The sequence below is a fragment of the Salvia splendens genome, chromosome 5, assembly GCF_004379255.2.
Source record: "Salvia splendens isolate huo1 chromosome 5, SspV2, whole genome shotgun sequence".
Taxonomy (NCBI): domain Eukaryota; kingdom Viridiplantae; phylum Streptophyta; class Magnoliopsida; order Lamiales; family Lamiaceae; genus Salvia; species Salvia splendens.
Genome location: NC_056036.1, coordinates 34,540,556 through 34,612,106, shown reverse-complemented (window position 1 = coordinate 34,612,106; position 71,551 = coordinate 34,540,556). Strand labels below are relative to the sequence as shown.

Below are 71,551 nucleotides of genomic sequence, written 5' to 3'. Positions count from 1 at the left end.
TACAATTAGTTAGTGTAATATGACGTCCACTTCGAAAATAAAATTAGCAAAAAATAGTGAAAAAAAGATACTTCGAATGAACCAGATGAAAATGACAAAATGAGACTTCTATTGGGGACCAACCGGAGTACATACTCCCTCCTATTTCTAATAAATGACTCATATTTGACTGGTGCGTACTTTAAAAAATTATTTGGCTTTATGATGGAAAGTGAGTGAAAACAATTAATGGAATGTAGACCCCATTTTTAAATATTAATTTTATAATCATTGTGAGTAGAATGAATTAGTAGAATGTGGTGTACACTTACTAAAAATAGTAAAAGTAAAATAAGTCATTTATTGAGGACCGTTCAAATAAAAGAATATGCATTTAATGCGGACCAGAGGGAGTAATTCGTTGGAGTTAGAGTACCTCTAATAGCAGTCGGTGCCGAAAGTTTACCTTGATAGAAAGTTGTTGCCCAAGATGTCTAAGGCACAAGGAGAGATACTCGAGAGAAGACCTTTTATGTGCAAAATTCAGGTTGCACTTCAGAAGTGTGAGGTGTCAAAGGCTCCAAGGTGTGACGGGTTTAACTTTAAGTTTGTGAAAGAACTTTTGAAGGACATTGGTCAGGATTCAGGAAGTGTGTGAGTTTATTCGTTATTCTTCGACACCAGTAGACTATCCAGAGAAATCTACCAAACTTGGGTGACTTTGATCCTGAAACTGGAAGATGCCTTTGAGATTAAAAACTTCAGGCTGATAAGCATGATTGGAAACCTCTACAAGATCATTGCCAAGATCTTGGCTAAAAGACTTTCGATGGTGCTACCGGACCTGATCAAGTTGACACAAACGACTTTTATCAAGATTAGACAGATGAAGTTGTTTGGTGGATCAACAAGATAAAGTTGAGTGTTGCGGTCCTCAAACTTGATTTCCAAAAAATCGTATGGCTCCGTTCGATGGGATTTCCTGGAGGAAACAATGGTGGGAAGAAGATCTGGGTTGAGATGGACAACATGGATAATGAAGTGTGTGAGAAAGACCTCTATGTCCATCCTCGTGAATGAGTCACCCACATCGCCGTTCCTATTAAAAAAGGATTGAGGCAAAGAGACCTTATTTTCACCCTTTTTTTTTTCTTCTGATTGTTGAGACCTTCAATACAATTGTTCACAAATGAATGGAACTTGGAGTGCTTAAGAGGATTCGTGGGGTAAAACCAGATACCAGTCACCCACCATCAATTTGCAGATGATACCATCATCTTCTCGCCGGCATACAAGAATAACACGAACAACTACAAGAAATTCTTCAATGCTTTGCTTTAATGTCTGGCGTCGAGATCAACTATACAAAATTGACACTCATCCGTGTAAACTGTCATGATGATTGGGTAGAGGAAGTCTCAAGTTTGTTGAAGTGCGGTATATCCAAATTAGTTGTTAAAACAAGAACTTTAAAGCTATATATCTCATTGTTCGGAAATCAAAATTTTAAATCACTCTAATAAAAAAGCAAGATATTTAAATCACAAAGTTTAGCTAAATTTTGGGCTGTCCCATAAATTTTGAAATTGAAATATGAAATTACGAAGTTTCAATTTTTCTCAATTGTCTTATCCATGCAAAAATCGACATCTATGTGTGATGTTAAAACCAACAATATTTCAATAAATTAAGAAGAGAAATGAGAGCATCCCCATCCATTCTCTTAGGCAAGAGCATGGAAGTGGGTCCAGACCTACTTTTATTCATTTTTTACTCTCTGCTCTTCCCCAAGAGCACAACACCCACATCCAAGCTCTTCCGCAAGGACATGCTCAAGGGTCCCACCATTCTATTATTCAATTTAAATAAAAACATTTCCACAATATTAAAGTGCATTAAAAATACCCGAAAAACTATTACAAATTACAAAAAAAAAATAAAAAAAGTACATAATTAAAATCCTAAAAATTAAAAATACCATAATTAAAGTCCTAAATATTAAAAATTACATAATTAAAATCCTAAAAAATAAAAATTACATAATTAAAATCCTACAAATTAAAAATTACATAAATAAAAATACCCCCGTGGAAGACTAGTCCTCTGGCCATATCCCCAATGTTTTTCGGAGACCCCGTATCATTGCCAAATGTGAATCATGTTGCTCGGGAGTCATCTGAGACCTATCGGCCAAACTAAGTTGAGCCAAAATGGTCCACAACGAGTTGATGGGGGTTTAGGTGGCACAAAGGGAGCGGGAGCGGATGGAGTCTCGGCGCGACGGCGGTTGGCCGTCGCCTTCTTCCTCCCTTGCGGTCGGCGTTGGGAACTGCTCATGCTGGCGTCGGGGCTACCCAAGTTAGCTCCAGCAAGCTGGCTAGCCACCTCATCGGAGCTGCCGTCGGATAGGGATAACGACCTCGATCGTTTGCTGGAGGAGCTGGAGAGGATGATAAGCCTCCCCTATACTTCGGATTTCTACGCACATGCTGCCAAGCGCCGATGTGCTTGAATGGTTTGTAATGCATGGAATGGTAGGTCGACATGGTGGCCGTGATGATGTCGGCCTTGCTCATGCCGCTCCCCGCCGACCGCTGTTCCTGGAGGTAATACCCCTGGAACTTTTGGATTTCTTCGTTGGCTCTGAAGATGGCATTGCGCACCATACTCTCGTTGCGCTCGATGGTTCCCTCCGGTCGGTTGGCATTGTACCGGCGAGAGACGCACCACCAAAACCTCTCCCCGGTTTTATTCGTGCCAGTTTCCGGATCTTCGGATATTTCGAAATAGGCTGTAAACATCTTCTCCATCTCCGGCGGAGTGTACGCGGTGCGGACGTGAACGTCACCGCCACAACTATGAGTAGGAACACTACGAGGACGAGGACGAGGAGCATTGGGGTTGTCCTCCGGAGTCTGGGAACCGCCGATCCCTCCTGATCCTTGTTCGGGTGTCCACCCGTATCGCCCATCGGTGGCATCTTGCTCGTCCACCGGATAAGGCTGATAGCCACTCGAAATTTGAGAACTTTGGATTTGAGGAGGGGCCGAGAATTCCGTATCCGGATGAGGGAATGGTGTTGGGTTGAACCATTCGTGGTTCCATCCGCGGGAATCGGATGAGTGATCGCCGGAGCCGGACATTTTTTTGCAAGAGTGAAATTTTTTGTGTGGAAATGGGGGTATTTATAGGTGAAAAATGTGAATTTTAGGGGTAAAAATGAAAAATAAAGTAAAAGTGGAAAGAAAACGGATATAATTTATTGGGAATTGGGAAAATATTTATTTATTTAAAAACAAATTTTTAAATTAAAATAAAAAAAATAGAAAAAGCCAACGGCATTGCCGTTGGCCAATAGGAGGTTGCCACGTCGACCTGCTCAGCGGCACGGACGTGCTCTTATTATCGAGCAGCGCCGTGCCGTCGGCGCGAGCACAGCGGCTGACACGAGTGTGTCGCGCCGTCAGTACGAACGCCGTTCGCCCCATCAAGCAGCGATGGGGATGCTCTGAGAAATAAAGGAATACAAAAGAAAAAAAATACTTATTTTAATTAAACACGTCATTTTGAATATCGTTAAAACATGATATTTTGTGCATGAATGAGATGGCTGAGAAAATTTAAAACTTCATGATTTAATATCCAACTTCAAAGTTCGTGGGACATACCAAAATTCATGATTTAAATGATTATTAACCTAAAAAACTAGTCTAATTTGTAGTGCTCTCTCTGTCTAAAGAAAGGTAAGTCGCATATTTTTGCACTTATTTGAAAAAATTATAATAAATACTCCCTCCGTCCACAAAAATAGGACACTTTGTGAAAGTCACGAGTTTTAATGTAGAATTGGTAAAGTAAGAAAGAAAGGAAAAAAGTAAGAGAGAAGTAGTGTTAGTGGAATGTGAGGTCCATATTATTAGAGCATCATTAACGCCGCAGGCCGGACCGCACCTGGGTCCCGGCCCGCGGCCCAACGCGTTAAACCACCATGATTTGCGGCCTGGGACCGGCCCAGTGACGCAGTCGCGTCCTGGGGCCGCGCCCGGGGTCCGACCCGGCCAGCGTTGGAGGTCCTTCGGGCCGGACCGCAAACCCCCAATTTTCTTTTTCTTTTTTTATTTGTTTGCCTATTTATACCCATTTCTTCAACATTCTTCCACCAATTTCTCCATTTCTATCCTCTAAATTATTTCAATATTTTTTCTAGGACGTGTAATTTTTATTTTCCAGGGCTTAATAATTTTTTTCTAGGATTTGTAATTTTCTTTTTTCGACTGAACAATGATTTTTCTCGGTTTTAATTGTTCGGCGTTTTTTTTATTTCATGCTTAAAATAAGTTGTAAATTGTGAATAGTGCAATTTAATAGTTGCGGCCTGGGACTCAAATTTAGGGGAATGATGACGTGGATGAGACTTGGGGCCTGAATCCGGGTCAGGGTTAATGATGCTCTTAGTAAGAGAAAATGGAAAAAAGTAAGAGTGTCCACAATAGGGAGGACACGACGGCCGCTGCGGAGTCGGCGGTGCCACGCCTCCCTATAGTGGAGGACACATGAGGCTCGGTGATCTGCAGCGGACAGCCCACGGCCGACTAGTCGGCGTGGACGCGGCGGGGTGTGGAGAGCCGCGACAGTGCCTACGGTGGGTTACTGCGCAACCTGGTGAGTCGCGGCGCTGCCGGATTTCCTTTTTTTTTAAAAAAAAAATTCGTTTTTCTTTTGATTTTTATTTTGATTTTTTGAGAGAATGCGGTAAAATTGCAGTGAAGAAGAAGATGGGTTGATGAAGGAGATGGAATTTTTTTATTTTTTGATTTCCTTTTTTTTTCCTTTTTTTGGGTTTTGACTTGAAAAAGGGAGCGGGGTTAATTCAATTAAAATTTTTTATTTTAACTGAATTAAAATATGCTAATAAATGATAAAATAATGTGATTTGTGGCTTGGGAGTGTCCACTATTGTCGTGGATACTTTTTTTTTTGCTGTGGACAAAAAAAGTAGTTGTGGACAAAAAAAAGTAGGTTGTCCACCAAAGTGTCCACCTTATCGTGGACACTCTAAGAGAGAAGTAATGTTAGTGGAATGTGGGGTGCATGTTATTTGAATGTGCCATATTTTCCATGGACCATAAAAATTGGCAAATGTGCCTTATTTTTTGTGGACGGAGGGAGTAGTTAAAATGAATAAATAATAATATAAAAACAGAATAATATAAAGAAGACTCTTCTTCATACTATTTTTACTTTTACTTTATTATATATTGACTAGAATTTTTTAAAAATGAATAAAATGATTCAACCAAGATTGTTAGGACAAGAACGTACCATTTATCATATGTCCTCTTAATTTGAGCCTAGATTTATAGAAAAAACATCCAGCCCATTATTAAATATGGGTTGGGCAGTGTATAGTGGTCCATTTGACATTAAACACACGTGCCAACTGATAATCGATGGCATGTCAAACCTAATTAATTCAATTGCTGTGAGTAAATGGGAATTTTGAAGAAGACTAAATTGGAGGAGAAAGTGAAGAGTGTTTCAACACATTTCCGAAATGGCAATGGCTATGCGCATGAGATCGGGGCTCCCTCTCCTCCGCCGGGCCCTCTTTGTTGAATCTTCCTTCGCCACGGAGAGATCTGTCGCCTCCACACCTGTTCTTTCTGGTTCCACCTTCACTGAGGTATCACGAATTAGTGCGGCTGCATTTGTAAAATATATTTTGCTGTGTTTTTATTTTATTTTTATCTTTTTTCTTGTCGTATCAATATCGGAATGGCGTCTCCCTTCAATTGTCCCCCCGGTTGAGGGTTTAAATTGAAGTTATAGATGCAACTTCTCTTAAATTGTTGCCATTGTTTTGAGTTTCAACTGTCATTCTTCCCAGTTCACGAGGACCTATGCTTCTGCACCTGCTTCGAAACAGCAGAAAGTGAAGGTATGCTCATCTTCATCTTTTTTATATTCACTTATATATATGGTGTTTGGGGATTGAATATTTTGACATGTTGGAGATCGTGGTTACTGTGATTGCTCTTTTATGACGATTTTACTTCTGAATTATTCAATACTCCCTCAGTCCCCCATTAATTGTCCACTTTAGTTTCGGCACGGGTTTTAAGAAATATAAAGAAAAGTGGGTTTAAAAAGTTAGTGAAATATGGGTCTCACTTTTATTTATTGGTTTTATAATAAAATGTGAGTGAAAAAAGTTAGTATAATGTGAGGTCTACTTACTATTTATGGTAAAAGTGAAAGTGGACAATTAATGGGGGACGGAAGGAGTATAAGTTTGCTATGTGAAATTAGTGCTCTTAGATTTCTAGCCATTTTTTGTGCTGATTCACCATTTGTTTGGCAATAAATGCATTTTGCACATCACATACTATTAACTTAGCAATTCTTTAACTTTCATACATGAATTTATGTGGCTTTGAGGCAGTCGTATTATCGTATATGGCCTGCTGCTTGATCATTTTCACTTGTAGCTTTATGTAATTCAAATTGTTTAGAAGGTTTTCTTGAAATAGACCTCCTATTCATGGTATTTTTCCTGATGAAAATGTTTTGATTAGTACATTACTTACAATTTGTGAGAACATAGAATCTGATTAGTAGAATATTATGCAGAAGTTACACCAGACCTTTGTTTAATATATTATACTTCTAGGTTCCCGTGACAATGTTTGGAGTTTCTGGAAACTACGCATCGGCCTTATACATTGCAGCAGTTAAAGCAAATGTACTTGACAAAGTTGAATCTGAGCTTCTTACCCTTGTTGAGGCTTCAAAGAAAAGCCCTACTTTTGCCCAATTCATGAAGGATGGTTCAGTAACTTCAGACACCAGAGTGAAGGCAATAAATGATATCTGCAGTCAAGCTAAATTTTCAGATATCACAAAGAACTTCATGGGTAATTGATTTTTAGCTTATGATTATTTTCTACTGATCACAAAGTTTAATTGTATGTCATTAGTGTTAGATTTCAAGATAGAGAAGTTTAATGCATTTAACATGAGATGTGTTTTTTTTTCAGCATTGGATCTCAATGTAGTTGGTTATTTCTACTTTCTTGTGTTTTCTTGCATTATTTATTCTATCACTATAGAGAGTCTTTGTTTTCCATGGAATTGCTTCGTACAGTAAAATCTGAAATTGTCAAGTCTGCAAAAAGGATCTGTATATGTAACCAGGACATCATAGGGTTTTATTTAATCAGGAAACTGTTATCATATTTTAATGCCTTTTGCTCTTGACTGGCTTTCTCTCTCTTAGTTTCTTATCAGTAAATTATTAATCTTTCATATGTTAGGCTTCAATCTTCATACTCATAGCAAATAACATGATATCTGCTTGATATCCTATAATTTGAGAACTCCTACTTGCATCTAGACTCCAGCAATGTCATTCAGTTAGTAACTGGGTGTAGGTTCTGCATATTATCATCTCCTTTTGGATGAAGAAGAAAGAAAAAACCAAAAATTGGAATATTTGCAGCAGTAATGCAGGACCGATATTATATAATCGTTGACTCATTAGACATCCATCTGATGTTGATACATACAATCCTGTTAGGTTTTTTTTACGTTTATCCTGATTAAAAACTCATATATGTTTCATTACATTTCTTGTACCAGCTGTTGTTGCTGAAGCTGGGAGGCTGGGACATGTGGGACGAATGGTGCAAAGATTCTCAGAGCTTACCATGGCTCACAGAGGGGAAGTAAAAGTTACTGTGACAACTGTGATTGTAAGCTCACTCCTAGAATAATTGTATGTGTGTGTGTTTTACCTAAGTTGGTAGTTTATGGAGCAACCAAAGAATTATTACTCTCATGCACTCTCCTATGATGTTTCATAGATTTTATTTTTTACGCCCTTGCTTAATGAAAAGCTTGATCGTGCCGTCGTGGCAGGAAATCCTGTATACCCTCTCCCTGCAATGATGCCAACTTTTTTCAGAGTTTCCTATGAGCTTCCTTCACTCTTTTTGGGAGTGTATGTATAAAGCTAGTATTATCCCCTTTTTGCATAAATGTGATTTCCAGTAAGTTCTGAATGATTTGCTGCATTTTGTGGTCCTTTGAATTGCATGGCTTGGCAGAGTATCTTTTCTTGTCTATTTGTGATAGGATTACATAAATATTTGGTTGACAACTCTGCCTGATACTTAGACCATGATATTCATACACTATTATGTGAATTTGACGGGTTAGTGTACATGAATCTAGTAAAGAACAGCCCATTTGCATGCCTGCAAAAGCTTATGTTAACTTAACATATACTACGCCATTCGAAATACATCATTTATATGTTCTCTTATGACTATTCTCTTTTCCCTCTTCAGCCTTTGCCTCTGGAGGAAGAGAAAGAATTAATAGAGACATTGCAGGAGATACTTGGACAAGGGAAGAAGGTTAAAGTTGACCAGAAGGTGAGTTTCCTTATCATTTCGATTGGGGGGGTTCTCTTTCTGGTGGTAGAAATGTTAATGGCCATAAACCTGTGCAGATCGATATCGGCATTCTTGGTGGTCTTGTGGTAGAGTTTGACCAAAAAGTTTTTGACATGTCAATAAGGACTAGGGCACGCCAGATGGAGCGCTTCTTGCGCCAACCGTCAAACCTGTAAACGGTTCATGGGTTCAATTTCAAATGGCTTCCCTAAAAATGGGAGAAATAGAAGCAACTATAATTTTGAATCGAAGAGAGATCTCTTGCAAATAAATGGCACTCCTGTTTCAGAGTCTCTTCAGTCATATGATAGGGACACTTTGATGTTTAAGAATAAGCTCCCTCGTAGTAATTTTTTCAATGACACAATTGATTACATATTGTCGTTGACTTGGATATCTGGAATTTATTTTTTCAAAGTATGCAAAAAAAAGTATGATGAAAGCAAGAAATGAATTCAGCAGCAACATCCCTTGCTGTTGAAGTTTCCCTCAGGAGAAACTTTATATCTTGTTAAGGATGTAATTACTTTGATGCTAATATGTTTGAAGCTTTTATTATTGATAATGAACATAAATTTATAGGTTGTGTCATAGTAGATCTTTAGTTTCGGGTATTTTAGCTATCAAAGTAATTACTTTCTTTTTATTTTTTTGTGAATAGAGCGGAAAATGATCACAAACAACACATCAAAATGAATAATAGAGGATTGTTTTTGTTATTTTGTCGCGTGAAGAAGAAGAAGAAGAAATTCCCAAATACGTATACAGCTGTGCTTTCACCTTTTCAACTGATTACTTGTCATCTGAAAATCTCGAATTTAATTTCTTTTTGCTATATTGAAACAGTTTTTCATTGAAAACAACAATGCTCACTTTCAACCCCTCTCTAGACGCAATACCAAATACGTATAGATTTTTAGATCCGTTGGCAAATTGTGATGAACTTAATTGAGGTATGCGTATTGCAATATTGCATATAAAGTTTAATAATCAACTAAGCAAGTTAGTAATTAATCGAACAATAAGAAAAATTCATGAAACATATGCATGAAATTGCACCAGTAATATTTGCAGGACATGATATACCATTACCGATATACTAACCCGTCCCACAATAAATGTCACATTTTGTCATTTCGTTCCATCCCACAATAAGAGTCACATTTCACTTTTACCATAAATGGTTAATAGACCCCACATTCCACCAACCAATTCTACTCACATTTTATTATAAAACTAATATATATATATATATATATATATATATATATATATATATATATAAGTGAGACTCATAATCCACTAACTTATTTAACCCACTTTTCTTTATATTTCTTAAAATTCGTGCCCACACTAAATGTGACACTTAATATGAGACGGAGGTAGTATCTCGTAGTACACTTTCAAATTTTCTTTTAGAGGGAGTACAATTATTCCATATGTTGCTTAATGTACATATCACACATCTTAGGGCAGGGGCGTAGTCAGAAAATCATACTAGAGGGGGCAAAATATGTACATGATAATTTTATGAATTTTAATAAGGAGGTATTTAGTGAATAAGTGATATATATTTTGAAATTTGTACCAAAATATAGAAGGGTAGTTGGGGGGGGGGGGGGGGGGGGGGTTGAGGAGGGGGCCATTGCTCCATCCAAACAAAGGCCAGCTCCAACCTGTCTTAGGGGGCTGAGGGCGACCACTCCCTCCGTCCCACGTTACTTGAGGCGTTTCTTTTCGGCACGAGATTTAAGAAAGTTGTGTTTAAGTGAGTTAAATAAAGTAAGAGAAAGAAGAGAGAGTAAAGTAAAAGAAAGAATAAAGTATGTGTGATTAGATGTTTTGTTTTTAGCCAAAAAGAGAAATGACTCAAGTAACTTGGGATAACCCAAAAAGGAATACGACTCAAGTAACTTGGGACGGAGGGAGTATATCATTATGCATAAGTAGGTAAGCAGTTAATTATGTTATGGACATGATAGGCAAAGATGAAGAAAATGTGAACTAAATTTGTCCAGCTAGCGCAGAGTGATGTAGAGAAAATAACAATGTTGGAAAACAAAATAGGATGAATATATGTTGTACTATATAGATAGATGTATTCAATATCTTAATATGCAAGGTCAGAAATGGCGTATAGATGGAAAAGTATACAGCTAGATTTGTACAAGTGTTCATGGAGGATTTAGTCTTGGAGTACCTTCACAGTTTTCCTTTTTATTCTTTTCCTTTCCTTTCTTCAGACAACATCGATATCTCTCTTCCGCATGCAAATCAACATACATATTCATTTTTATTTCTTATTCTATGTTGCATTAAAACTGAATCTGGTTAATGTCGGATTCAAATATTAAAAAGGGCTTGTTTTGTAGTTTCTCTCGTAGCATGTCTGACGATTATTAGGTGGTGAAAGCTACATTTGTGTATTCATTAAGTCTGCAAATGAAGCAAGCCTATCCAATGATCAGTGTATATCTTTACAAGAAGTAAAAATTACTACTCCTCAACTTCAAATCCATATTTATATACATGCAATTTTATCTATAAAAATCCTCCCTATTGTAGCTTCTAGGTAGGTTGTTATATATATAGACATATCTGTGTGTGTGAGTTGAAAAATGTGTTGCACTTGATAAACTCAAAATTATAGATAATATATAATATGAAGAATAATGGGAAAACTAGGGGTAACTTTTGATAAATACCCATTTTTTACCTAAAAATAATTTAGGAATTGAAGTAATGATTTCAGAGAGGAAATTAATGAAATACAATTTATTGCGTTGATTATTTTCTTGTACATGTTTGATTATCGCTTGTTGATGAAGGATATATGCTTCTTAATTGTTTGCATACCAACGGCTTTTCAAAACTAAATCAATAAACAATTCATGTCGTTTGCTTAAGAGTAGAGCTAGTTAACTCACTCAGACAGACATGCTTACAATTTTATTCTCCTACTTTTCATGTTATAAAAATCAAGCTCATTAAAAACTTATTTAATTACTTATAAATATTTTTATACTAATATACTACTGCATGCCATTACATCAAGTGTTGTATATAGTCTTTATATGTATATAAATACAAGCCAAATATATAAGTTGATTAAAATGCGATGGTAAATTTATTGAAGAGATAAAAAGGTTGAGAAAAAATCAAAATAATTGTAATAAGTTACATTAGGAGAGTCAGTAAATCAGATCACAATTAGCTTGAAATACGATCAAAGCTCTCATATCATTTCAACAAAAACATAATCCTCATGGTCATGGAGACCTTAAAATAATTCTTCAAGAGTAATTAATTTTTCTCCATAAAAATTAATATGGATTAATGAATTGTATAGTGAAATTATTAAAAAAAGAATTGTATATGGTGGTATTAATTAAACCAATGTATGGATTAATAATGAATTGTATAGAGAAAATTATTAAAAAAAGAAAGGTGATTAAGTAAGAAATTAGTTGTTGCTAATTAGAAATAAAATGGGAAAGAGAGAGAGGGTGGAGTGGAAAACAGATTGGAGGGGGACCTTGAAGGAAAGAGATGTTAGGTGTTCTTGTCTTTGACTCTATCTTAGTCTTTATTTTTGCACCCATGGATTTTTCTTCACTCACAAGGTAATCATCATATGTGTATGAGAATGGCAACATATTTTGCTTCCACTTCACATAATCATAATCCCCCTCTCTCTAATTATGATCATCTATTTATCTTCATTTTCACAGTCTCCATCAAGGCCAGTTGGAAAAAATAGCTAGGAGGAGGGGGGGACAAAATAAGAAGACAAATACAATCAATATTCATCAAGTAATATTGGTGAGTTATAAGTTAGTTAGAAGAGAAATTTGGTGTTGGGATGGGAATGAGGAATAATGATAATGATAATAATAATAATAATAATGTGAAGAATGGTGGTGGAGTGAAGAGGAAGGGGCTGTGGTCGCCGGAGGAGGATGAGAAGTTGATGAATTACATGGTGAGAAATGGGCAAGGGTGTTGGAGCGACATAGCAAGAAATGCGGGGCTGCAGCGCTGCGGGAAGAGCTGCCGTCTGCGTTGGATAAACTATCTCCGGCCTGATCTCAAGCGCGGCGCCTTCTCCCCTCAGGAGGAGCACCTTATCATTCATTTACATTCCATTCTTGGCAACAGGTCTCTCTCTCACTTTTCACTCATCTATGCATCTTCTTTTATTAATAATACAATTAAGTTGTTTGCTGTGATTATTTTTGTATGAACATATGAATATTAACCAAGTTTTTTAAGTTGATGAAGTTCAATTCATTAATTAAGGTTTTTTTTTTCTTTTGTCCGAAATATTTAGCAATGTATCTGGACAGCAAAGAACAATTTCATTTAGTCATTTAACATTTCATTTATTCATTAATATTTAAGAACACTTGCATATCACATGTGCTATAGTATAAGATCGATCTATATATACCACTGTTACTTAGATCCTAAAAGACATTTATGCATCCTCTTAATTAATACCATAGTCAAGTATGCAGTTCGACTGGTATTATTTAATTAATTAGTTAGCAAATTTTGACTAGAACATCTGCAATTGTGATTGATACTACTCCATATAAATAAGTAAACTAAACAATAGGAGAGTGACCTTACTACACGCAATACTTATTTGTATAATTTTTATTTTTATATATTATATAAAAGCATAGACTCATCCATAGAGAAGCATATAACTACACCCATGCATTATGCAAGACCAACTTGCATTCTACGTCAAAATAAATATACAAAATACTATAATTAACCAGCATGGATCAAACTTTATAACTTTATAGGCAATTAACCCTTAAGTAATCATATGTACCAGGTGGTCTCAAATTGCAGCACGTCTCCCAGGAAGGACCGACAATGAGATCAAGAATTTTTGGAATTCAACAATCAAAAAGAGGTTAAAGAACACAGCCACGTCATCGTCTCCAAACAACAGCGACTCCTCTGACCACACTCATCTCAAAGCCAACGTGGTCGGAGGGGGGCCGGTGTTCATGCAAGAGTACGAGGCAGCTGGAGTCTGCATGGATTCCTCATCTTCGTCGTGCTCATCCATGGCCACCCAATTCGGAAACCCCTTCAACCCTAATCACCACCTCATGGTCATGGATCAGCAGCACAACAACAGCATATTCGACTTAAACGGCGTCGTTCCGATGTTCAATTTGCCAAATGAGGTTGGTACGGAAAACCTAGCGGGGGCGATGGCAGCCCTAAATGACCTTTCTGTCCCTGGATGGGAAGTTTCCAATTATGAAAGTGTCAATAATAATAATATTAATGATGATGGGAGCATCAAACTAGAAGAATTGGATTGGGAGGGTTTGTTGGCTAATGTCTCATCCTTACCTCACCTTGATTTCCATCTTCAATAACCCTCCTCCTCTTTCTCTCTGTTAAACAAAGTAATCTATCCAATTCTCTACCCCAATTTTATTTGGCCTTTTTCTTGTTTGTTTTTTTGTGGTTCAATAAATACCTTATAGGCAATGTTGGAGGTGTACATTTTCATGTGTACAAAAGTGGGTAGCTAGGATTGAGACGTCACTCCGGGAGATCATTGCCAACCATATGTGAATTGTCGAAATGAATTTGTCAAGACGATAAATAAATAAAGAAAGGATCAAATTTAATTGTATTATTAGCATTTTGTATAGATGGATTAGCACATATATATGGAGAAGTGTAGAAAGAATAATGAGATTGTTTTTGGATGCTAGCATAATTTCCTCAACTTTCTCACTGTTATTAATTAGTTTTTAATTCCTTTTTCTTTTCCTTTTATCAATGAACTTCATATCTTGTTAATTCGTTTCTCTTTTCTTTTACTGTTTTAATCAGTCTATTTATTACGATGTTGAATTAATTAAAATCTGTTAAAATTTTTCGCGCTTAAGAAATGATCTTTTTAAGGTCAATTAAACCAGATGTATGATATATAGTAGTATGAGTTATGTTACAAAACTTACTTCAGATATAGTAATAATTTCAAGAAAACATCAGCTATAATAATTTCAAGAATAATACTATATAATTGGACTTAATTTTTAGGCATTTTACATTTAAAATCAATTTTTGATTATTAATTAATTTAGAATGAATTAATATACTATACCAATCATTCGGATCCGATAGTGACAATAAAAACTTAAAAGGGATGAATAACGTTTGCGAGTGACGATTCTACATATTTACAAATTTATAACTTCATAGCATCTTTTTTCAATACAAATTTCTAGTTTTTACCACCGGAAAATCAGAAAATGGAATTTTTTTTGTTTGCCACAGAATTGCACTTCAACAATTTTTTCATGCGATTTTCACATGCTCCGTACTTAGTTTAGTCCTAAATATATAATTTGTGACAAATTTAGCGTAATGAATTACTAAGATCAGGTCAAATGGTACGGTAAAACCTAAAATGGAGTAGATAATTACCTCAAATGATACTCCAAAACCAATCCCATTATAAGTTTTTGAGTAAACTATACTGGGTTAACACTAAAACAAACTCAATCCAAGCCCCTTAGCTTAAGTGGTTGAGAAGGAGGCAAGGATACCTCGCCATCCTAGAGGTCACGTGTTCGACCCCTGAGAGGCACATCTTGGGGATTTATTTCCCTGGGGGGTGATGAGTTCACTGGGCCTGAACCCAGGAGCAGGGGGAGATAGGTTAACTGGTCAGGCCAATAATTGGGAAGATAGGTTAACTGGTCTGGACCCGTGACTGGAGGGAAGGTAGGTGGACCCGTTGGTCCCCTCCAAGACAACGAAGCGCAACTCGGTGGTAAGACGCTTCACCTCCGACCGTTAGGCCGGGGGTCCGAGTCACTTCGGGGGGTAGATGGGGAACCATCGTTGATCCTCCTTTATTAAAAAAAAACACTAAAACAAACTCAAATTATTTTTAAAAATTTTGTGAGTAAAAAAGTAGTAGATAGAGAATATTCTGTTAAATTTTAATTTAATGTAAAAAGTTGGAATAAAATCAAATTTTTATATGATATCCACCCTAAAATGAAATTGAATTTAATGTAAATCATTGGAAATAGTATAATGCGACCATACCTTAAAAATAAAAATTTTCTATGTTAGAAAATTTAAGTGAAACCCATTTTCCACCGATAGAATCAACAAACGCATTTGTTTTTTTTCTCTTTATGGACATTAAATTCATAATGGCATCGTCTCGTTTGCATTATCAGCCCACATGATCCCAATAGTCAACTGTTTTATTTAAAACTGAACATTTGTTTCAGACCGAATTTAACAATAATTTATTATATTCGGCTTGAATTAAGTAGTGTAAGAAAAAATTCCCTTTTCTTATTATATTTGGGGTTGAATTATCAAATTTGCTAGGCCAAGTTGAGGCCAGACTCGGCCCATGGACTAATTTTTTATGAGCTTTTTCAATAAATTTGATTGCAACCAAAACTCATTTCTTAAGTGGGTTGGATCGGAAAGGACCAGAAAATAGCTTTTTAATTTTTTTATTTTTCTATTAATAATTGATAGTATTTCGGGTACATTTGAATTTTCATTGAATATTACTATGAATAAAAAATTAGTGCAAATCATGTATTCACATTAGAATAACTTTGATTTGTGGTATGACACTAATTTTGATGGATGAAAATGAAAATATGAACTATTTTTCATAGACGGAGGAAGTATAAAAAATGAAGTGGCTCGGTCATGGGTTGGGCTTCTAATCATTCTGTCGAAGTTTTTCTATCGGTCGGTGGTAGATTGCAAGGTAATAATGCTTGTCTGTGGTAACTAAACAAGATGAGTAATTACTGCTCAAATAATTAAATACATGGATAACTAGAAATCCATGCTGAGATTTAATCAAAAATAACAAAAAAGTATTCGAACTCTCGCTTTGGCCGAGTGGCTAAGGCACACACCTTAACCACTCTGCCAAAGCGTCTTTGATGTGTATTTGTATCGTTACAATAAACATAAACAATTATATTGTAGAAGGTTTATTTAATTTTACAAAATTAGAATTAATATATTTACAAAAAGCTATTTAATTAAGATTAAAAATGGTCAGAAGAGTTGAACACCCCTAACTCACCAATTATGTAACTCATCTTATTCCTTTTTAACATTTCGAATGCCAATTTATTGTATCTGTGATTGGAGCCTTGAATTAATCCCAGAAATTTAATAAGACTTTTAGCAGAAGACATAAAAATGATGCAGAATAAGAGCGAGGGGGTGTTTTGGCTACATTTATTTTAAAGTACTTATAACTTACAACTATTTGTGAGATGTTTCAAAGAATTTTACCTCTTCAACATGTTTGGATAATTGAATTATAAGCTTTTGTCATTTAAATTTCAATTCAAGACATATTTCATTAATTTTCGTTTCGTAGTACTTAAAAAAGAGGGATTTCATTGACTGGAAATTTATTCCGATCTGAATGCTTCTGAATTGATAATAATCGTTGTTACAAGATTATGAAAATATATGTCGGTGTTACTTATAAGATCTAATAACTTATATATACAGCCTATAAACTATTTAGAAACTAATTTTTATTACGAACTTCTTAAAAGGATATAAATATTTTTAGAATTATAGTTAGTGGTGGATGGGGAGGGTGCGGCTGCCCTCCAACCGTAGAGCCTAAAAAAGTCCCCTTGAGTTGAGTTAAAAATAACATTATCGCCCCCTTCAATACATGTAATATAAAATTAGTAGCCTAATAATTAAGCTATTAGTCTTTTTTAACAAAGAGGTCTATGGTCCAACAAACATAGTTTTTCTTTTCTTTATCTATTTATTCTCTCTTTATTTATCAATTAATATTATTTCTTATTATCAAAATTAATCCTTAAAATATTTTATAAAATATATATTTTAACTAATTTACATAATTCATATTGTAGGGTAGTGATAAAATGCAAACGACATCTTTCCTACAAACTCTAAACTGTGATCTTGTCACGACCGCGCCTTGCTAAGGATAGCATTGCTCGGTGAATCATGACTAGGCGAGGAAATTTAGAAGAGGGGATAGAAAGGGGATGAAAGAATTAACAATAAGACACACTAATACTTCTTCATAAGATAAAGGAGGTTCACAAGACAACGAAAGATCATGAAGATTAAAAGAGTGTTTATCACGGGTCACTCGTTACTGATCATTTTTCCTATGACCCATCTAGTACAAAATACTACAACAATGCACAGCTGAAGGAGTTGTAACCAAATGGTCATATGTATGAAGACGTATCCCACGAAAATCCTACAAAAGAGATGAGACGACCACCAACTCCACCCGGCCACCATTTCATCACTGTTCAACCTGCACATTTAGAAATACATGCAGGGCTGAGTACGGGGTACTCAGTGAACACATTGTCGAAAGTTATACATATATAAAAAAGTTATCATTATCATGCCACCACAGTAACACACGGGGGTTTTTCTTAAAGGCCCGAGCTTACTAAGTTCATTTTCATAAAGTTCATCTAATCAGACTAAGTTCATTCCAGTAATCCGCCATATCTGATGGTTCATTGTGTGTCGGGAAGGTGGTCACCTTCCACGATCACATTGACCGGCCAACCCTTACGATGATTCACGGTCTATTCCTTTGTGTACACTAACTCGAATTGGATCTTGGTCCTATTGGAGTCCGAATTCGATTTATTCATTCATTTGGCATCGCCAAACAGATAGGCATCATAAAACAAATAATTTATGGCACGATAACATTTGAAAAAAAAAAGTAAGTGCGATTTTATCAAACAATAATCATCTCATATATACTTGATAATTTTATCCACACTTAATGTGTTGGATATAAAGCCCACCTCGATGCTTTCCAAAAAGTACTACTTCTCTACACAAGCTCAGCTTCGAAAGCAAACTCCTTGTACATACCCTTCTTGAAAGAGGGTATTGATTCAATTAGTTTTATGAATATATATAAGTTTGATTCAATTAGTTTTATGAATATATATAAGTTGCATGACATGACTTGATCCTACATGAGAAAATGCATCCTATGTTCGAGGTTCGGTCAAGATAGTTCTATTCCATCAAAACTTACAGCTCTTAACTTTAAGAGTAAATAAACATAAAATTATCATTTGGTTACTCCCAAAAATTAAAATAGTTTACGAACAACAATAAATCATTAAATCTAACATATCAAATATTTCCTTAGAACTTATTCTAAAAAATATATAAAAAGGCCCAAGCATCTTCAAATAAAGGAGTCCGATACTAATTCGAAAGGATCCAATAATTTCTCTTGTCTTCTTTAAATTGGTCCATAACAAGGAAAAAGAACCCTCACTTAATAAAATAATTACTTGGCCAAACACAAAAATTAAAAGTGAAACCATACAAAACAAAACAAAATAAAACAAAAAGAGTGCGCCTCCTTCCTCAACTCACACTCCCCCTCTCTCCCCCGTCGTTCCTCTCGGCCAGTCGTGGCGTCGCCGGCGAGCAACGTCGGTCGTGCTCTACCCCTCTCTCGGTTCTCAACTCTCTCTTCCATCAAAACCCAGTTCACTTCCTATCTTTCTCTCTCTCCGCCACGCCGTCCGCCATCACCAACGTCGCCGCTGTCCTAAAAAATCAGGTACGTTTTCTTTACTTCACATACCACTTCATACTTTAACACACGTTTGAACCCACACACAAACTAATATTCTCCTTCATTCTTGGTCAAAAACTTGAGTCGGGCTGCCGTTGGCTTCCCGGCGTGCTCGAGACCAGCCGCCGTCGACACAACGGCTGTAGGGCAGTGGAGGCAGGGGTTCGTCGTGGCGGAGAAAGGTGCATGGGTTTACATGGTAAAGAGAATATTATAGGGAAGAAAGGTGCATGGGTTTACATGGTTAAAACTTGATTCATATGTGGAGGTGTAACATCCAAAGGTTATGGACTTTTCGAGGCAAGTTGGCTAATCAATCATTCACAATATCATAAATGACAAGAATATTACATCTTGTCGCTTAAAAAAACGTGAGCTGTCGTTTGATAAGTGTGCTTGATGGGATATGATTTCGTCGATCGTCTCGTCTTGATTTAACATGCTTCTTATCCTTTCGTGTAGGTATCGGGGTTCAAGGCGTGACTATTCAGCAAGATTCGAAGAGCATGGGGAATATTTTTATTTTTATTTTTATTTTTACTCTAATGTTTAACTCGATGTAGAACGTGTACGAACTGTTATTTGAAGCCCGGTTAAAAAAACGGACAATAAGAATATTAAATATTGTAATAACACTATTTTCATTCATCACTCAAAAATATATTCCCTCCGTCCAACGTTACTTGAGGCGTTCTTTTCGGCACGAGATTTAAGAAAGTTGTGTTTAATGATTTAAATAAAGTAAAATAAAGTAGAAGAGAGAATAAATTAAGAGAGATGAGAGAAAGTAAAGTAAATTAATAATAAAGTAGGTGTGATTAGATGTTTTATTTTTAACCAAAAAAAGAAATGACTCAAGTAACTTGGGATAATCCAAAAAGGAATACGACTCAAGTAATTTGGGACGGAGGGAGTACTTCACAACGTTTGATCATACCGAGAAGTAAAAGAAGTTAGGTGCGAAACTAATACTCCAAAAAGTCTTAGGGAATAAAAAGGGCGGTTTCCAAAAGTCTTAGGGAATAAAAAGGGCGGGTGTTACAGATCTAAATCGTTAAATTTCAAGATTTGACATCAACATATGACAAATAAACATTTTCTGTTGACGTTATTTGTCATCTGTTGACGTCAAATCTTGAAATCTTACGATCTAGATCATAGTTTAGAATTTGTACAATATATAGAGTTTGCATTTAGTTACATCCTCATATTATATGTGTTATTTATTTTGAATAACCTAGCTAATCATTTAGACTAGTAAATATAATTGTATAGTGAATAAACAATATTGTATTTAAAAGGTGTTTCTCTGTATTATTTCTTTTACAAACCTATGATTATGAAATCCTTAATTTCTTAAAATATAATGAAGATTTTTAATAAAAATGTATTCAAACATCTTTCAAAATCAACTAATTGTATAACAATTTTGGATTTTTTATTTGAAGGTGTTTCTCTCGCTTATTATTTTTCTTACAAACCTCATCATGATTCAAAACATGACTTGTTCATAACTAAAATTCTTAATTTCTTGTAATGTAATGAGTGAAAATGGATATATATGTATTTGGACATTTTTCAAAATCAACTAATTATAACATAATAATTTATCCAATCATTTAATTTATATTCAAATTAGCATAATTTTTCGTTGAATTATATTTATATGCAATGCATGTTTATATTTTTTATGGCTATTTGAATATTAATATACTAATATTCCGCCTCATACGCTATTATTATTTGAATATGAATATATAAATTTATTGTTAAAAATATACTTATTTAATTATTAAATATTCATTTCGCCCCCTCCATTTTCTGGTTGCACTGATTATTGTTATTAACTATGAACCCCTCTCGATTATAAATACCAATTTTTTTCTTATGCAAAAGCTTCATACAAATTCATTCATTTCAGACATTCATGCTACTCCATTAGCTTTGCATTATTAAATGAATTGCGTAATTCATGTGTGAGAGAATCTACCAAACGAAAGTAAAAATTCTACTCGAAATTTTGAATTACTGTATGATTATTCACTTATTATGGTTATTTTGCAAATACAAAATTTGGGACAATGATGGTGGAAGTCATGATATCGTGGTATAAAAGGTAAAGCAGGCGGCTTAGTTGATGATTTATGGTAACTTGTTACTGTTTGCCTTCATCATTACGATCTATTATAACGATTTATAATTAGCCCAATCTTATATTCCAATTCAACCCCAACGATCTTCCTTCAATAACACGAATTAATGCTTTTGGACCACTACTACTTTTACATTTTTTTCAGTAATTAACATTATTTTTCATGTATCTTTTTTATTTTAGTTTTATATATTTCAATTGAATTGTATACCTATTGTTGAATTATTGGTGGACTTCATTTGGGCCTGTATTTTGTGTAGCCCATGTGTATCTTAATTGGGCCTGGCCCAATTCACTCACCCTCCACTCCAGATATCGCCACGTGCCCCTCTCACTCGGATCCTTGTCTCCAGCCGTTGGATCCAGGTTTGTGTTTGTTATGAGAGTGAGACTCTTGGCTTCGCTTATTCTCATTCTACACTTTACACTCTCTCTCTCTCTCTCTCAGACGCTCTCTTTCGCTCTCTCTTTTCTTCTTCCTTCTCAGACGGTTCCTCGCCGGTTTCTGAGTGGTTTCTCTTGGTATGAAGGGCTGTAGGTCTTGCTACAGTAAATGTGGAAGCAACTACTTCGGTTGCTGAGTAGTTGGTGAACTAGGGTTCTGTTCTGGAGTGTATTCTGAGAGGTTTTCGGTTCTTGAACGGTTAGATCCGGTAGTTAGGGGTTGTGTTGGCCTGGAATCGGGAGTGTGAGGTGATTCACCGGTTGATTCGGCGGTACTCCTTTGGGTCTAAGTTCTGGAGAATAGGCTAGAGCCTTCGGCGGGTGCCTGAGCCTGATACTTGTTTCCTTCGTGTTCTTTCTGTACCTTTGATGTTCTTGTGATACTGCTTTAGATCCGAGAGGATCATCTTGTGTATTACTAACGTTCTACTTGAGTGTGCAGGTGAATGATGCTTTGACAAGGAAATGAGGCTTAGTTCTAGTTGTAATAGCTAGGCTCCTATTTCTGTATTCAAGTGTTTGTAATTCTTGAATTGTAAATCAGTCGCTTGGTTGGAGTTTGACTGAGCTCCTTGTACAAGAACAAAGATGTCTTGGTAATTAGTGAATCCAATCTAAGTCTGATCCCTACAGTGGTATCAGAGCCACGGTGGGACTAGATTGGCACGCCAAGTCGCGTAAGGAGGTGGGCAAGTGGAATCCTCCTTCGAGTGGGGATTCACTCTGGTAAATTGGCTTTGACCCGCTTGTTTTACTGTTTTCTGTTGTAGTGCCACATTAGGCTTGGGTTATTGCTGCTGATAGATAGTTCTTGGCAAGAACTTAGGGCTTATCTGCTTTCTTGTGCTTTGTTGTTGCTTCTGCTGTTGCTTTGTGCTGCTTTGGGTATCTGACCTCACTTCACTTGGCCACCAAGCACTGATACTGCCAAAGTGACCCCCTGCGCCCTCCAAGAGTGAGTGATTGCGAACTGGGATAGCCTTTGCCAGTGTGCTCGTGACAGTCAGGGAATTGAGGCTGTTTGTCTGTGAGAAAGTGTGTTCTATGTGTTTCTTGCTCTATGTTTGTGTGCTTTAAGGTCTGTAAGGCTCTCTGTGTTTGTCTTGCTGTCTGTGCCTGTGTTAAGATTCTTGCAAAAATGACTCAGCCTGTGGGTTTGATCCCTTTCAATGGTAAAAATGATTTTGTGATATGGAAACAGAAAATGAAGTGTGTTTTGATTCAACAAAAGGTTTTTAAAGTTGTTGATGGTTCTTTGCCTGAGGATACTGCTCAGGACAAAATTGATGAGATGAATGAGTCGGCTAGAGCCACTATTGTGTTAAATCTGTCTGATTCTGTGATTAGGAAAGTTGATCATATTGAATCTGCCTCTGAAATGTGGAAAAATCTTGATTCTCTGTATACAGAGACTTCTATGTCCTCTAGAATGTATCTGCTTGAAAAATTGTTCAAATTTAAGCTTGATTTAACTAAAGACATTGATGACAACATTGATAGATTTTAGAAGCTTGTGCAAGATATTAAGAGATCTGGTGATAAAACTATAGATGAATACACAAGTATAGCTCTAATGAATGCCATACCTGATTCCTATAGTGATGTTAAATCTGCCATTAAGTATGGCAGAGACACTGCCCCTCTGGACCTAATTATTAGCTCCCTAAAATCTAAAGAACTTGAACTAAGGGAAAGGGCAGCTGATAAGAGTGCTTTTAATAGGGCCCTTAATATGAGAGGTAGATCTCAAACTAGAGGGGGTAAGGACTCTAATAATGCTTCAGGAACCAGCTCTAATTCCAAGAAAAAGAATAGATCTAGGTCTAATAGCAGGGATCCTAAATCTTTCAGGAAGTGTTACAATTGTGGGGAGGTTGGGCACTATAAAAAGGAATGCACTAAGCCTAAGAAGAAGAAAAACCCCAATAATGACACTCAGTTGGAAAATCTTGTCAATGTGGCTAAATATGAAGCTGGAAATGAATGTGTTTTCATGGTGCATGATTTGCTGCTTACTAATGCTTCCCCTGCATGTCCTTTCAATTCAAATGATTGGCTCTGTGATTGAGGATGTACATATCATGTCAGTCCTTTTAAAGAAGTTTTCTCTGAACTAAAGCCTGTTACTAACACCTATGTGTCTATGGCTGATGATAAAAAGTGTGAAATACATGGTATAGGCACTGTCTGCTTAAAATTTGATAATGGCTTTGTGCTCAGTTTGAAAAATGTCAGATATGTACCTGATTTGTGCTATGATTTGATGTCCTGCACTGCTTTAGAGGCTGCTGGTATGGGGGGAAGTGGGGGGATGGATGCATGAAAATTTGCAAAGGATCCATGTGTCTCTTCAAGGCTAGAAAGAAATGTGGCATGTATGTTTGTAATGTTGTGCCTCTGTCATGTGCAAATGCTTATGCTAATGTTGTTAAAAGTGATAAAACTATGTTGTGGCATGAGAGGTTAGGACACATGAGTGAAAAAGGCTTGAATATACTGAAAAAACATGCAATGCTGACTGATTCTGATGTGCAAGGCAGCCTGCCTTTTTGTGACACCTGTGTACTGGGTAAACAACACAGGGTTTCTTTTCCCTCTCCTGTGCCTGTCAATGTGAGCAAATGTGTTCTTGAGTACTTGCATATGGATGTGTGGGGCCCTGCCTCAGTATCTTCTCACTCTGGTTCTGTTTATTTTCTATCTATAATTGATGATTACTCTAGGAAGGTTTGGTGCTTTCTCATGAAACACAAATATGATGTCTTTGAGAGATTTAAAACCTGGAAATTATTGATAGAAGCTCAGACATGTAAGAAGATAAAAGCTATCAGAACTGATAATGGCCTTGAATTCTGCAATAAACATATTGATGACTTATGTGCTGCTAATGGCATTAAAAGACATAAGACAGTCCCTTACACACCTCAACAAAATGGGGTGGCTGAGAGGATGAATAGGACTTTGCTTGAAAAAGTGAGATGCATGCTTGCAAAATCTGGTTTGTCAAAAAGGTTTTGGGGTGAAGCTCTATTAACTACTGCTTATCTGATCAATCTGTCTCCTTCTGTGCCTTTAAATGGTCAGTGTCCTGAGCATGTGTTCACTGTTAAAAATCTGACTCTTTCTCACCTAAGGGTTTTTGGCTGTACTGCTTTTGTGCATACTAAGTCTGATAAACTTGAGCCTAGGTCTAGGAAAGGTGTTTTTCTTGGATATCCTGAGGGTGTTAAGGGTTATAGAGTCTGGCTGAGAGATGAACCAGGGTTTAAGGTCATTATAAGCAGGGATGTTGTCTTTAATGAGACTGAATTCCCTTGCCTGAAACTGACCTCTGACTCATCTCTACCACCTGAGGACAGTGAACCTCTTATGGAGGAAGAGTCCTCAATCCCACTCACTGATGTGGAGAATCAAGATGATACTCCAACTGAGGTGGAGCAGCCTTTCTGGCATACTTATCCAGCTCTTACATCTGATGACACACCCAATGAAGGAGATTTGGTTGTTGATGTGCCCCATAATGATAATGACACTGATGTGCATGCTAGTCCTGTTAGGCAAAATTCTCCTGTTCAGAATATTATACATAGTCCCTCTGGTGTGCAAGATGCTATTGTTGAAACTGACTTGAGTGATTATGTGCTTTCTAGGGATAGGGCTAGGAGACAAAATGTGCCAAAACCTCACAGATATGTTGGTTTGATTGCTCTTATTAATCTTGCTTTTAATGTACATGAATCTGATGGGGATGAACCCCAGTCTTATAAGCAGGCTACCAAGTCTAAGTTTTGGAATCAGTGGCATAAAGCCATGTTAGAGGAGATGTATTCCCTCAAAGTAAACTTTACCTGGATTTTGGTTCTTTTGCCCCCTAGTGCTTCTGTGGTTGATTGCAGATGGTTATACAAGTTAAAAACTGAGGTGGAGGGCCTTAGGTACAAGGCCAGACTAGTTGCAAAAAGGTTTACTCAACAAGAGGGGGTAGATTACACTGAAATTTTTGCTCCTGTGGTTAAATTTACTACTGTCAGATTGATGCTTGCCTTATGTGCTCACTTTAACTGGGAATTGAAGCAAATGGATGTTAAAACTGCTTTCTTGCATGGTGATTTAGATAAGCCTATCTATATGAAGCAGCCTGAAGGCTTTGTTGATCCTAAGTTTCTCAATCATGTTTGCTTGCTAAAAAAGGCCTTGTATGGGCTGAAACAGTCACCAAGGCAGTGGAACATCAAGTTTAATAGTTGTATGCACAAATTAGGCTTTGTAAGAAGTACTTTTGATGCATGCCTGTATGTTAAGAATCTTGAGACTCCTGTGCCTGTTTTCTTATTATTGTATGTTGATGACATGCTCATTATGGGTCCCTGTTTGAAGACCATCAAGTCTGTGCAGTCTGCTCTAAGTGAAAATTTTGATATGAAGGATCTTGGTGATGCTAAAAAAATCTTAGGGATAAATATTTTCAGAGATAGAAAGAGTTTTACCCTTGTGTTGCATCAAGAACCTTATGTGAACAAAGTACTTAGAAAATTTAACATGTTTGATGCAAAATCTACTTCAGTTTCCTTGGCTGCCCATTTTGTGTTGAGTAAAGATCAATGCCCTCAAACTAAGTCTGATATAGATGCTATGAAGAAGGTTCCTTATGCAAATGCTATTGGTTCTGTGATGTATTTGATGGTAAGCACTAGGCCTGATATTGCCTATGCAGTTTCATGCCTTAGTAGATATATGTCAAATCCTGGATCTGTGCATTGGGAGGCCTTGAAATGGCTCCTTAGATATCTTAAGCATACTGCTAAGTATGGTTTGTGTTATTCTAAATGTGATGAAGGTGTTAACTTAACTGGTTTTGTGGACTCTAACTATGCTAATGACAGGGATAAGAGGAAGTCAACTACCTCCTATGTGTTTACTGTCTGCAGGTCTTGCGTTAGTTGGAAATCTCAATTGCAGCATATAGTAGCCTTATCCACTACTGAGTCAGAATATATTGCTATTACAGAAGCAATGAAAGAGGCAATTTGGTTGAAGGGAGTACTCTCTGAACTCAAGTTTGTGAAGTTATCTCCTACTGTGTTTTCTGATTCTCAGTCTGCAATTCAGTTATGCAAGAACCCTGTTTTCCATGATAGAACAAAACACATTGATGTTAGGTTTCATTACATTAGAGACATTGTAGAAAAAGGTGAAGTGTTTCTTCAAAAGGTGCATATAGACAAAAATCCTGCTGATATGGGCACCAAAAGCTTACCTGTTGAAAAACTTATTTTCTGCATAAAGTTTTTGCATTTTGATCTAGGTTAGGATGCATGTCTCGGGGAAAAGTCCTCAGTCATCTTATCTACTGTGGTAAGGGTGATAGGTGACTTGAGGCAAGAAGCCCTCCTAGACTAATGGGTTTAGTCCCTCTGGTGTCTGGAGGCAGTTTGGTGGTTCCCAAAAAGCCAGTGGACTTTGTCCTTTGGGGCTGAGGGGGCTGCCATATAGGCTGTGATGACATACACCTTAGCCGGGTTGGTTCAGGCTGGTTTCCCAGAATAAAGTCCAAGGTGGAGTATGTTGAATTATTGGTGGACTTCATTTGGGCCTGTATTTTGTGTAGCCCATGTGTATCTTAATTGGGCCTGACCCAATTCACTCACCCTCCACTCCAGATACCGCCACGTGCCCCTCTCACTCGGATCCTTGTCTCCAGCCGTTGGATCCAGGTTTGTGTTTGTTATGAGAGTGAGACTCTTGGCTTCACTTATTCTCATTCTACACTTTACACTCTCTCTCTCTCTCAGACGCTCTCTTTCGCTCTCCCTTTTCTTCTTCCTTCTCAGACGGTTCCTCGTCGGTTTCTGAGTGGTTTCTCTTGGTAGGAAGGGCTGTAGGTCTTGCTACAGTAACTGTGGAAGCAACTACTTCGGTTGCTGAGTAGTTGGTGAACTAGGGTTCTGTTCTGGAGTGTATTCTGAGAGGTTTTCGGTTCTTGAACGGTTAGATCCGGTAGTTAGGGGTTGTGTTGGCCTGGAATCGGGAGTGTGAGGTGATTCACCGGTTGATTCGGCGGTACTCCTTTGGGTCTAAGTTCTGGAGAATAGGCTAGAGCCTTCGGCGGGTGCCTGAGCCTGATACTTGTTTCCTTCGTGTTCTTTCTGTACCTTTGATGTTCTTGTGATACTGCTTTAGATCCGAGAGGATCATCTTGTGTATTACTAACGTTCTACTTGAGTGTGCAGGTGAATGATGCTTTGGCAAGGAAATGAGGCTTAGTTCTAGTTGTAATAGCTAGGCTCCTATTTCTGTATTCAAGTGTTTGTAATTCTTGAATTGTAAATCAGTCGCTTGGTTGGAGTTTGACTGAGCTCCTTGTACAAGAACAAAGAGGTCTTGGTAATTAGTAAATCCAATCTAAGTCTGATCCCTACACATATTATCAATTTTTTATCATATTTATATTAGGATATATACAACTATTTTTATTAGATAAGAAAAGGAAAATAGGGCTGATAATTTCAAAATTTAATACTCCCTCCGTCCCACCACAAGTGATCAACTTTCCATTTTGAGTTGTCTCATCACAAGTGATCAATTTCATTTTTAGCTAAAAACAAAACATCAACAATCTCTTACTTTATTCCTCCTCTCTTACTTTATTCTCTCTTTATCTCTCTTACTTTTTTCTCTCTCATACTTTACTCTCTCCACTTTAACTCAATACATATCATTTTCTTAATTCCCGTGTCCAAAAGAAATCCATCACTTGTAATAGGACAGAGGGAGTAATTATTTTCTTGAATTCATTTTTTCAAATAAATAGTAATTATAATTTGTTATATAATGATAGTATAATTTATTTTTACAATATATAAAACTAAAATAACTAATATAATACTGAAGCATAATATAGAACGGATGTGTACTTTAAGAGAAAAATAACAAAATCAATGCTATCATAAAAAAAACATGACATGTACACAAGAAGGAAAATGGAGCAGACATATGAAGTGGAGAAGAAAACTCTTTATCTGGAAAGATGAACTCCTTGCTCTTGGGAACCTATACATTGCCGTGAATCAAATCGAGCTGGGGGAAAACACGAGAGATGGGAGAGTGTGGTCGTTTCATAAGTCTAAGGTTTTCTCTATTTCTAACTATCTTGTAGGTCAACCAGAATATGAAGGATGCGGACCCTAGAGTTTCTCAAGGGCGCCTAGCTTGGAGAAATCTCGTGCCACCAAGAGTTCAATTGCATGTATGGTTCGTATTGCAAGTAAAACCCAATACCAAGGATAGATTGTTCAGATATGGCAAAGCAGGAATTGATGATGATCGATGCATCTTTTGCAATAAGGAGCCGGAGTTTTTAGAGCATACTCCTATTATTTTTAGCTGTGGAATCTTAAGTCAATTGTGATTCTACTGTTGTAATAGATGAAACATATCCATATGCCTCCCTAAGGACCCGATGGAGTGTTTCTTCTCTTGGTTGGGCACCCCTCTCCAAAGGGTGATAAAAAGACGTGGATCTCTATGTTTTATACTATTATTTCTTGGTTGATGTGGAACATACAGAATAAAATAATTTTCCAAAGGTTTGAGCCGAACTGGGAGACCGAATAGAGAAGACCCTTTTGGCAACTTACGTTGTGGAGTATAAGTGGGTGTCCAAACCTCCCCCACAACGGCAATGTCGATTGATCAAGTGAACGATTTCAGGTTTTGGAATGAAGATTGATACAAAGTTTGTGTTGCTGTTGTTGATATTTCTTTCGCTCTTTAGGTGTTTAGCGTTAGCTTGTCTTTTGTTGTTTGACTGAGATATTGTTGTACTCTTCTATTTTTGTTTTTTGCGATTTGACTTTTGACCACTTGTCTTGAATCCTTGATCGCTGCGTGCCAAAAAGAGATGATAATTTCAAAATAAAATAATAATGAGAGATGAATTCGTACATACTTTATGATCTCAAGGCAAAATAATCATGAAAAACATTTCATATGTGATTTTCCTTGGATATCTAAAAACTACAAACCTCAATAAGAGACTAATTTTAAATTCCACTCAAAGTATAAAATATTATAGTCCTGGAAGATGCTTAAATTGGTACAACCACACAAGTTAAAGATCATTGGAGTATTTTTAGGAGTGAGAAAAAATTGAGAAAAAAAAAAGTACGAAAAATGATAAAGTAATAGAGATATAATATTATTTTTTTGTCAAAAAAAATCTCGCTTATAATGGGACGACCTAAAAGGAATACGTCGCACTTATAATGGGATGGAGGGCGTATAGATCATTGTGGAGTCTGTGTTGTCGCAATTAAGACTAGTCCAATTGACCCCATGTATTCGCAACTAATGTTTTTTTGTCATTGTTACCATCCATAATAAATATTGGTTCCTAGTTCTTATTTAATAAAAACTAAGATAGTGATAAATGTACATAATTGTACGTACAAAATCAAACTTTATAAAATATTTTATATTGAAAATCGATGTATAAACTGTAATTAATTTAAAATAAATTTCATAATATTCATTATGCAACACTTAAAAAAAAATTAAAATTTTAACTTAAATATTTGTATATTTAAGAAAAAATATATTTATTTAACCAAATATTGTATAATTAATTCAAATTGAGCTCGAAATCATGTTACAATTTGACATAAATTTTGTATATCACTTCTTTCTTATTGCTATATAATAATACAATAAACAATAAAATGAATTTTTAATTAAATTCATTTAAATTTAAAAATTTAAGGATATTATATACATGTACAATCTATATACACTTATCTTTTCTCAGAAAAAACTAATTCAGATTTAATCACAATCCAATTTATCTGCTTAAAAATATACATTTAATTATTATTATTAGTACCATTATTATTATTATTATTATTATTACGACAAAGTTTGCAGATACCTCCCTTTAAAGTGGGCAGTCTTGAATTCCACCTTTTTAGATAATTAAATAATCACGTGAAATTTAAGCTAATTTAAGATCCTTCAATATTACTTAAACCCCTGCCAGTTACTATAATCATAATTAAGGCCCTTTTAAATTACACTTATTGAAAAGTCTTCTAATTTATTTAAGACCCTTTCAATTCTTTTAATCTTATTTAAGGCCCTTTTAAAGTACTTTAACATTATTTAAAGGTCTTTTGATTTAATATTAATTAAGGGAATACTTTTCAAGTAAATATTGTAATGTTTTATTTGTTATTATATAATTAGTTTTTAATTAATTTATTTATTGCTAAAGGACCTAAACTTTTAGATGATTAAAATATCAAATGATTAATAGATGCCTTATTTGAAAAAAAAAATGATAATTGCAGCTAAATTTACAAACTTTTAATCAATTTTGATTTATTTCACTTAAGTTTCAAAATTTGAATCATAACTCACAAAATTTCAATTTTTCTTATTATTTCTCACGTCGATGATTTATGAATAAATAAAAGGTGAAGCGACTCTTAAGTGTATTAATATTAATAATGTGGGTTACTAATGGAAATGACTTGTCAACATGTGTGTCGACATAGGCGGACGCAGAAATAATATCGATAGGGGCTATATTTTCTAAATTTTATTTAAAAGTGTATTTTTGTGTAATTAAATTATTGATAGGGGCTTTATATAGTAATTTATGTTAAATTTGGAGAAATGTAAAATTTTATAGAAGAAAAACACTAAAAAAATAGTTTTATTGGTGGCTTTAGCCCCTAGAGACCCCTATATGAGTCCGCCCATGTGTGTCGATGCGCATATTGGGGTGCTAGATTCGATTCCCAAGTCTGGATGACAGGATCGAGTGTGTAGGAGTGCCACATGCTCAAATCCGAGTGTCAGGCCTGAGTGTAAAGTGCGCCAGATGCACATACATTGTTGTGTTTAATTTAGTTTGTCGGACGTTTTGTCTATGTTGGCATTTCAAGCTTACAACTCAACTTCGATTTCATCAAAATTGTTCGTCATAAAAATAAATAAATAAATAAATAAAAAGACCGAAACTTCGTTGATCGTCATTTAAATTTGAAATGTACGAGACAAACTAGTGTTGGCCCAAAATACAAGATTTTAGCTACAATTACTTATTTTCAAAGCTTACAATCAAATTATGGGTAGGTTTAACTTCGACATGACTTTTTAGTCGTTTGCTTGTTCGTATACTTCTCTCGAGTAGCATTAATTACTACACATTTTGTGCTCTTGAATGTGGGCATTATGCGTTGGAACTTTTTTATAGAGCTTCGATTTCTATTTGTGTTGCTTCCTTTGTTGATTTAACTCATTAATTTTGTCAATTTCAAGTCCCAAAAGATAGAGAGTAGGTTTGTGTGGTCGGGGCTTTTTACATTTTCATTTTCATTTTCATTTTCATTCTCATTCTCATTCTCATTCTCATTCTCATTCTCATTCTCATTCTCATTCTCATTCTGAATATCAGCCCATATATATTAGCGCAATAATTGTGGACAGAGAGGGAGCTTGATTTACACGCTTAATGAATTGAAACACAATGATGATTGATGATGCTTCTTCTCATCTCATACTATCATTTTTATATTGTGATGATTATAAAAGGCGTGTCTACAGAATGGAAGAGAGTGAAGAAGAAGCGTTGTGTCGATCAGGCCATCCGCAATGGGCGGACGATGGCACGCCCGATGGCGCGCATCGTCCGCGCCATCGATCGTCCGCGCCCATTGCGGATACGGACGATAGGTCGCGGACGATCGTCGCGGCCGATACTAAGGGCGCGGAGGATGGCGCGCCCGATGCCTATCGTCCGCGCCATCGTCCGCCCCATTGTGGCGTACACGGACGATGGCTGCGGACGATAGGCATCGGGCGCGCCATCGTCCTCCCCATTGTGGCGTACACGGACGATAGGTCGCGGACGATGGCACGCGGTTTGGTTGTTTTATAAATAGAGTTCATTCGTTTTACATTTCATTTCACAATTTCACTTTCGAAACTTACATTTACATAATTACTACGAAATGGCTTCAAGTCCAAATAGTCCTATGTTTAGTGGAGATGCGCGTTGGCCGGGTACAGAACCCGGCCAATATCGTTCGTTCGACACCAACGCCCAATACGATCCCGATTTCAGTACGGACTCGTATGGGTTGTCGGACATGGAGCCGTCTCCAACCCGACCAGTCGCCCCCTCCCGACGTGACGCCGCAGCGGCCGATCCCGACCCCGCCGCGACCGCTTCCGCCCCAGCCAAAAAGAAGCGGAACCGGCAGCGGGCGCAGAAGTTGCCGCCTCCCGGTGATTGCGATGAGTACGCCCCCGGTCGTACAAACTACACCGACGAGGAAACTCTCATTTTGGCCCGGTGTTGGGTAGATATATCGGAAGATCCGATATTCGCGAACAACCAGAGGCAGTTCGCGTACTGGGAGCGCATCGCCGACCTCTACAATGCGGCCAAGCCGCCGAACGCGTACAAGCGCAAGCGTGAGCAACTCCGCAAGCACTGGGATCAAGTGAAGAAGCAAGTGAACTTGTACGCGGCGGAGTTCGAGAAGTGCGCGCGGGCACAGGGGAGCGGCGAGAGCTGGGAAGACGTGCGTGCTAAAGCGATATTGTCGTACCGGTCGATGTTCGGCGAGTTCAAGCACGAGGCCATCTGGACGCTTTTGAGGGACAAGCAGAAATTCCAAGGTGGAATTCTGCACACTAGTGCGCCAAAGAGGATGAAGACCACCGAAGTTGGTGGTTACACGAGCAGCGGCAGCGGCAATCAACCGGTTGACCTCAACCGGTTGTACGTGGACGACAGCGGTTCCGGCACACCGATGTCCTCCCGACGTCCTCCCGGCGTCAAGGCTGCGAAGGCCAAAGGGAAGGCGGCCGCGACCTCATCCTCGACCGCTGCAACCCCACCTCCGCTCCCGGAAATGCTCCCGCCCCAGGCAGCCGAAGTGTATTCGTCGTTGGCGACAGCGTCGATGGCGAGGACGTTGTTGGAGACGCACAAGGCCCTCAAGAAGTGTACCGACCCCGACGAAGCCGAATACCTCCGGGCATTGATAGATGAACTGCGTCGGAAGTTGGGAATTGCACCGACTTAGTTTTTTTTTTTGTAAGTTGAACGGTGTAACTTCTTTTTTTATTAATGTGTCCCCGTTTGTTATTTCGACCTTTTTATTTACTCGTTATTAATTGTTAGTTGAAAACATTTAAATCAATTAAACAAATAAATAAAATGATGATGTGGCGCGCCATAGGGCGCGCCTTAGGGCGCCCCACTGCAGGTGGGGAGGTAGGAGGATAAAACTGTTGACGTGGCGCGCCATAGGGCGCGCCTTAGGGCGCGCCTTAGGGCGCCCCATTGCTAATGCCCTCATATCCTACCTCTTTCTACTTCGTGCAGAGCCCATCAAGTGTTTCGGATGCCAACAGCAATAATCACCCACCTCGTCAGAATATAATCATCCAACAACACCAATTCCTCACATTTCAACCATATCAAGAACCAAGATCTACCTCTTAAACAGGAGGAGGAGATCTTGCATTATGAAAGCAATCAAGTTGGTTGGATTCAGTATTTTTCTTTCAATTCATGGTAAGGGTAATACTCTCTTCCCTCCGTCCATGAAAAATAGACAAGATTGTGAATGACACTGATTTTAATGTATAATTGGTAAAGTAAGAGAGAGAAATGGAAAAGTTAGTTAAATGAGTATTAGTAGATTGTGGGGTCCACATTTAAAATGATGTTTATGATTAGTATTGGTTGAAAACTTTTCTTTTTTAACTTAGTCTATTTTTTGTGGACGGACCAAAATGGCAAAACTTGTCTATTTTTTTGGACAGAGGAAGTATAAAGTTGTAAATACTACCCCTACTATTCTTTTATTATATACTATACATTAAATAAGTTTATCGTAGTCCTTAAGATTTTGTATGCTGCTAAAAATTGTGAATGCATTAGTTTGTTTATTCTAGCAATTATAGTTATCACGTGATACGTGCACGCTATTCTGCTTAGAACATTTATCTTAGTCGTGCATTCGATACCACACCACGTGACTGTATTTATTTATATGCTGCTAAACAATGTTCTTTGTAACTTTATACAGTGATCTATGATTGCTTAATGTCTGGTTAAGTTGCTTTTGTAAATGGAATATAAAGTCACCTCACTGATCGACTTACTTTAATTATTAGAAATTCCATCTATATAACTTTTTACATATGATAAAAAAAGAAAAGAAACGATTTCTCTTCATTTTATTAAAAAACGTTAAGTGCTAACTATACTATAGTGATTAGCTGATCTAAATTTCGCAGGTTGCAGGAGTTGGACGATTTAGATTAGGGGAGGGAGTAGATGCCTCTGGTGTGACAACTAAGTTACTAAGCTGCAATTTCTCCATTGATTTTATAATAGACAACCAATCCAAGCTCTTTGCCCTTCACATCCACCCTCCAATTATCAAATTAATAATTGGCCGTCTCACTTCACAGGTAAATTATTTACACATTTAACCCAATAAATCAATTCAAGAAAATATTACTAGTTGATTATAATAATAATAATACAATAATAATAATAATTGTGGGAGCAGATACAGGAAAGAGAATTGTATGCTGGGAGTGATGATTTGACAATGCTGAGGTTTAATGTTGGAACAAAAAATAAGGCCATGTATGGTGCAGGGAGAAACATGCAAGATTTTCTGGAATCTGAACAATGGCTGCCTTTGGTAATAAGAGTGAGCTTGAGATCAAGATTCAATGTGATTTGGGGGATTTTTGAACCCAAATATCATCATGAAGCTCAATGTTTGGTGCTCCTAAATGATAATTATGATAAGAAACATAGGACCCAAGTCTACAACAGCACTTGTATAATTAATTCCTAGCAATCTGGTTTGTGTGTTAGAGTTATTTTTGTTTATTTTCTATAATCTATTTTTGGACGCTTTCATGTGGCCAAGACCTATGGCCTTCCAACTTATATAACCTCTAATTTCTTTATGTTGTATCTTGAATGCCAAGCTTTTCAAGTACCATCCTCTATCCCAGTGGCGGATCCAGGATCCGGAATCGGAGGGGGCGGAATATATAGTATTAGCTTGATTTAGTGCGGACATGGCTATTATTTTCGTTGTTCGGGGCAACACCGGAGGCAAACGGAGGGGGCGGACATGGTAATTTTACGTCCCGATAAGGGGAAAATAGTCGCACGGAGGGGGCGACCGCCCCCTCCTGCCCCCTAGATCCGCCACTGCTCTATCCTATAAATAGGTGGATTTGAGGGATATGAAATACACAAACAAAATCATTTTCTCTTCTCTCTCGCTCTCTACATTCTAGTTCGCATATAAGAGCATTGCATAGCTCGATTCTCGGAACTCCATCAAGTTCGCCGGTGCCTAGCGGGTTTGAGGTGCTTCTACACGGTAGGAGGAAGTCGTTTTATCTTTGGGGGCAATACGCCATTCCGTGAGCACTAGTCGGGGCGTAATTTATCTTGCGGAAAGAGGGTTTCCTTCGACTCGACTTATTGTTGGTTTGTTTTTATTTTTCCCGTTGTAATTTCATTCCACTTATTGTTGTTATTTTCTTTAGATTGTAATAGTTAGAGTACCGCCTGTACACGGCTTGGGAATTTTATCCCATTATTTCTAACAATCGCAAGACAAATTAGTGTACTCTTCTAAGACAGGATTATGCCCATCGATGCGCAATGAAGTGGTTAATTCCTTGAGATCTATTCTCTTGAGAATTGTGTTTATCGTTTGTCATTTGACAAGCAAGACCAATTTAGACTTGGTAGTAATAATTGGGATGCATGGGTTGTTGAATATACCAATGCACATATGGTTCAATATAATTGTGTACTTATTGTTGGAGACAATATTGTATAAATTATTTGAACGTGTTGTTATAAACCACAAAGATCACGAGGTGGTCGCAATCAGGGACGGAGACACCAGCGGCCAAGCCCCCGCTCGATCGTTTGTCATTTGACAAGCAAGACCAATTTAGACTTGGTAGTAATAATTGGGATGCATGTGGTGTTGAATATACCAATGCACATATGGTTCAATATAATTGTGTACTTATTGTTGGAGACAATATTGTATAAATTGTTTGAACGTATTGTTATAAACCACAAAGATCACGAGGTGGTAGCAATCAGGGAAGAAGACACCAACGGCCAAGCCACCGCTCGAGCGGGGGCTTGGCTGGTCCTAGAAGCCTCCCACCACTGGTCACCCTCCGCGCCGGCGCTTGTGCGCTCCGGCACCGAATCCAAACTATTCACGGTTGAGTTTTGCGCCCCCCAGAAAATTTGGGGGAGAAGATGATAGTAAATGGGCTTCAACTATCAATGAGTGTGATAAGTGTGTTTACATTAAGAACACAGATAATGATTTTGTTATTGTGTGTCTTTATGTAGATGATATGTTGATTATGGGCAGCAATAGCCACATTATCAACGAGACCAAAAATATGTTGAAGAAAAATTTTGACATGAAAGATATGGGTCAAGCTGATGTGATTCTCGGAATCATTAGGGAATTGTTTTGATACAATCTCATTATATTGAGAAAGTGCTTAAGAAGTTTCACTCGTTTGATTGTGAGCCAGCTAAGACTCCATTGGAACCTAACGTGCATTTAAGTAAGCACACGGGTGAGCCTGTAGCTCACGATGAATATGCAAGGATCATAGGGAGTTTGATGTTTATCACAAACTGCACCCGACAAGATCTTGCGTGTACAGTGAATAAGCTGAGCCGATATACGAGCAACCCAAGCAAGGAACATAGGAAAGCTCTACGTAGGGTTTTGAGAGACATGAAGTATACTCTTAACTTTGAGCTGCAATACACAAGATATCCCCAAGTACTTGGAGGGTACTGTGATGCAAATTAGATCTCTGATTCAAAAGACTCGTTCTCGACGAATGGGTATGTGTTCACTGTGGGGGGTGGAGCTGTTTCGTGGAAGTCAACGAAACAGACATGTATAGCTCGATTCACCATGGAATCTAGGTTTATCGCTTTAGACAAAGCAGGGGAAGAAGCCGAGTGGCTTAGAAACTTCCTAGAAGAAATTCCATGTTGGAAGAAGCCAATGCCGACAATAGTGATACACTGTGATAGCCAAGCGACTATAGGGAGAGCACGTAGTGGCTCATACAATGGTAAGTCTCGACATATTCGTCGACGACATAATACCGTTAGGCAATTTATCACAAGTGGTGTTATCGCAGTTGACTATGTAAGGTCAGTGGATAACTTAGCGGATCCGTTAACGAAAAGTTTAAACCGTGATCAAATGCATAAATTGCTAAAATAAATGGGACTGAAAACCACATCTTAAAAGATGATTGTAGTGGTAACCCAACCATACGATTGGAGATCTCATGAGCTTGGTTCAATGGGAAAACGAAGCTATATGATTCTAGTTGTAACACTCGGAAAATTTTAATCTTCACTCATTCTTTAGAAAGCATTGAGTGTTGTAACCTGCATATGGTAAGAGGCTAAGTTTTGACTTTTAATGATTCTTAGAAACTGCGAGGAGATGGGTATTGCAGGATACCTAGAAAGGAATCACCTATGTAAATGAATTGTGGACCGCTTCAACATGTGAATCACTTATGAATCCAAAGTGGTGTTCCACGCCAGTAAAGGACACAAACGTGAGAACTGATGAGTTTGTAAATAATGTTGTGTCAATATTATTGTCTCGGTATACACCAAGGAGGAATGGTTCAAGGCATCACGTCCACCAGGCCGCCGATATGCCTGATAGTGTTGACTATGGAAAGTTCAAAGCCTCAAGCTACTATTCCAAATGCAATATTGTTTCTCTAGAATTGAGCAAAGGGTCTGCATGCATGCATATGGTTTCTTGTGTTGGTTTGAGCTTGCAGTGCTCTAACCAATGTGGAGGATTGTTGGAAACGTGTAAAACATGGAGGATTTTGGCCTCTTTTCACATAGCCAAGACCTATGGCCTTTCAACTTGTGTAACCTATAATTTCTTTATGTTGTATCTTGAATGTCAAGCGTTACAAGTACCGTCCTCTATCCTATAAATAGGTGGATTTGAGGGATATGAAATACACAAACAAAATCATTCTCTATTCTCTCTAGCTCTCTACATTCTAGTTCGCATATAAGAGCATTGCATAACTCGATTCTTGGAACTCCATCAAGTTCGCCGGTGCCTAGCGGGTTTGAGATGCTTCTACACGCTAGGAGGAAGTCGTTTTATTGTTGGTTTGTTTTTATTTTTTCCGTTGTAATTTTCATTCCACTTATTGTTGTTATTTTCCTTCGATTGTAATAGTTAGAGTACCGCCTGTACACGGCTTAAGAATTTTATCCCATTATTTCTAACATCTATATATACATGCTACACTTTATGTGTGCTACTTTGTTAGTAGCATATGCAAGGTTGGGGCCTAGAACTAAGTTAAAGCAATGGGATGTCCCTTGGTGATGTGTTGTGTAATTGTAATTTTTGTAGTAATTGGGTATCTAATTACTATTCAATGTGTAAAATGTGGACTTATAAAAATCAAATCAAAATCTTGTGGTCTTGATAGTGATTGGAATTTATGTTGCAGTACATAGAACCTAATCATTAGTCTCCGTAGATATGATATGTGTGCTAACTATTGACTATAGTATAGTTGTAGTATGCACTTCCAGTTAATTTATAGTGCTAATAAAAGTATATCACTAATCAAACGCCCTACTCGACTTGATGTGTGTGGTTGTCCGGGATCCCCAAATAATAAAATTTAGATTGGGTCCAAAAACATTTTATAAACCATTAGTCCAACCATATTTAATTTACTTGGTCCAAAAAAAATTAAATCAACATAACACAACACTTCACAAGAAACTCCTTGTGAATATAGCATTCTCCCAACATTCTTCTTCGCTAGCTAGCCTTCTTCTCTCGCGTCCAGCTCGCACCCGGTCAGCCTCCGCACCTCATTCCCCCTCTCGCCCTTCTCTCTCTCGAATCAACATAGCTCGCGACACACAGCGTCGCTGCTCCGCTTAATTCGCGCCGCCGGTCGATCAACTCACGTCGCCGTCTTCGAGACACCACAGCTGGATCCGGCGTGCCTCCGTCGCCCGCTACCTAATTAGTTTGATCAAGATCAACAAATGACAAAAAAGTAGTATACTGATGTAGTGAGTATATTGTATTGTACTATGCCGTAGTTTTAGTTTTGCACATCATGTGTTCAATAAAATGCCTAGGTGATTGTATGCGTTAAGTAACGTGATTATTTGGCCAAACGTTTGCTCAGGTGGTAAATATATTGACTTTCTACTTAATCGGGCATCATGATTGTGAGAAATCGCTGGCACGATAGGCCATTTTTCAGGTTACTGTTATTTGGCAGGCTGCATAGTTCAGTGCAAGATTCATCCGATTTAACAAAAAGGGTGTGCAAGATCATGATGTCCTGCCCAAAACAAGGCCTCGACACTGTGCTTGATCAAAGCGGCATCCGTGTTTCCGAAGAGGTAGTTGAGAAGGTCCTTGAACGGTTCGAGAATGCCGGGATGCTAGCTCACCGGTTCTTTGAGTGGGCCGGGAAGCAGAGAAACTATGAGCACACTGTCCGAGCCTACCACACCATGATTGAATCAATGGCAAAGATAAGGCAGTACGAGATCATGTGGGATCTTGTGAACGCCATGAGGGGCAAAGGGATGCTGAACATTGAGACGTTTTGCATCATCATGAGGAAGTACGCGCGGGCACAGAAGGTGGATGAGGCTGTCTACACATTCAACATCATGAAGAAATACGACGTGCCTCCCAATCTGGCCGCGTTCAATGGCTTGCTCAGCGCCTTGTGCAAGTCAAAGAATGTGGGGAAAGCTCAGGAGATTTTTGATACGATGAAGAATGATCAGTTCTGTCCTGATCCGAAGAGTTACAGCATTTTGATTGAAGGATGGGGGAGGGCTCCCAATTTGCCTAAGGCCAGAGAGATCTTCAATGAGATGGTTGATTCTGGCTGCAAACCGGATATCGTCACGTATGGGATCATGGTCGACATCCTCTGCAAGGCAGGGCGCAAAGACGAAGCAGTTGGAGTTGTGAATGAGATGGAGCTGAGAGGCTGTCAGCCAACATCTTTTATCTATAGTGTTCTGATACATACATATGGGATTGAGAATAGGATAGAGGATGGCATTGATACATTCCTTCAAATGGAGAGAAACGGGGTGAAGGCCGATGTGGCTGTGTATAATTCCTTGATCAGTGCTTTCTGCAAAGTGAACAAGTTCGAAAACGCCTACAAAGTTGTGGATGAGATGGACAAGAAGGGGATGAGTCTGAATTCAAGAACCTGCAACATTCTCATCAACAGCTTGATTGGCCGTGGGGAGACGGATGAGGCATTTAAGGTGTTCCGAAAGCTGTCTAGACTCTGTGACCCTGATGCAGACACGTACACGATGATGATCAAGATGTTCTGCGAGAGAGATGAGCTGGAGGTGGCTCACAAGGTGTGGAGGTATATGGAGAGGAAGCAGTTTGCTCCAAGCTTACACACGTTTTCAGCACTGATCAACGGGTTATGTGACAAGGGTGAGGCCTCTAGGGCTTTCGTCTTGATGGAGGAGATGATGGAACGAGGGATTCGTCCGGGGAGGCACACGTTTGGGAAGCTGAGAAAGCTGCTTGTCAAGGAAGAGAGGGGAGATGTAGCTGAGTTTTTGCAGGCAAAGATGAATCTCTTGGTCAAAGAACCGCTATGTGATTAAGATGTATGATTGTTTGCTTAACAAACTTTCAAGAAAATTAGTGTATTACTTGTTATAATTAATTATTGTTTTCTTTTCTTTTTTTACTTGAAGAACCAAAAACAGGTTGGATTGTTGTTACAGGTAAACCACCTCAAAAAGATCAAATTAATTAGAATTGAATCGATAAAATTAGTCTCATATCATATATTGATCCTTTGCACGTACTATGTTTCTACAATGGGAATTCTAGAAGGTGTCGATAATGTAAAATCACGTTCAATTACTCAGAGATAGTTTGGTCCTCATTGACTAGAAGGTGACCTAATATAACATGACTAGGACATTGTTGCGTCAATACCTAACATAATTATTAAAAATAATAAGAACGATAATAATAAAATATAACGTAACATCATAATAAACCCATTGTTGAAACATCACAATAAAACTAGTGGGGTGGTACAACAGGTACATGCATATCGGTTGTGAGTGTGTATAAACAATGGATCAGATGAAGTCACAAATTCCTGCGACTTGATTTATTACCAAAACTTTTGATAAAACAATCCAACTATTTAAAGATTGCTTGAGTGAACTTGTATCGCATTATATAAAGTGTGAATTATAAAAAAAATGTATATAAAGTGTGAACTATATAAAATGTATTATATGATAAATGTCATTTGCATATTTGTGTTACTTCATAAAAATTATGATATGATGTACATTCTCTCTCTCTCTCTCTCTCAATCAATAATTTGGTGAATTTTGTATTTGTCCTCTATAGATATTTCCTTCACAAAAAATTATGACAAAGTTATATTTAATTTTAGAACATCTAAAATATATTGTCATATTCTTTTGTATCTCTCTTTTGTATTTTTTCTAAAGAATTCAAAACTAAAACCAAAATCATAAAAATTCTGATAAATCAGTAAATTTAACTACAAAATTCTCTCTCTCATCAACGATTTGCATTCAACAAGATCCATTTTCTCTTTAACATGACATTATCTTCGTAGTAAGTCGGAGTTGAACATGTCGTTATCTCCATTGCATGCACAAAGGGAATGAAATATGCACATATATCACTCAACAAATAGTAAGATCAACATCAAATATTATCTCTCTTGTTATGAGTTAGTATAACATAGACACACATATTATGTGTGTGGAGTAAGAGGAGAAATAAACCAATTAGAGATCAATATATTTAATGTGTATAAGAAGGAGAGAGAACAGCAAGAGATGTGACCAGTGAACTGGTGCTTGGTCCGATCCAGTTTGTGCTTTAAAATCAATGAAATTTTAAAAAATATCTCAAATGCCCTTTTAGAAAAGAAAATTAAAAAATGACAAAAATAATATAAAAATACCTCAAAGAAAATATATTTAGTTATATATGTGGCTCATTTCCACAAAGAATATCCACACCACACAGAATATCCACACCACACATATTTCTCTTTAGTATATATATCAATCACCAAGGCATAAATTAAGACGCGTGAGATTTCTTATAGTGATATATTTATGTGCATTATGCGGCACACAAATTAAATGATTAAAATATTATTTTCACTAAAGATTAAAGAAAGCACCATCTATGTATTTCTAATTTCACCCAATAAAAGACAAAGAATTGTGAAAATATTTTATGACTACATTCTCCAAAGCAAAAGTAGAAGTGAAAAAGGTTGAGATTAATTAAGGAAGTTTGTTGTTTGGTGCAATAGCCACTACCAAGTGTATGGAGCAATCATAAAGTTGCATTGCATACATATATTATAAAATAACCAAGATAAAAAGCTTTATGCAATAAGGCATGTGGATGCCACACGCACATCTGTTAAAAATTCAACCACTTGTAGAAAAGACACATTCATCATTATCATTATCATTATCATTATATGCAAAAGCTAATGTGAAATGGGTTTGAAATATAGTAGTAAATCCTATACTTTTCCAATATATATATTGATAAATGTGTAACGATAGATTACCTAATTATACGATCCCCTACACTTAGAAAACTCATAAACTCTGTTTTATAAATTCATAATAGTAATTAAATTTAATTTTCCAAGCAAAAACTACTATAGTACGATCCTACACTGCAAAACACTTAGTAGTATCTTTTAACGCATAAAAATAGACACAATTATTTACGTTATAAATTTTGAAAAATAACTAATACTACTACAATTATCAGGAGGCAAATGAAAGCGGTCATAAGTTGAAGACAAATTATCTTAATCTTTTACTTTTCTATGACACTTTCGTTTGCATCCTCTAATTTTAGTTGGAACTCAATAAAGATGATTTTTGAAACATTGGTGAAATATTTACAAACACAAATTAGCGTATTTAATTATTACATTAAAAATATATATATCTTTACCCATTATATTTTGGCAGTGATAATAGACCTAGCTAAAATATTGCATAATAAAAAAGTTCTTCGTCATGTTTTAGGTAGTGTGCGATAATAGACCTAGCTAAAATATTGCATAATAATTCATATCATATAGTACTAGAAATGAAAACAGACTATGAGTTGTCGTTTCAAATCATATGGTACGACATATTTAAGAATCCTTTCCCATGAAAATTTCTTTATTATTTATTGTAAATGTAAAAATGCAATCATATCAAAACAACCACCTATTAAAACCCAAAAAAAGGTTTAAGAATGAAATAAATTAGGTTGTCAATATAATTATATGTAATGATCTCTCTCTGAGTGTGATCAACAGCTTCTGTTAGAATATTCTTAAGCTTGATAGAACAAGTTAGTTGCTGCTTAATAAAAAAAAATTACCTAATGTTTTTGTGATCCTTGTATTAATTATTGATAAACGTTGGCGCACCACTTACCATGTGCTAAGAATATAATGTCCACATTTTAATTTAAATTTGTTGTAGTAATACAATATTCAACATGAGCCATGTATATATTTTGTAACTTACTTTAATTTTAACGTATTTTGTAAAACATATTTTGTTTTCGTAAGAACTAAAATAGGTTTTAAACAGGTTATTGAAGTAAGTTGTATACTGAAGAATAGGTTTTAAGTTGTTTTGACGTATGTAGATATTTTTCTAATTAATGAGGATAAAGTAACTTTTTTTGTCACGAGGTTTGAATTTTTTTTTTCTTGATAAATATATATTATATCCCAACAAAGTTCAATTTCTACATTATAGTACCGAAACAAATTTGCAATGAAATACGTAGTAGTACTTCTTTACTAACTAATGAAAGTATGAGGTCTTGACAATTATCGCATAATTTTTGTAGATAATATTGAGTATGTGTAGTGTATCTAGTATGTGTAGCTAATTAATTCGGAAGTGATAATTAAATTACAAAGAGTACTAGTATATATTGTTATGTAAACAACCGCATTATTAAAGAATCCGAGTTGATAATATGACCAAGAAGAGTTGGAAAATGAAATAAACCCTCTAAGTTGATAAATAAGATTTTTCTCTAAGTTGATAAATAAGATTTTTAACAAAAGAAAGTGTCTCTAAGTTGAAGGCAAATTATCTTAATCTTTTTGCTTTTTTAGACATTTTTATTTGTATCCCCTAATTTTATTTGGGACACTAACAATAAGACACTTTTTGAAACGTTGGTGGTATAATTAAATACACATATTAACGTTCTTAATAGCATTAGAAAGTGTTTTTATCCGATTTTTTTATTGTAGTGAATGAGTTATTTAGGGTTTTGATGTGATGTTAAAAAATAGATAGATGAGTTTAAGCATTAAAAATAGAGACATTGAGGAAGGCGACTGGTGAAACGGTGGCAATGGCTAGATGAATGAGAAAAATAGAGAAACATGATCGGAGCATGACAGTTTCACTTTTTATTAAATTAAAATAATAAAAATAAAATATTAATACTCCTATGCCACGTTCTAAAGAGTTCATGTGTATATAATGTGGGTAGGGGTGCCAAATCGTGTGATATGGGTTGTTATCAGGTTAACCTAAAATGATCTAATTCAATAAGACATAATACTCGAACCCAGCCTGTTAAGAAAATTATAAACCCGAACACGGACCTGACCTACTACCTTCGAACCCGAACACGACCCGCATACAACACAACCCTATTAATGTCGTGATATAATATGGGTTGATACGATACGATAACAACACAATAACAACCCGAGCCTGATATTACACAATTAAATCTGATTTACTCTTGAACCTAACCTAGAGAATAAAGCTAATGCATTTTTTAAAGAATAAAAATAATTAAGTATTTATTTTTTAATGGGTTACCGAAATCCAATCCGAAACTCAACCTAAAATTATCGAGTTCCTAACATGTCAACTGTTAGAGTTTGTATATTAGAAATCACCTTTCGAGTGATTGAATACTGTAAAACTCTTATTTTATTTTCCAAGGAATAAAACAGATTATTTTGTCATAATGTTGTTATGTTTTACATTTAATGGATATTTATTGCATGTTTAAATGTATAAGTAACTTAACAAAGTCTAAGTCTTTGTTTTAGTATACCGGTTGTGGGCGACGTCCACTTTAAGGTAACACGGTCAGTTCTGAACAAAGAAAAAGGAGAATTTCACAACCTAGATGGAATTAGACTACCCATCGTGAAAGGTTGCAATGTCAGTCCGCATATTTCTAAGCCTTACTGAAATAAGATGACATTGGTGTGGTAAAGCATTGAACGGATCTAACAGCGAGACGAGTCTTTATGCTATCTACTGAAAGACGAGGTCTTGATAAATGTTTATTTCTTAATCAATGTATGTTAACATTGAGCATACAGTATTGATTATGCACTGCTTTGACTTATCAAATGGTGCGGGTTTTTCGCAACCCAATAATCCTGATATATTGGACAGTGGTGATTAATATCTAGCGGTGCTAGGATTGCTATTATATTGAAACGTGCGCGATGTGAGTCTCGTTTGATAATGTCCTCAAGAGGAGCGCAAAACAAGGTTTTATTATTCGGAACCTAGCTAGTTGGAGTTTGATTACTCTATGAATAATAAATAAGTGTTTCATGTTAAGTCCACTCTTGGAATTAATAAGAAGTTAATTAATTAAGTCCATAGCAGATATTAATTAATTAATGGACATTTATATCTTAAGCGTGGGAAATAAAAGTTAAAACGAAAACACGGATTACTTGTAATTTCGAATTTGGATGGGGAGTTCAATATTATTTCTGTAGTGGCTGCTCTTAATATTCCAATTAAAGCTTATATTAAATTGTGAGTTCAATTTAATTAGTAAAAATCAAATTGAGGGAGCACATATCCAAAACCTTATGTAGATCCCTATCTGAGCCCAAAAGGAACTTAATATAAATAGCAGAATAATGAGACAGAAAATACAATTATTTTACACAAAAATTTCGTCCCCTCTCCTGCACTGTAGAGGACGAAAATTTCTCCTTCAGCTCTCCTCCGTGAGATCGATTTTTCTGTCCTATTTATTCAAGTCCTAGTATCCGGTGAGATCAGCCCACACTGATATCGGAATACAGTTCGAGAACCAGCCAGAAGATCCGTGGTGTAGTACTCGATGCTTCACGTGGAGAAGTCGCGAGCCATCGTCGATTCTTTGGAGAATCAACAAGGTATTATTCCTACTCCGTAGAAAAGCATGTTTTAGGTTTTAATTATACTTAAAGCGTGTTTAATTCAAGTTATGAGCATGATACATGTGATAATTAAGCGAATAGAATTTGTCTAAATAATCTGCTAAATAGATCTGATTATTATGTGATTTATTTAATGCACGCTTCCGCTGCCAACTCCTTCATCAACCTGATAAGAACACGAACACAATAAAGCTTGACTCAAACTCATTGATTTCGTGTGTTCGTGTCAGATTATCGTGCTGTGTCAAAAATTATCAGTCTGAAATGTGGGGCTCATATTTGGTATTCCCTTTGTCAGCCAGTTATAGATATGTTTTGATTCGACACGAGTTTTAAAAAATGTGGCATGATTACTAGAAAAATTAAATATCTGACCACCCGAAATGATAAAATGTGACTTGATGGATGGAGGGTGTATTACAATTTATCCATGACTTGTATACAATAAACGTGATAGAGCATGATAATTCAGAAAATGTGACTTGATGGTGAAGGGTGTATTACAAAAGACTTGAATACAATAAACGTGATAGAGCGTGATAATTCACACTAGTTATCAAGATCTGGGAAGAAAAGCGCCTTTATTCCACTAATTGGTTAGCACTATTTTCTCCAACAATATAACAATATAAGGAAGGCCCATTGTTACACTGAACTTGTTCGTCAACAATATATCATTTTCAATTTAATTTATGCAGAGGATGGATTTTTACGAGGTTACATTACTGATAATGAAGAACACATTTCTTAGTAAGGTGTTTACCCTTCAATTAAAAGGTACAGTGTTACTCTACCTTTGCTCATGTTGCTGTAATATATGCTACTCCATATACATGGAAAAAATTAATTAAAAGGTATATATCGATGAATGAAATGCTTAAATAAATAGTAAAGTAACTAAAGGTATACAATTTCTGTCCTGGCAAAAATCATTAATTATTGTTATTACTAATTTACTATTATTATTAATATAAATAAAACTACTCCTCATGTACAAATATAAAATAATTATATATCACAAAGTAGAGTGTACTAATATATACATCTTGCAGTAAAGAAAATTGCCAGTTAACCAATAAAAATTAGGTAAGTGTAGCCGAAGTAAAGTGGTGGGAATCATACGTGCTCCATATAAGCAAATGCTTGCGAATGGACAATACAATTTATTTTAGTATATTTTTTTTGTCTTTATTCCCGACGTATAACTGGTGGAATTCCACCTCTTTGATATAACATGGTCAAAGAATGCGTTTTGTTACATAAAATTATAATTTTGAGGATGATTACAATTTTAGATATGTGAAATTGTTTTCTTACCACTCGATTCGATCTAGTTCTTCCGAAAATACAAGAATCTCGTAATTTCAATATAATAATTCGATGTACGCGTGATTAATCACTTTCTTTTATGGTAATACAACTACGATTTATTTGGGTAATTTTAGTTTAATTAATTAAATTAAATTTAGAATGTTCTTACATTATATGTGGGTGTGGTTAGCAATCAAATTGTAGTTCTAGTTTTTGCCATGCATTGTACAAGACTTTGAAAATTTATCAAATTAAATACTGATGCTTATTTGCAAATAAAACATGACTAAAATAATAAAAATACAAAGAGGATTGTATCATTTTTATAATAATACACAAACACACACTGACACACACGTTGGAGATATATGCATAATGCATGCCTGTATATATATTGATTCAACTTCTCTTGTGACATGGTTGAATTGATTAAAATAGTAAGGAGAAAAAAAAGTGTGTATATAAAGGGCGGAGTGGTGGCTTTATGTGTTCATAATTAACAAACTTATACCAAAACCAAAACACTGAGAAAAACAATAGGAGAGATAGAGAGAGGTGAGAAGGCATGTCTACTTCATTTTTAGCATCAACTTTGATCCCAATTAGTAGTTTTTTTCAAACCTATTTTGCATTAGTATCTTCACTCTAATAACTTCTATATCTCTCTCTTGCTAGGTGATCTCCTCAAATTCAACCGACTGCTACAACTGTGAGTACATAATTATTTTATTAATTTCCTCCTATATATATGTGCATAATAAAGTTTATTTTATTTTCTAGAAATAGTAGTATGAAGTATAGATGGTAATTTTTCCATCCGCTCACTAATCAATTCATAACCTATTTAATAAAATTAAAGATGCTAGCTTATGGAATCATGATACTAATTATAGATGTGGTGAATATAATTGATTCGGCTACTAATGGAGGATGAGTAATTTCTCACGGTAGGCAGGAGAAATTTTCCTAGACAAGTCCATTTCATAAAAAGAGCATGCAATATATATGTATATAAAATTAGCTTTTAATTACTAGCGTATATGAGTGTGCATATCACCACTCAAAAGTAACAATATATGAGTCGTTGAAGCAAAAATAAAGCACCAAGATTCTTTATTTTTGAAGCACAACTTTACTCTTTAATTATGTGATCTAAATTGAATGATTTTCATTTGCTTTGCCTGTGTTGCTCTCCACCTGTGTGCATTCACTACTTCTCTCATTTTCAATGTCTTAATAGCTGCATAATTTTAACTAATTTTTAAATCAAGTTTCTTTTGATCAATATATAAATTAACTAAACCATATACTATAATGGTATTCTTATAAATTCATAAATCTAGTGATGTCTCTATATGTATGATCATGATTGAACACAAGCAGTTGGAAGAAGTGGAGATGGCTGATCAGAATGCTGACGTGTCTGCCGCCGGAAAGTGGAAGTTCCCGGTGTTTGTCTTCTTCCAAGATGCTAGGTTTCCTTTTTTTCACTCACTCTCTTCATATATTTTAAGTAATATATATGCATATAGCATAACTTATTATGTTTGTTTGGGACTGTAGGAATGTTTTCAAGAGGGATGAGCTAGGATTGGAGATACTGCGCATCGCCTTCCCGGCCGCCCTAGCACTGGCAGCCGATCCCATTGCATCTCTGATCGACACAGCCTTCATCGGCCACTTAGGTCCCGTGGAGATCGCAGCTGTTGGTGTGTCCATTGCCATCTTCAACCAAGCCTCTAAAGTGGCCATATTCCCACTTGTCAGCATCACCACCTCGTTCGTTGCTCAGGAAGATACCATCAGCAGAATCACCGACGAGCAGCAAGGCCACCTCGACTTGGAGAAGGCACCCGATGCCAAATCCAAGCCTCATGGTGCTATATCAGCAGAACCTAAGTCCAAGCCTGATGATGCTGTATTGGCTGAAGCTAAGTCGAAGCCAGAGAATAGCGAGCGGCGCCACATCCCTTCAGCATCCACAGCTCTGATTCTTGGTGTAGTGCTGGGCCTCATCCAGACCACATTCCTTGTCTTCCTAGCAAAACCCCTATTGGCCTTGATGGGCGTCAAGACGGTTAGTTAGTTAGTTAGTTAGTTAGTTAGTTAGTTAATTAGTTAGTACTATTAATCATACAAAGTTAAAGAGGAATGATTTGTTGGGTGGAAAAAATAGGGATCTCCAATGCTGGCCCCTGCAGAGAGGTACCTAACCATAAGGTCACTTGGGGCTCCAGCGGTTCTCTTGTCTCTAGCCATGCAAGGCATCTTTCGAGGATTTAAGGATACGAAAACTCCTCTTTATGCCATTGGTAATCATTCCTTTCCCTGTTTGATTTGGTGGATATCATGTGTTAACTCTTCCTCTTCTTTACTGCTCAACAGTTGTAGGTGATCTAACAAACATAATCTTGGACCCCATTTTCATATTTGTGTGTCGTTGGGGCGTCTCTGGTGCTGCCATTGCTCATGTCCTTTCACAGTCAGTTTCACTCACTATGTACTAACTAGGATGAGTCTTGTTTTTTTTCTAACAAGAAAACATTTTTTCTTATTCATATTTGGTCAGGTACTTGATCACTCTGATTCTGTTTTTCAAGCTATCTACACAGATTATGTTATTACCTCCAACCCTCAAAAATCTGCAGTTGAAAAAATTCCTCAAGAATGGCAAGAACTACTACTATATATTGATCGATACACCTTATTGTGAAAAGGCCCCTTTTAACAGCTACTCGTCCCCCTGCAGGTTCCCTCTTGCTAACAAGAGTGATAGCTGTGACTATCTGTGTGACTTTGGCTGCCTCGTTGGCTGCACGATTCGGCCCCACTCCCATGGCTGCATTCCAGATATGTCTGCAGGTCTGGCTCACTTCTTCACTCCTTGCTGACGGCTTGGCAGTTGCTGGACAGGTTTCTTACCTAAACTGATCAAACGAATTCTCCCGTTTCAAAGGATTTGGAATTAACAGTATATATTGATTTTCAGGCAATCCTAGCTTGTGCATTTGCTGAGAAAGACTATCAGAAAGCAACAGCTGCTGCAACTCGAGTGCTGCAGGTAACTTTTTTTTTTTTTTTACTATGCGAATATCAAAGAAAGTAACGACGTACCAATAAAGTGTGGTTTTTGCAGATGGGATTCTTGCTTGGGCTCGGCCTTGCTGTCTTTGTTGGAATGGGGCTGCAGTTCGGATCAGGAATATTCTCCAAGGACAAAAGTGTTATTCATATGATTGCCATAGGCATCCCGGTAACTCTAATCAAACCTTCCTAACCTAAACACTACTACTAGTGTTATAGCTTCAGATTTTGACTGGTGTTATATCCATCAGTTTGTGGCAGCAACACAACCTATAAACTCGCTAGCATTCGTTTTCGATGGTGTCAATTTTGGAGCATCCGACTTTGCATACTCTGCGTACTCCATGGTAACACTACCGCCTAAGATCAAGATCAACAACTTTTTATTGATTTATACTTTTTCTTTTATCACTTTGCCAGGTGCTTGTATCCATAGTAAGCATCGGATCATTGTTTCTTCTGTCAAAAACTAACGGTTTCATTGGGATCTGGTTTGCTTTGACCATCTACATGGGACTAAGAACATTTGCTGGGTTTTGGAGGTGAAAAACCTCTGTTTTTCAGCATGAATATCATACAATTTTCTTTTTCTTGACTGATGATAACCAAGAAATTGCTTTTGAATGCAGGATGGGAACAGGAACTGGACCTTGGGGCTTTCTCAAGGGGAGATCGTAGTAATAGAAAATACGATCCTTTTTTTGTCTTTGTTCCTCCACCTGTTTGTGTCATTGTTTTTTCAAGGCAGTATTTTCTTCATACAACAAACTCGTCTTATCGTGTGTATCAGTTTCATCCTTGTCTCCTCACCTAACATTAAATGATTTTGTAGGAGTATAGGAAAGAACTTTAACCAATATTGAAGAAGCCAATACAAAAAAAAAATTCATTGTTTTATCCGAAATAAACAGGACTAAAGAGAGACTGATATCTCAACCCGATGCAAGGATTCATACAAAGAACTTAAACTAAAAATTAATTATGAGACCCCACAAATCGCCATCAAAGATAATGTAATCAACAACAATTGATCCCCACCACCCACCACACCACTCTCCCAAATTTCCAACACTATAAATTTAGTGCACATTACGTTCATCTCCACTTCTAACCTACTAACCTTTTGCAACCAATCACAATCAATATATGTGGCATCCATTCACACTCCTGGTCGCAAAACAATTAAAAACAAGACATTAACTAATCATATTTTGCTTAAAGAATCATGCAAACATGATAAATTGGAAATATAATATTCGGATTAAGCAGAATACAAAGGAACAGGTGCCCAAACTGGGCTGGTTTTTTAGTACAGCCCCCCAGATAACAAATGAAAACTCAGGTAGTAATAATCAATAAATGAGGTGAGTTTTTAGTACATCTTTTTTAATAAGAAAAAAAAATCAGTTTTTACCAATAAGAACTCCCGAAGCTCATCATTGCTGCTGCTGCTGCTACCTTACGACTTGCACCTTTTTTCGCGAGCCAAAAAAGAGCACAAAAAATTTTATATACTTCCTACCATTTTCTTGTCAAAGTGAGAAAGAATTCATCGTCTGTTCAGCTAGACTACGAGCTGATCAAGTCGCATCTGATCAAGCCAAGCCCCTAAAACAGTGTGATCGACGGAGTCAGTTTGAGGATTTGGTTTCAAACACTCACCGGATGGTGCAGCACCAGAACTTGGGGCTGCGGCCTTGTCCATCATCTCAGGTGGTGATTCTTTGACAAGAGATTGCACCCATGATAAGTCGGGTTCTTCTCCATCAGCTCTGCAATCAAACGAGGATGATCTTTTGAGACCACCTTCATGATCTGCGCCAACTGACCAATCTACTTTCCCGTTGGCCTGTCCCCACTTAGCCCATGCACTTGTAGGAGATCCCACAACAGGGGCACGGTTGGACCCAAGTTCTCGGGAGCTGAGGCTGCGCATCTGCTGCTGCTGCCTCTCGCGCTGAGCAAAAGCTGAGAGACGGGCATTCATGGGGGACACTGGCTCCAAGCTTCTTGGTGACATCCTTGGAGATGACACACCAAAAGAAGCCTGCAACAAAGGATGCTCAACATTTCTTGGAGAAAAAACATTAGTATTTATGGGTGATAAAATGTTTTGCTGTGGTTGGAAATGATTAAGAGCAGCTGGTTTATGTGAAGGAGAAAAAACACCAAAACCCGCTGCCTGGTCAGAAAGTCTTGGAGATGATGCGATCTCAGCAGAAAAAAGCTCTTCAAGATTGGAAGGAGTCAACATTGTCCGCGACCGGCCAGAACCCAGCCTAGCAGAATTGCCTTGTTGTGAAAAGCAAGCCATGTCATTTAAAATAAGTTGCTGGGAATCATAATCCTGCAACATGTTCAGATCCTCAGGTGGAATATCGCGAGCACTTAGGGAAGATCTCAGTCGACTGGATTGCAGATTGCTGCCAGGTAGATTGAGAGTGGGGACATTCTGTTGAGTCCAAGCTCCAGAAGATGAATGAGACATTCCATTTGCAGTAGGCGGCATGGATTGATTGAATGCAGGAGACATCACAGACTGTGATGTCGGGGAGCCAGGCAAAAGGCTTAAGGCTGCAGCCATGTCCATGAAGCTTGATGCAGAGGCCACAGATCTTGGAGAAGGCACACCAGATCCAGTAGAGACATAGAGAGGGCGAAGCTCTTCCTGGTTGTGAGCAAAAAAGCACACCTGCCTGGCACAGCCTGTGCCATCTTTGCACAACCTTGTCCGATACTGAGCAGGGTGCAACCAGCATTCAAACACACCATGAGCATACTCACACATATCCCCACGCCTACATGCGCCCTTTCGAAAATCAGGGCAAGGGACACAGCTGTAGTGGTACTTCCGCGGGTCTCTTCTGCGAGCATTTTCTCCAGGGTGTACAAAAGGGCATTCAGTCCAATCATGAGAATATGCCCTTGAACACGGCCTGACCTTGAATGAGAACATGCGGAATTCATCTGTTGAGTAGATACTATTTCTAATGTCCGGTAGAGATGGATCCACGGGATATTGTTTCTTGTCTGACACAGAATTAGCAGCAGGATCACCAAACTTAGGAGCTGTAGGAGAAGATACAGAATCAGAGAGCGAACACATAGACCTACTTTCTGGTGATGATGACAGTACAGGGGAAGATGCATTTGAACCAGATATGGTGACCGGTAAATTGCACTCACCAACAGACCCATCAGAAATGTTGTTCGTGAACAAGTCCTCAAGAGCAGCTTTAGCTCCAGGAAGTTTTGGAGGAACTACAATCACATCAACTGGACGCAGGGCACAGGTATCCTCAATATTGGGATCAGCACCAGCAGATAACAGCAACTTTACAACATCAACTGCGTGGACAGAACCTCCAAAAGCTGCACAATGTAGCGCAGTCCACTTGTTGCCACCACATGATTTATTTAAATCAACTTCAGGCAAAGCCACCAGTAGCTTCAATACATCAACACTACCATAAGTAGCGGCTACCATCAATGGAGTTCTTTCTTCCTGGCTGATTTGCTTTGAACCTTTCTTGCGAACATACCAAAGTCCGGCCTTATCAACCACAAACAGATCCACCTCTATCAATCTTTTGAAAGATTCAATATCATTGTTGGCAGCAAATTCAAGCAAACTGGAGAGGGAACCCTCAGTCTCTACAGATAAGTTGTTCAAATCCTTCATGTTTGATTGGTTAACAGCTGGCCCTTGGGTTGTACAAGAATTGGAATTTGATTTCTCAAGCCCACTGCACATGCTTCTATCAACTGCAAGACAGCCAATATCATTAACAATATGAAAAAGTTTTAGCAGCAAACAATTTACAATTTTACCATAGACTAGCAGAAGATTAGTAAAAACGAAATAAGGTTCAGCAAAACCTACAAGAGCAGCTAGCATGAAGTTCAACAAAAATGATTATATACCACAAAGGCAAACCAAACAAAATACGCTATCCGCAAAGTAGATTATGATGCTATTATCTTTACAAAATTGAAGGACAAACAATTTCATATATCTGCGTAACGCAACTTGAGACAGAAGATCCAGAGTGTTCCATTCATATATGATATGGAGTACTATCTTTAACAAAAAGTGGAGAATTAGACAATCAATGGCAATCCATAAAGCAGCAAGAAGTACATATTAAGCTAGCCACTCAAATGTTATTCCCCATAGTAAATACTATAGTAGTCGGGAATAGAATCTACTTTTGCATTTTATTAAAAAAACGAACAATTCCTGTATGTTCAAAAATGATAGCTATACCCAGTGAAGAACGAATCTTTATCCCGAATAAACATTACATCATCAGATATACACCTGCATCCATAATTACTATCCACATAAACCTGACGCGTTTGCAAGTATCCATACAGAAATATCGCAGATAATGACTACAAATCACGTAGCAATATACTCATAATAATAACCTAAAATACAAATTTTTGGTTCAATAACTAAGTTATAGCGAATCAAGTCCAAAACTCGTGAATAATATGATTTCAATTCGACAACAAACAAAACTGGCAATAAAACTAACAAAATCTCACTTCTAAGATGCGCGGATCAGTTAAGAGGGTGAAGTCAACGATTACTGAAGTTCAGTAGCCAAACATTTAAGAAAGAAGGCAAAATATAATCAACTCACCTACGATCGCAAAAAACCAGAGCTTCCACCGAAGATCTGCAAATAGATCATGTCACACGCTCATAAATCGAACTAACGATCTAAACGAATCAAGAAGCAGAAACAACTGAATAAATCAGAAGCGAAAAAGGCGATCTTCATCGCACAGAAGAACTAGATAAACAAAATCGAAGGAGAGAGAGGAGGTTTCATGAATGGATACATACGGTGGGTGTATATATGTATTGTGTTTGGAGTGGAGAGAAGAAAAATCGAGAGAAAGCGAAATGAAGTGAAAGCTTTGTTTGTTCTGCGCGATGTAGAGAGAGAGAGGTTTGGGAGCGGTTTTGAAATTGAAATGAAGATGAAAGTCAGATGCAGATGCGAATGCAAATGAAATTACTTTGAAATGCACGCGAAATTATATGGAAATTGGAGTCAAGTCTGGGAGTGGGACCCATATGGAGAAAGATTAAAGAGGTTTTGGACAGTGTGTGACGTGTTCTGCTTCGGTCTATTTCCACTTTCTTTTTTTTATCATTTTTCTAATATTATGATTAAATATATGAGTCAATTAAGGCCTTCTTTTTGCCATACAATTTAAATTTGATTTCAAGATTGCTAAGAATACTCATAAAATAAATTTAATAAATAATTACGTACTATGATTAGATGAGACTTCACCCGTCTTCTTTTCATTTTATTTAAATATTTTAAGCTTTTATTATGTACTATTTGTATTCATATTCAATGGAAATGGATGTCTTTGACTTTTAATCCCCTTCCTTTTCAATTTATACATTATTATATAAATTAAAAATTGGAGTTATTTAAAATCACATGCATGATTATCGATTGTGATTACACTCTTTGAAAATAGAGAAAATGTACTTTTATGAGAAAATATTGAGCCCAAAATTATCTTTTATATGATGATGAATGATCAAAAGGGAAAAGTATCAAAGATAATAGTATTATTTCGGATTTGAAGTAAAATATGATTCTTACAGATTTCATTCACCTTTTTATGGGATTTTGCTTAAAAATAACGTATTGATAGGATAATATATTTAGTTGGATTATATGCATCCAATTAATGGGGGCTTACAGTTTGGATGAGTTTTTTATGATTAAATGTAAAGACTTAATTAGTTCAAGTGGAAGTAAAGAAAAGATGAGCAATTTGAGAAAGATAGTGATTAGTGGTGGCGACATGCTCCTAATTGTCTGTCTTTACTTTATTAATAATTAATAATAACGATAAATTAGCCCCTTTTTCGCGAACGAATTTATTCAAGATTGTAATCTAATTCCTCATTTAAATCAAGAGGATGACATAATGATTTGATTGAAATGAATTTAAGAGGTGGGCATATGAATTTTCATGTTGGGTTTGCCGGTGCCCAATTATGCTTAGTGACATGACGCCCGGTTAATTTATTTATGATGAATATAAGTTAATTATCTATTTTATCAGTACAATTTTAGGTAATTGGATACGAGTATGAAAGTAGCATAATAAAAATATTCTCCATTCTCGTTAACTATGTTGTTTAGGTAATTTGGCCAAAACCGAACTAGATTTGGTGAAATCTTTAGAAATTGATTGATCTTTGTATTTGGCAAATGTATATGTAGAATAAAAAATAATCGTATCCCCAAATACATTAGAGTACTCCCTGGATCCTATAAAAATATATTTTTTTATATACATTTCATAAAATTAATCCATTTTTATATTTGGTAAATTTTTTTCTACTGCTAACGATATTTTTACTACTATTTTATTAATTTTATATTAAGACTGTATCTTCCCCAAAAGTTTTTATATTTGTAAGACTGAGGAAGTACATATTGCATCCCATCCAAAAATACCCTATATTGTCTGAACTAGTCCTTTAATCAAAATTGAATGTTGATTCTTTTCATTTGTATTATATTTCTCAAACTCAAAATGTGGTTGGATGAAAGGGATTTATCCATTCTTTACTAGAAATTGGGAATTTAGCCTTTGTCATTGAATATGAAACAGTCTTAAATTTTTTAAAACATGTTCATTTCCTTTCATTTTGGTGATCATCCACAAAATTTAAAATTTAATAATTTAATACTTCATTTGTTATCATAGCTAAAATTTGATCGAATTTTATGATTTAAATAAAATTTGTAAAAGCAGTTTACGTATGAACGACCGCACACGTCAACTAGTTGCACACAGGGCGGACTCCAAATCTAGCCCGTCAACTAGTTGCACACAGGCGAACTCCAAATCGGAGTTTAAAGGCATTTTAATGAGAAATTGAAATCCAGCTGCAGTCATTTTTTTAAAAATGATAATGTACTAATAAATACTACTAGTAAAGTAAGAAAGAGAATGATATAGAAAAAATATTTTAAAACTTTATCTCTTACTTTACTTTTTCTTCACCTGAACTAAGGTGGGGAAAATTAATGTAAGAGAGAATAAAGTATAGATAAAGAAATTTCTATTTTTAGTATTGAGTCATCTTGAACGGGACAAACTAAAAAGGAAAGTGAGTCATCTTCGGTGGGATAGAGAGAATATCAATTTTCTAAAATGATTGCGAAAAAGAAGTGTGAGATGGAGGGAGTATATTTCTTGCTTTATTATCTCTTCATTTATCTTAAATTACTCGCTCTTTTTGATCAGAGGTTGAATCGATCATCAGAAGAAGAATTAGGCCAAAAATTAGGATACATTGTAGGCTTCATTTAACACACTAAACATTTCTTTCTTAATCTTCGTATCGAAAAAAATAACTCAATTAAAATAAGGAACGAATGAAGTACTCCACTAAGTGAGTTATTTCTTTTTTGACACTTTCTCTCTTACTTTTTTCGTTCTATTTTTTTCATCCATCTTACTTTATAGTCTCCACTTAACTAACAAAAATCCAATTTCTTAAAACTGTGCCAAAAAGTAATGCCTCATTTGGTGAGAGACGAGGGAGTATATATATGAACTAATGAAAGTAAGTTATCTTGTTGTAAGTTAAGATGTCATTAATTAGACAGTATAAAAATTGAAAAAGAAATGTAATGATAAAAAAGCTGTCATCATAAGACATAGCGATTGAGTATATACAAAATGACTTGTACATTTTTCATGGCTTCACAGGCAAAATAGTCAATTGGATCGAGACGCTATAAATGTGGGTTTTTTTCTATGTGGGTCATTGAAACATGATTTTTACTACTTCAAAACTCAAAAATGCAAATTCCATTTTTTAGGGATCAATTTTGATTTTAGAAACTCATAAAAATTAACGTGATGATCGTAAAAATACTGCTTATGGTGAAATATAATATACAAATAAGTCCCCAAGTATATTAGTTTAACACTAACACATGCATGATGCACACATATCTATAATTTATGAATTACTCCTTATTTACCACCAAACCATGCCTTTTTTAGTGGGAAAAGGCATGGCTATTATTCCATAATAATATCCTCGAAACCTTGTCAACGCTAAGCCTGTTTCTGAAGTTGCTCCTGTGTCAAAGGATAATCAAGTTAATGCTCTAAGGCGCGCCACGTCAGTAGTTTTATCCTCCTACCTCCCCACCTGCAGTGGGGCGTCCTATGGCGCGCCACATCATCATTTTATTGTTTAGTTTAATTAATTTAACTGTTTTCAAATAAAAAGTAACGAGTAAATAAAAAACGGTCTAAATAACAAACGACGAAGTTTTAATAAAAAAAAGTTACATCATTGAACTAATAATAAAAAAAAACTAAGTCGGACCAATTCCAACTTCCGACGCAGCTCATCGAGTAACGCCCGGAGATATTCGGCTTCGTCAGGGTCGGTACACTTCTTGAGGCGGACGATGGGGCGGTCGATGGCATCGAAACCGCGTGCCATCGTCCGCGATCGATCGTCCGCGACCTCCACAATGGGGCGGACGATGGCCATCGTCCGCGACTGCTGCAATGGGGAGGACGATGGCGCGGACGATGGCCATCGTCCGCGCTATCCTCCGCGACCGAAGTATAGGGCGCGCACCCGCAATGGGTGCGGACGATGGATGGCGCGGACGATGCGCGCCATCGAGCGTGCCATCGTCCGCCCATTGCGGATGCTCTCATGGACAAAGAAAATTAAGTAGCCATCATCTTCCTCACATGTATTATCAGGATTCCGGGGAACAAAGATCGCCTCTGATCCGAATCTCCCAGGTCCGAGATCAAAGATGCCACTAACATTTCCTCCCACTTCAAGCTTTTCCTTTTCTGTGTGTGGTTCTGCTTGTAAATCAAATTTTATAATTCCAGTTACCTTAGGATAATGGTCCAATATTGTGCCATATACGTATCTTTGTTTCCTGAATGCACAAAAACACACGCATGACCCTGAGATTCCTGATCGTGTATGAGTTTTTTGAAACTAGTTTTTTGAATTTATCCAGCCTTAAGTTGAGCCACATGATTGATGAACTTGATAGAGCTTTTACCTGCCCGTGTAGCGTTCATTCACTACGGGAAAATCTACAACTGATGCAGATAATCTTTTCTGTGAAGCTTGACCACTTTAAGGTTGAATCTCATCTCATACCTTACACAAACAGAGTATCACCTTTTAGATAGGAATATATATAAAGTGCAAATGGATTAGCATGTTGGTCTCTCACAGTTCACATTTAAAATTCTCAAACTTTTCTTTAACAGAGCCGTTGAAAACGTCAAGATCAGCATTCTCAATCCGACAGCTGATAAGAACTACTTCGTCTCCTTCCTCCCAAGCATTTGCTGACAATCAATTGAGTACATTAATTGTTCAATACAGGAAATCTATAGAAATATCCTATGATGATTATGAGTAATAACAGTTCGTGTTAAAACATTGAACTGCTTGATATTTTCTTACTCAAGATTATAATGATTGAGATTCAAGGGCCAGTCTAACCTAGCTTGGTTTCAGGCTGTGAATCATTTAGAACATCTCTAAGGGAATGGGTAAATGGAGAGGTAAAGTGAAATAACTACTATATTTACCTATTCTTTATAAAAATTCATTTTCCAAAAAAAAGAGACATTTAAGAAGGTCTTATACCTTCTTCAATTTTAAAAATGTATCTTTACCTCTTCTTCACACAAAAGGTAAAAACTTAGTTATTTTTGTTGCCTTTCAATTTACCTTCTTCTCTAGGAGTTCATTACTTTTTAACAAGATATAATTATCTTTTTGAGAAGGTAAATGAGAAATATACCTTCTCAGTATACCTTTCTCCCTTGGAGATGCTTGGGATGGAAATAACATGTAGGAGCATCGAAGGCCATATTCTTATACCAAGTACAATAAAATATAATGCAAGAGAAATGGTTGTGCACCAAGCAAGCAATTGCAGCACTTATTCATCCAATTGTATGAAATTGGAACTGTAGAAACCGTATCATGTCCGAACAAAAAAGAAAGAGCTCCGAATAACCATTGGTTTTTCGGAAAACAATGAAATTTACACATGAAAAGATTCAGTTGATCTATACGAAACTCTCCACCATTTTAAATAACAGGAACATTAATTAAATCAACATTTGTGGATCATGCATCACCTTATGAGGTAAAAAAGTATGTTTGGCTACCTACGAGCTCAGACTCTTGTAATAACTTGCAGAAAAGCCTTCTTCTAAAGACAAAATAATGAAATAGCTCACCGGTGTGGAATATGAAGCAATTTGGAAGCTCAAACCACTTTATTAGCATCTCATTTTCAGCATATCGTGGAAGAATCCCAAAACGAGCTTCCTTAGTATGATCATAAGTGTAAACAAGTTTGTTTTCCCTTACCATCTCCTGGAAGAAAATTGATAACCATGACTGCTTCAGTAATTAGGAAACAAATATCAGTGTAATAAATATTCATTAATACTATATTACTAGTCCACATTCAATACACACATGTTACAAAAATTTAAACTATATCCACCTTACAGGATTGCTTTCAAATGAAATAAAGAGAGGTACTGGGCCCAGATATACACTCTTTCTGAAAACAGACTCTGGAAGCAATTACTACACCATGTTTCATGTCAAAGTACAAACAGGGATAACATTGTCTAAGAGCCGCACCTTTGCCATGAAGTATAACGGTAAATCCATAAAAATTGCATAATTTTCGGTGATGGCAAAATCATGCATCATGATTGATTTTGGTATTGTTATCGGCACTGGTTCCTGCATCACACCTTCCTTTGATATGACTCGGTATGTGATATATGGTGGTGTCTGAGAATATCCAAAGGTAAACATTTCCCCTGTACTAAAAGTTTTTGTAAGAAAACTTACTTTCACCAACAAGAAAGTCAAGATGAAAGAAATAGAACAGAAACATTAGTGTCAACTCAAACAAGGCTGCTGCTGAGAGTTGTGTATGCTACTTCCTTGGTTCATAGTATCTTTGCTAATTCTTATAGTTCGAGTAGTTAGCAATAACATCAATTGTAGAACAAATATAGTTGTGAAAATATCCAGGTCATCTCCCAGTCCTTTTTAGCTTATTAAGGTAGTCATGACAAAAGGAATCAATAAGGATTCAGGATTGTCCAGGTTACAGAATAGAACTTATTGCTAGCTAATAGAAGCTTATCCCATATGAATGAAATTATCAAGTTGTCATGGATAACATGCAACACCAAGTTGACATAATAAAAAAAAACCTACTACTAATGGAAAAAAGGCATATTTGTTGTAAGGTTGCAAAGATAGTCATAAAAAATAATTCAATTTATACTGCTGTATGACTAGCACTTGCCTTATTATCATAGCCTCAAAGTTTACTTGCTATTGGGTGCAGGCATACTAGAGTATGTAAATTGACATCATTTACATCTAGTATTAATTACTCATCAGCATATGCTTTTTCATAGTTCCAGCTATTCTGTTATGTGCATGTATTTCATATTGGTGGCGAATTTAGCTACTTCATAGTTACAGCAGAAGTATGTTTTGCAGCTAGATAGAAAATAACAAGGTAGTAGTGACAACAGAACAAGGACAAGTGAAAAGGTGATAAATCAACACCAAATCAAATCACAAATCACAGAAGAAAGAAATATATCTTGTAAAGTATTAATTTTACTGCCGTGTTTATATTGACATTCATTAATCATACCGGTGAGGGGATCCACCTTAGGATGGGCAGAACAAGAATGTGATAGTCTTTTGTCGTAATCCATCATGCCAATGGTCTGCAGGTCTCCATCTTCCAAAACTCTCATAACATCTATTCGACAAATAGAAAACATGACCTGCATTAAATCCATCTGAATTCTACACACGAGCACGCAATCGCATACACACAAACTATTAGAACTGTATTAAGATTTCGTGGAAATAGTGAAGCCATAGTACATCCTCATGCAAAGTAGGTGGACCTTACTTGTCAGATAAAAGATAAAGATATTACATGAGTATTATAATTGCTTTGGTAAACATTGGACAATTTTGTAAGCTAAATACACACCAAGGGAAGTCAATGGAGATAGGTAAGGAGACAAGGTGCAAACATGGGTTTCATTGAACAATATACAATCCACAACAAGAAACATAGTTCTAGAATTAACATGAGAAAGAAAGAGCTAACTTACATGGTTTATCTGCCTCACCGAGCACCAAAAGCTTCCCATGATGACATACTAGAGCTGTATTAGCTGAATACACAACCCCATTATAGTCAAGTCAATCATGGCCAATGTAATAGATGAACAACCAGCTGAAGTTTTTTGTCATTTTATGGATTAAAAAACTTATTACCAAGAAATGCAAACAGTCGAGAACTCTAATTTGTTTCGTCCTTTTTCGTGACACATTTCATTTCTTTCGAGAAGTCCCCAAGTTCTATGGGTTTGCTTGAAACCTCTTAACCAGTGTGATCTTTTGAAAGAATGTGATTAATTCACAGAGTCAAATCAGAGAAATTTTCAAGTTTACTTGAGCTTAGTCCTGCTATCCTTGTAAACCAACCATTGTGAGTTGGCGATTTTAATTCACAGAGTCACACCAAAGATGTTATTTTTATCACTTTGAGTAATTTGAGAATTTTTTTTCCAAGACAAGGGAATTTTTTTTTCAGTACTTCTTCATGCTGAAATCAGTATCATCCAAGTTAAGTCTGTTTGACTAAATTTCCAATGCAAGACTCTCAACAAAGGCGATGCCTTGATCCTTTTCAAATAACTATGAGATATAAGTCCTGATAGACAAACATGAGTAAAGATGATGCACCTAACGACCCTGTCATGCCGCACGAGTTAGATAAGAATAATTGATCGATGGATACGCGTATAACGAATAGAAATAAGTGAGTTGCGCGAAATGGAAATTCACGCCACGGTTATGCAAGATCAGTTGTACAGGAAGTACAAGTAGTCTTACAGATTACGTGCTATCGATTAATTGCTGGGGATAAAAGAGGTGGCGAATTAGAAACCACAAGTGTGAGACCACCGAGGGAAGAAAAACGGAGTCCCCATAGTATGAAACAAGCACGGATGTCAGTGACGGACTACGACCGGATATTCTGTGATATGGCTCGGTACGCACCAGAACAGTTGAAAACTATGAGAAGATGGCTAAAAAATGTTGTGCCAGTCTGAGGTACGAGATTCGCATGGCACTGGCCAGCCATAGAGGACTGTCCTACTCTGAGACTCTGGGTAGAGCACTATACATCGAGGCAGCCATGCCGGGAGAGGAAACCGGGCCAGCTGTGAGTCATGCTCCACCCCCGGCTCAGTCCCAAGCACTCAGGGACAAGAGAAAGTGGGAAGGACCACGAGCTCAACCTGAAACTATGAGGGGAGGGGTATGGACCAAGCAAGCCACAGAATGACGGATACCAAGCTACCCCTGGATCTTTCAAGGGGAACATATCAAGGTCCAGTCCATGTCCCAAATGCAACAGACTGCATGGCGGCATTTGCAAGTCAGGGACAGATACCTGCTTCAACTGCGGGAAGACTGGGCACCTTGCTAAACACTGCCCGAACAGGACTCCAGGGACGGGAGCAAAACCTCACCCGTCAGCTCAGCGCCCACAACTGCGCGCAATGAATGTCCAACCTGGAGCAAATCCACAGCAGCCACCGAGAAGTCAGCAGCAGAAGCTGAAACTCCCAACATAGGCCCAAGCTTATGCCATGAGGCAGAAGCAGCCAGAGGTGAACTAGTGAAATTTGGCAGGCATGGGTAAGCTCTTCAACACACCCGTTATGCTTCGGTTTGATACTGGTGCTTCGCATTCTTTTATTTCCGTTCATTGCGTGACTACCTTAAGACTGGCTACGAAAGAACCTGAGCATAGGATGGAAGTATCTTCCCCGGTAGGAGGACGTATAGAGATCTATCGTACTTGCTCGAACTTAGAAATCACTCTGAGCGAATTTAAGAATTTAGCATACAACTTGAGTATTATGATCATGTGGGATGTGGACATAATACTAGGAATGGACTGGCTGGCCGGAAACCATGCCACGATCCTTTGCAAAGAGAAGCAAATTTCTTTAAGAAGGTGAAGCTACCCGCTATCACGGAATTTCCATGGGAATGCGAAAATCTGTAATCTCGATGATGCAAGCCAGTAAGCTGATTAAGAAAGGATGACCGACATATCTTGTCTACTTGAACAAGGAGGAGAAAGAAGAAGGAAAATTGGAAGAGGTCGAAATCGCTCGTGATTTTCCAGATGTGTTCCCTGACACACTACCTGGTCTACCGCCAGACCGACAAGTAGAATTCACTATAGATCTAGAACTAGGATCTGCCCCTGTATCAAATGCACCATATCGAATTGCCCCAAAGGAACCGGATGAACTAAATGTACAGATGCAAGAGCTCCTGGACCTGGGATTCATCCGACCTAGCGTTTCGCCGTGGGAAGCACCTGCACTGTTTGTTAAAGAGAAAGACGGGACCATGAGAATGTGTGTAGATTACCGAGAGCTTAACAAGCTAAACCTCAAGAACAAATATACGTTGCCCATAATTGACGACCTGTTTGACCAACTCAAGGGAGCCAACGTATTTTCCAAGATGGATTCGAAATTGGAATATCACCAGTTGAAGATCAAACAAGAAGATGCACCCAAGACGGCATTCCGGATCAGATACGGTCACTACGAGTTTACAGTGGTGCCGTTTGAACTGACCAATGCACCAGCAGTGTTTATGGACCTAATGAATCACGTTTTCACCCATACCTCGATAAGTTCATACTAGTCTTCATCGACAATGTGCTGACATACTCCAAGAACAGAAAGGAGCACGAGAAGCGGGTGTAGACGTTATACGCCAAGGTCAGCAAGTGTGAATTTGGCTCAACAAGGTGAACTTTCTTGGACATATCGTGACGACAGAAGGAATCCGAGTAGACCCCGCCAAGGTGGAGACAGTACGAAATTGGAAAATACCAACTACGCCCAACGAAAGTCGAAGTTTCATTGAAGGATTCTCGAAGATTGCACGGCCAATGACTCAGCAACTCAAGAAGGGAACCAAGGTCTCCTGGTCTCCCGAGTGCGAAGCAAGCTTCCAACGGTTAAAGAAGAAGTTGACCAGCGCACCCGTTTTAGCAGTCCCCGAGCCAGGAACGAACTATATAGTCTATACGGATGCCTCAAAGAGCGGGCTTGCCAAAGTCTCAAAGAGGAAATACTGTAATCTGGGTGATAGTCGATCGTCTCACTAAGAGCGCCCACTTTATATCGATACCTATCATATACAGATCAGAGAAACTAGCCCAGTTATACGTGAAGGAAATCATTCGCCTGCATGGCATACCAGCGACGATCACGTCGGATAGAGATGCTAAATTCACGTCCAGATTTTGGAAGAGCCTACAAAAGAGCTAGGGACGCAACTGAATTTCGGGACGCTCGAAGATATGCTAAGGGCAGTAGTGCTCAATAGAAGGAGCAATTGAGAACACCACGGGCAGGAAGAGGCCGCGTGGAAGTTAGAAGATAAGATGAAGGAGCATTTTGCCGAGCTATTCAAATAAAGCCGTATAAATTTCGAGTTTAAATTTCGTTTAAGGAGGGTGGAATGTGACGCCCCGGAATTTCTTTCCTTTTGTTATGGATAAATCGAATTCATTAGCTCGCCTAATTCTCGTCGGATAGAGATGCTAAATTCATTTCCTTTTCGTTGTATTTTCCGACGTTGGGATAAATCAAGTTTTGTATTAAAAACAGCAAGTTGCAAGGAAATGCATTCAAGGATAAAAGTATGAGATATGCTTTTATTTAAAAGTACAATTTGGAAATACAAATTTCAATGTGGAGATGCAATTACATGATCAAGGAAGATGCTAATAGTACATGCTTACATGTATGAAAGGGACAATACAATCTTGGATTTTACTAAAGAATTATAGGAAACAAAAGCTTCAAGAAGAAGTCTTCTTTCTCTCTTCCCCTCATCTCTCCCCTCATGATTCTTGCTCCACAAAACACCAAGAAGGGACAACTTGTACCTACAAGAGAAACACCAAAAAGGGTATGAGAAGTAGGCTTCACAAGATTCAAGGTGGGAGACTTCTCCAAAATAGTAAGTATGCAAATCTATGTAATACATCATCAATCTCCCAAGAAAGAAAAAGAACAAGAATGAGCAAGGAGTAGGCTCATCACTAAGGCCTTTTAGAGGCAACAATATGCTCTCTTCCCCATCAACCGAGGCTAAGATAATAGCCCAAGAGAGGCAGCCCCAAAGCTTACACCAATTTAGCATGATCAACATAATTATAGAGCTCAAAAGGGAGCTGGGCTTGTAGCCAAAGATAGGAACACCAATGCCTCAAATTCTGCCACAAGAAGCCAAGGGATTGGCCTATAAATACAGCCATCACCCCCTTCCTCCACACACTCATTCGGCCCAAAGGTTCTAAGGCGTGGAGTGCGGCTGAGGGAGGAACGGGCGGCGCAAGGAAGTGGCAGCAAGGAGGGCAATCACAAATCGAGAAGGTTCACTGAGTGAGGTAATCCCCTCAACACCCATCACCCTCTTGCATCATGTTAGAACAGTAGATAGCCGAGAATAGAAGCTCAATAGGATATCCACCACAACATGAGCAAGCATCACGTTAGGCAAACTTGAGAGTGGCCAAGAACAAGAGCTCAGAATTAGCCAAGCAACAATAGCTAAAACAATTGAACGAGTTCTCTGCCCAAGATCACAGCTTTAGGACAACTTAGTCAATCTCCAACACCACTGAATTGAGCCAATAATTCAATCAAGTAACAAACTCTCCCAGTAAAGAAAATAACACCAAGTTCGACAGCAGTAATCAATCGAGAACTCCAGATTTACGGAATGAACAAAAGGGGAAGAGGGAAAGGGTGACTTAGCTGGAGCGACGGGCTGCCAATGACAAGCGGCGGCAGACGTCGACGCCGTCGAGCGAAGATCGAGGGGGGAACCGGTACCGATCGACGCAGCGGGCGGCAGCCCTACTCGTCGAGAAGCCGGAGACCAGGGACGGAAGCGCTGCAGGTCCGCTGGGAGTCGGCCGCGGCAGTGACGAGATGGCTGTCCTCCAAGGGGCGACGCCGTAAGTTAGGTGGTGCCTTCCTCCCCGTCAGTGCAATCGCCGGAGGGAGCGAAACGGAAGGGTAGCGGCGGGCGAATTTGGTAACGCCGCTGGTTTTCTCCGAATTCAGGGTTCTGATTTGGAGGAATTGTGGTGTAATTTGATTGAGGGAGAATTAGAAGAGAGAGAGAGAGAGCCGAGAGACGGCTGGAGCCGGTGGAGCTCCGACGATCTGGTTGAACGGCGATTCCGCCAAGAAAGGAACGAAGTGGAGAAGACGCTTCTCTGTACCTTGCATTTTGGGATCTAAAAAAAACAGGAATTGAAAAATGAAAATGTGAATGGAGAAGGAATACCGATGGGTTAGTCAAAGGAGAAGGATTTTTGGGCTAAGTCCATTTAACTAAATAAGTATAGTGGGCTGCCTTTTTTTTGGGCCATGTATTAGTTAAGATTTTGGGCTGAGATTTTTACTCTTGGAGTGGAAATAATTTAAGGAATTAACTTGGAGCCTAACTAATTAATTCCCAAATAAATTATTAGATTCCCAATGAAAGGGAAAGAGATGAAGTGGGAGACGCGAAACCCGACCGGCGTCGCCCCGCGACGTCATGGGCGGCCTTAAGAAAAATCCTATAAAAGCCGAAACTAAGACGTAGGTGCTATCCTATAGGATGCATGCATTCTTTTTCAGAAAAATAGTTCAAGTACTAATTAGAGTGCTACGCTATTTTAAATGATAAATTATTCAAGGGCAAGTGAGGCCAGTCGAGAATTATTATTTGGAGATAAGCATATCAGGTGGGATTTCTTTTAATATCCAGCACTATAGTGTGGATATAAAGCAAATGTTTTGAAGTTATGAAATACCTTTTTCTCAAAAAAGGATATGTGATCATTTCTTTTTAAAGACGTTGTCATGCCATAAGAGCATCCACTACGCGGCGAGTCGGCGTCCTGCGTCCCGTCCCGGAGAGACGGGTTCGTCGCGCGCCGCGTTGCAGCAAACGTCTTGTGCCGTCTCGTCCCTTGTCCCGTCCCGCGTCCCGTGTCGCCGAGCTACGCCACGGGCCGGCTCGCCATGCACCTATTCGACGTGGCGCGACCCGGCGTCGTGCGTGACGCCCACTCGCCGGCCCGCGAGTGGGCGTCGTCACGTGCTGACGCAATAAATATTTTTTTTTAAAACAATTCAATTTTTTTAAAAAAATTAATAAATTAATAAAAAAAATTTTCTAACGGTAATAATACTTTTTTTTATTATTTTTATTTTTAAATTAGTTTTTTTACTCTATAAATACCCCTACACTCATCCTCATTTCACACACAAGTACACATCTATTCTTCTATGATCTCAATTTCCTCTCATAACAAGATGTTCGGCGAAAGCAACTACGGCGGTTCCGGCTCCGGCGGGTGGGATCTCAATGCCTTCGGCGATTGGGAGACCATGATCAACACACTAGGCGGTTCCAGTGCGTCGACGCCGGGGACCCAGGGTTCGGAGACGCCGAGGGGGTACCAACCACCCAACTTTGACGTTGATGCATATGCCCGTCCCTCCGCCCCGCGGTATTCGCAGGGACTATCCCAGATCCGGGAGGATTTTCCCGTTGATCCAACGCCGGGAGTAGGCCGAGGCGGTGGAGGTGGGTGAGGCGGTGGAGGTGGACGAGGCGGTGTACAACCCCAGGCGGGCGAGGACGAGGAGGAAGAGGAAGAAGAGGAAGAGGAAGAGGATCTAGGTCGGCAGCCGTACAGCAACCAGGAAACGCTGGCGGTGTACAACGCCTGGATCACCGTCTCGTACGATCCCATCGTCGGGAATCAACAACCCCGGAAGTGTTTCTGGGAACAGGTCTGCGAGTTCTACCACCAGATAAAGCCGAAAGGCTCCCGCAAGCGCAAATACAAAATGCTCCGCTCTCACTTTGACCGAGTCGACCGACAGGTCAAAAAATTCTGTGGCCTCTACTCGGCCGAAGCAGCGCGCTACCAAAGCGGCGCCACTGCAACCGACATTTTAACGTCCGCTTTGCGCGCCTACTACCAGGACACCCGTCAACAATTCAGATATGTTGATGTTTGGCAGGCAGTGAAGGACGAGGAACGATGGGCCGGCGGTTTCCGCTCCAGCTCGGGCTCAAACTCGAAGCGCACGAAGCATACGGCGAGTGGTCAATACTCGTCTGGTGGTGACACCGCTGAGGGCATCAGCCCACATGAGGCTGAATCGCAGGAGTTTGCGGGTACGGTCGGCGATGCTGGAGGATCCAGCCGTGGGCGCCGTCGGCCGCAAGGGACGAAGGCGGCGAAAGCGGCTAGAGCGAGGAAGGGTCGAGGCGAATCAAGCCAGGCGGCCTCAAGATCGGGTTCGCGGGGAGGATCGGACACACTTATTGTGGCGTACATGATCGCCACAATGGAGAACACTTCCCGCTTCTCGCACGCCCAATTCGCAGCCTGGTGGAACGGAATTGTGCATATGGAAGCACAACTTGGCCTTCCAACTCCCCCTCAACCTCGACCGCCTTCGGAGGATGATTAGCCAGCGGAGTAGTTTTTAATTTTCTTTAAATTTGTATTTTAAATTATGTTGTGTGTTTTTTTATGTTGTGTTTTTTTTATAAAGTGTGTTTGTTTTAATTGAATTGGGTTGGAAAAAAATAAAAAATGAAATTGAATGAATAGTAATTTAAGGGACGGAATAAGGGACGGTTAGGGGACATAGCGTTGCAGGTTTCATCCCTTAGTTAAGGAATGGAGGAATAAAGTACAGTGGGGCCCTCAAATAGTAGTTAAGGGACGGTATAGAGACAGCGTAGTGGATGGCCTAAAGTGTTTGTTTTCGAGACCT

At 37.8% G+C, this 71,551-nt stretch overlaps 6 protein-coding genes and 1 pseudogene across 9 annotated transcripts; 5 read left to right on the top strand and 2 right to left on the bottom strand.

The window, feature by feature from the left end:
* The first annotated feature begins 5,465 nt into the window (after positions 1–5,465).
* On the top strand, positions 5,466–9,031 carry LOC121802663 (ATP synthase subunit O, mitochondrial-like). The gene is made up of 6 exons (XM_042202338.1): positions 5,466–5,662; positions 5,867–5,917; positions 6,650–6,893; positions 7,618–7,730; positions 8,328–8,414; positions 8,492–9,031. Exons 1-6 carry the CDS (start codon positions 5,534–5,536, stop codon positions 8,609–8,611), a joined length of 744 nt encoding a protein of 247 aa, XP_042058272.1. The 5' UTR covers positions 5,466–5,533; the 3' UTR covers positions 8,612–9,031.
* A 3,141-nt stretch (positions 9,032–12,172) lies between these two features.
* LOC121802746 (transcription factor MYB83-like) lies at positions 12,173–14,273 on the top strand. The gene is made up of 2 exons (XM_042202440.1): positions 12,173–12,593; positions 13,282–14,273. Exons 1-2 carry the CDS (start codon positions 12,298–12,300, stop codon positions 13,838–13,840), a joined length of 855 nt encoding a protein of 284 aa, XP_042058374.1. The 5' UTR covers positions 12,173–12,297; the 3' UTR covers positions 13,841–14,273.
* Positions 14,274–34,266: 19,993 nt separating this feature from the next.
* On the top strand, positions 34,267–35,588 carry LOC121803551. Its single transcript, XM_042203183.1, has 3 exons — positions 34,267–34,277; positions 35,006–35,182; positions 35,284–35,588. The coding sequence occupies exons 1-3, from the start codon at positions 34,275–34,277 to the stop codon at positions 35,578–35,580; spliced, it is 477 nt and encodes a 158-aa protein (XP_042059117.1). The 5' UTR covers positions 34,267–34,274; the 3' UTR covers positions 35,581–35,588.
* Positions 35,589–39,499: 3,911 nt separating this feature from the next.
* On the top strand, positions 39,500–41,542 carry LOC121802166 (pentatricopeptide repeat-containing protein At1g77360, mitochondrial-like). The gene is made up of 2 exons (XM_042201754.1): positions 39,500–39,887; positions 40,007–41,542. The coding sequence occupies exon 2, from the start codon at positions 40,044–40,046 to the stop codon at positions 41,478–41,480; it is 1,437 nt and encodes a 478-aa protein (XP_042057688.1). The 5' UTR covers positions 39,500–39,887; positions 40,007–40,043; the 3' UTR covers positions 41,481–41,542.
* A 7,319-nt stretch (positions 41,543–48,861) lies between these two features.
* Positions 48,862–52,282, top strand: LOC121805565 (protein DETOXIFICATION 43-like). Of its 3 annotated transcripts, none has more exons than XM_042205469.1 (13): positions 48,862–48,985; positions 49,106–49,139; positions 49,814–49,905; positions 49,994–50,507; positions 50,607–50,742; positions 50,816–50,912; positions 51,000–51,100; positions 51,180–51,343; positions 51,420–51,491; positions 51,567–51,683; positions 51,766–51,861; positions 51,935–52,056; positions 52,144–52,282. In XM_042205469.1, the coding sequence occupies exons 3-13, from the start codon at positions 49,829–49,831 to the stop codon at positions 52,190–52,192; spliced, it is 1,545 nt and encodes a 514-aa protein (XP_042061403.1). In that variant the 5' UTR covers positions 48,862–48,985; positions 49,106–49,139; positions 49,814–49,828; the 3' UTR covers positions 52,193–52,282. The 3 variants fall into 3 exon arrangements, with proteins under 3 accessions (XP_042061403.1, XP_042061404.1, XP_042061402.1); XM_042205470.1 differs by having other exon boundaries at positions 48,941–48,993; XM_042205468.1 differs by lacking the exons at positions 48,862–48,985; positions 49,106–49,139 and having other exon boundaries at positions 49,168–49,905.
* Positions 52,283–52,751: 469 nt separating this feature from the next.
* Positions 52,752–56,518, bottom strand: LOC121805564 (zinc finger CCCH domain-containing protein 30-like). 2 transcript variants are annotated; one of them, XM_042205467.1, is made up of 3 exons: positions 56,164–56,518; positions 54,701–55,279; positions 52,752–54,583 (listed from the first exon to the last, which is right to left on the bottom strand). In XM_042205467.1, exons 2-3 carry the CDS (start codon positions 55,266–55,268, stop codon positions 53,079–53,081), a joined length of 2,073 nt encoding a protein of 690 aa, XP_042061401.1. In that variant the 5' UTR covers positions 55,269–55,279; positions 56,164–56,518; the 3' UTR covers positions 52,752–53,078. The 2 variants fall into 2 exon arrangements, with proteins under 2 accessions (XP_042061401.1, XP_042061400.1); XM_042205466.1 differs by having other exon boundaries at positions 52,752–55,279.
* Positions 56,519–60,129: 3,611 nt separating this feature from the next.
* LOC121804174 lies at positions 60,130–64,407 on the bottom strand (annotated as a pseudogene).
* Between the last annotated feature and the right edge of the window lie 7,144 nt (positions 64,408–71,551).

What these genes read in the sequence shown, in the direction of transcription:
- LOC121802663 (XM_042202338.1), top strand. Translation starts at nt 5,534, where the DNA reads ATGGCAATGGCTATGCGCATGAGATCGGGGCTCCCTCTCCTCCGCCGG. An exon ending in CGAAACAGCAGAAAGTGAAG is followed by an intron (nt 5,918 to 6,649) that starts GTATGCTCATCT and finishes TTATACTTCTAG; the next exon opens with GTTCCCGTGACAATGTTTGG. An exon ending in TTACTGTGACAACTGTGATT is followed by an intron (nt 7,731 to 8,327) that starts GTAAGCTCACTC and finishes TTCCCTCTTCAG; the next exon opens with CCTTTGCCTCTGGAGGAAGA.
- LOC121802746 (XM_042202440.1), top strand. Translation starts at nt 12,298, where the DNA reads ATGGGAATGAGGAATAATGATAATGATAATAATAATAATAATAATGTG. An exon ending in CATTCCATTCTTGGCAACAG is followed by an intron (nt 12,594 to 13,281) that starts GTCTCTCTCTCA and finishes CATATGTACCAG; the next exon opens with GTGGTCTCAAATTGCAGCAC.
- LOC121803551 (XM_042203183.1), top strand. An exon ending in TTGGCCGTCTCACTTCACAG is followed by an intron (nt 35,183 to 35,283) that starts GTAAATTATTTA and finishes TTGTGGGAGCAG; the next exon opens with ATACAGGAAAGAGAATTGTA.
- LOC121802166 (XM_042201754.1), top strand. Translation starts at nt 40,044, where the DNA reads ATGATTGTGAGAAATCGCTGGCACGATAGGCCATTTTTCAGGTTACTG.
- LOC121805565 (XM_042205468.1), top strand. Translation starts at nt 49,790, where the DNA reads ATGATCATGATTGAACACAAGCAGTTGGAAGAAGTGGAGATGGCTGAT. An exon ending in CATACTCTGCGTACTCCATG is followed by an intron (nt 51,862 to 51,934) that starts GTAACACTACCG and finishes TCACTTTGCCAG; the next exon opens with GTGCTTGTATCCATAGTAAG. An exon ending in ACATTTGCTGGGTTTTGGAG is followed by an intron (nt 52,057 to 52,143) that starts GTGAAAAACCTC and finishes TTTTGAATGCAG; the next exon opens with GATGGGAACAGGAACTGGAC.
- LOC121805564 (XM_042205466.1), bottom strand. Translation starts at nt 55,268, where the DNA reads ATGTGCAGTGGGCTTGAGAAATCAAATTCCAATTCTTGTACAACCCAA.